The sequence below is a fragment of the Papaver somniferum genome, chromosome 7 (genome assembly GCF_003573695.1).
Source record: "Papaver somniferum cultivar HN1 chromosome 7, ASM357369v1, whole genome shotgun sequence".
Lineage (NCBI taxonomy): Eukaryota > Viridiplantae > Streptophyta > Magnoliopsida > Ranunculales > Papaveraceae > Papaver > Papaver somniferum.
Window position 1 is genome coordinate 262,571,511 of NC_039364.1, and position 72,089 is coordinate 262,643,599.

At 36.1% G+C, this 72,089-nt stretch overlaps 2 protein-coding genes, 2 long non-coding RNA genes and 3 other non-coding genes across 18 annotated transcripts in view; 1 reads left to right on the top strand and 6 right to left on the bottom strand.

The window, feature by feature from the left end:
- LOC113300278 (RRP12-like protein) overlaps positions 1-738 on the bottom strand; it is a 7,591-nt gene extending 6,853 nt beyond the window's left edge. For 3 of the 4 annotated variants that reach the window (XM_026549500.1, XM_026549499.1, XM_026549497.1), the window contains exon 1: positions 273-738. In XM_026549500.1, coding sequence (XP_026405285.1) covers positions 273-410 — 138 coding nt within the window. In that variant the 5' untranslated portion in view covers positions 411-738. Of the gene's footprint in view, positions 1-173 lie in introns of all 4 variants that reach the window. The other variant, XM_026549498.1, reaches the window with a different exon arrangement.
- Positions 739-21,662: 20,924 nt separating this feature from the next.
- On the bottom strand, positions 21,663-26,840 carry LOC113300279. 8 transcript variants are annotated; one of them, XR_003335660.1, is made up of 8 exons: positions 26,427-26,840; positions 26,209-26,337; positions 26,067-26,118; positions 24,472-24,554; positions 23,451-23,573; positions 23,185-23,270; positions 22,540-22,636; positions 21,663-22,258 (listed from the first exon to the last, which is right to left on the bottom strand). It is a non-coding gene; the product is annotated as an uncharacterized LOC113300279 (long non-coding RNA). The 8 variants fall into 8 exon arrangements; XR_003335659.1 differs by having other exon boundaries at positions 26,423-26,840; XR_003335658.1 differs by having other exon boundaries at positions 26,067-26,114; positions 26,209-26,297; positions 26,412-26,840.
- On the bottom strand, positions 24,694-24,779 carry LOC113300895. The gene has a single exon (XR_003335999.1). It is a non-coding gene; the product is annotated as a small nucleolar RNA snoR8a (small nucleolar RNA).
- LOC113300885 lies at positions 25,402-25,509 on the bottom strand. The gene has a single exon (XR_003335991.1). It is a non-coding gene; the product is annotated as a small nucleolar RNA snoR97 (small nucleolar RNA).
- LOC113300904 lies at positions 25,861-25,947 on the bottom strand. The gene has a single exon (XR_003336006.1). It is a non-coding gene; the product is annotated as a small nucleolar RNA U36a (small nucleolar RNA).
- Positions 26,841-33,580: 6,740 nt separating the features above from the next.
- On the bottom strand, positions 33,581-34,336 carry LOC113296476. The gene has a single exon (XM_026544784.1). The coding sequence runs from the start codon at positions 34,334-34,336 to the stop codon at positions 33,581-33,583; it is 756 nt and encodes a 251-aa protein (XP_026400569.1).
- Positions 34,337-37,430: 3,094 nt separating this feature from the next.
- LOC113300281 lies at positions 37,431-40,692 on the top strand. Of its 2 annotated transcripts, XR_003335662.1 has the most exons (6): positions 37,431-37,553; positions 37,835-37,953; positions 39,165-39,267; positions 39,382-39,686; positions 39,840-39,982; positions 40,087-40,692. It is a non-coding gene; the product is annotated as an uncharacterized LOC113300281 (long non-coding RNA). The 2 variants fall into 2 exon arrangements; XR_003335661.1 differs by having other exon boundaries at positions 39,840-40,692.
- Positions 40,693-72,089: the final 31,397 nt, after the last annotated feature.

Below are 72,089 nucleotides of genomic sequence, written 5' to 3' on the forward strand. Positions count from 1 at the left end.
GACCTGCCTCAATCATCTAATTGCATTAATTCTGATTGCATTAGTATCAGATCCTATCTCAACCAAAAACTGAATCAATTAAGATGCTCATTTTAAAAAAAACACACACAGAGAAAGGAAAAGATCAAGATCATAGCAGTAATATGATAATTAACAAAAGTTACAAAGCTTACTTAGACTAGCGATTGGATCCAAAGTATCTCCAAATGGTCAAATGTAAATCTGCAGAGGTTAATAAAGAACAAGAAAGATAAGATGGAGGGGAATCAGACCTTTTCTCTGTACATATTGTTGAGCCTTCCACCTTCCGTGGGTTGATCAAGTTTCTGGTCCAAATCACACATACTTCCTCTATTCTCAGCACTCCTTTCATCATCAATTGGTGGTGGTACAAAATTTGTTGTCTCCATCACTCCAAACTCACTCAAAATTCAAAATTGGATCACTGATTTGATGAATGAATGAACAAACTTTCTTGTTATTGTGACAGCAATTGGAATTCTATCACTACAAAAATACTACTCCTAGTAGAAAAAACTAGGGTTCCTTTGTTTTTTCAATTTTTCCCCAAAAAATTCGGATCAACCAAAACCCAAACCCTGGAAAATATTCCAATCGACTCTTCAAAGTCATTTTCTTTGTAACCGCACCAAAATTATACTGAAATCAAGCGCACATACAAATAACATCAATGGGAGTGAGGGGAAGAGAAGGTGCAGCCGTCGCCTAGAGCCTCAATTAGTTGAGGCCCAAAAATTTTAATTTTTTGTTTTTGTTATTATTTGATCATGTAAGTAGTGTTGTGCCATAGTGTCTACCATTATTTCCGTTGATAGTCATACTTTCTAGCCGTTAAGTCCGTCTGTTACGTAACTAGTGCGTACATTTTTATATAAGAAATTAGAATTCAGTGCATTGAGTAATTCTCTTAAAATAAATTTAAATATCCTCAATCCCAGACCGAGTAAATTCATTTAAAACATGTTGAATATCATTGGCAGAAAATCATACGTTAACAAAGTACCACTATTATCAGAAGCATATTATATTAATTTAAGGGAAACTTAGGCGCAGGCCCAAAAAAAATAATATTTTCATTGTCAGACCCACAATTAATTTTAGGTACCGTGACACCCATAATTATTTCCGTGACACCCATAATTATATGAAATTATTAAAAATATCTGCATGACGGATTATGCATTCGCATGACGGGTTATGCATCAGGGGTATAATTGGCAACGCAACTTGGATATAACATATCTAAAAATCCGCGCATTGGAATTTTACAAATTTTATATCGTTGGAAATCTTTTTAAGAGAGCTACGCAACGAGTACAAACAACACTATCAAATTTTTTTTTTTCACGCAGGTGATCATCATTTTAGGCAAAATTTCGAAAACTGACTACATAACCGTTATGCAGCCACAAAAAAAGATGCATAACACATTCTGCAGACGCATAACGAATTATGCAACCATTTTCTCATCTGCATGACAAATTATGCATCTGCATGACAAAGTTATGCATCCATAACAAGTTATTTAACCATTGTTTTGGTTGATTTTAGTGTGTACATGAAAAATTGATCCCTAATGCAGTGTGCATCCATATTTACGGATGCATATCAGGTTATGCATCTATTTTCTCGATGCATAAAAGATTGTGCAACAATTTTCTCGATGCATAATGCATTATGCAGTCATATTTTCACGACTGCATAACATCTTATGTAGATATTATTGTAGGTGCATGACAAGTTATGCAACCTTATTTTTTGTTGGTTTCAATACTAAGAAAAAAGTAGCTGCATAACGTGTTATGCAACTATTTTTTGGATTGCATAACAAATTACGCAACAATTTTTGTAGATGCATAACAGGTTATACATCTGTTCACCGCACCAAAACTTATTATGGTGCATAACTTTTGTAGATGCATAACATGTTATGCACCTTTTCAAACCCATCTGTTCACTGCACCAAAACCTATTATGTTCATTCTGTAATGCATTCCCTAAGCATACATTTAATTCACATTCCCTGTATGTTCATTATGATGATCAGATATGTTCATCACAGCAAGGACAAATCATCCCAAAACAAAAGCACGTCTTCCAGATTTATCTCTACAATGGATAGATAACCGGTTGGCATCCAATTCCATTGTTTGAGATTGCAATCTTTCACTTTTCACATCAACGGACCCGTCCGATCGTCGTCGAACAAACTAAAGAAAAAAAATCACATGAAGTTAAAAATCCGAAAGTACGATTCATGTTATCATCCGTAGATCAAACAAAAATTAGAGTACGCGCATCCAAATTAAGCACTAATTCAAGTGATTTCTGTACTTGTTTAATTGCCTCAACAACCACACCGACAACAGCACCAGCATCCATCACCACCATACTTAAACACACTGAAAACTTGTGCTTTTTAATGTCATGAAATTACACATGACCGACACACACGAACTAAAAACAACCATAATCCTCCTTCATTTTCTTTTCATGTACACAAAAATGGAAAACTCCAACACAACTAAAAAAAATGGTGACTACCAGTTGCCGAAATCAAACTACAGCTTTACATATAATTTCTTGCTTCCTTCATATTCATCGACAATCCTAAGATGGAAAAGAACACGAAATCGGATTCCGCCAAAGGTGACCCAAAAATCTCAAATCAATCAGAAAAAAAGGGTCTGTAATCATCACCATCTCAGCAGTCTTCTGTTCTTCTCAATCTTAAATTCGAAATCAATTCCCACAACCCCATGAATCTCTCGTTTTTTCTGAGTTTTAGGTGCCGCCATTCTTCTCTTGGCTGATTTGATTTCTAGGGTTTTTCCGATGAATAATTTTACTCATCAGGAATTCATGGTAGATTGGAGAGGAAGAAGAAAAGAATTGAAGATGAAGAAGAAAAGAAACGAAACAGAATTTTATAAACTATGGGTTTGAGAATAATTTTTCCCTAAAAAATGGGTGCGCGCCTTCAGATTTCTGGGCGTGGGTTTCACAGTGGAGAAAAACTGAAAAATTGGTATTCATGTAGTTTTCACTTAATTTAAACTAAAAAGAAATAATGCGTGAGTACGTTACCCTCACACCCATGGGGTCATCAATTATATATTGTCTTAAAATCGCGTATTATATACATTTCCTAAATATAGTTTCAAAGAATACCATTGGCATGTAGTGCATTGTATGATGCTGGAAAGATTGCAGTAAATCTCTCATTTTGATCACATGCCACAAACACCATTGTGTCTTGATCACTCTGGTGATGAAATTGACTAGGTTTCGTGAGTCAGATTTTTATCTATTGTATGTTGTTATTCTAACCACCATAAGAATGCTCCATATATCGCCACTAAAATATTGGTTATTCCCATAGGTTGTGACATTGCTACGATCGTGGTAATTGAGCAATTCCTGCAGAAAATTATCACTATTAGTTTGATATTACGATTAATAGAAAAAAAGCATACACAACAAAAGTTACCAAAATTAGAAAAGACCAAAACGTCAAGTATCAGTTATTTGAAATCAAGATCTATTTCTCGCAACTGAACAAAGATTACTGAACTTTGTCATCATCCATATAGATCAAAAGTGCTTTGTGATTTGTATCAAAGCAATTACGAGGAACTAGAAAAATACAGGTTTTGTGTTTATCTGATTTATTTTCAATAACTTTATGCTATTAGCGAGTTTTTAGTAAATAATTATTAAACCAACAAGAATTGGATGAATCGGTTATTTTAATTGAGATGTGCAAACCATCGTACTCGAGGGTTGCACCAGGAAAATGCATGTCCATTTGCCTTTGCAAGCATGCTTCGCAAGCATGTTTCCTTAAGTGCATCACTGGATTCTGAGTACCGTCAAGGCATAATGCATGCCTTGGACTTGTGCATGGACCATTGCAAACTTATTTACGCTTCCTTACTTCGTTTTGGCATTGAGCAGAAGACATACACTGGTCTTGCTCGAGCCAAGGGTTTATCAGTCAGGCTCATGAGCATCCAAGGAATGTTACCACCCCATCAAACATGGCAACAATCATCGCTTGCATCGCAATACTGAGCCAGATGATACGAGTTACCAAAATATTACAATCATATCCCCAGTTAGATGATATGAGCACCAAAAATGTTGGACCATTAATGCTGCAACTAATTGCGGTTGCATACATACCGTACGAAGAAGCAACTAAAGATGCACAAACTATAATTCATAAGTCTTAGGGACAAGCAACTAAAGCCAACTCGTATTGTAAGGCCAAACGCCAAGCATAGCCAAGTCCACTTTGGCTAAATGGTCTTTTGCAAATGATAAGCAAGAATTTGCATTGGCCTTCCTTTATTTTGCACCCTGGTGGTGCACCCTTAGTTTCTCAACGCTGCAACAAGGACCTAAGCATCTAGAAGCTCTCTCGAGTAAGTAACGTGCCATAATGACGCTTTCGCATCATATAGGCTTTACCGGCTAAGCTTTGAATCTTACTAGTGCATCTACGGTATATGCACCTTCAACCAACTATCCCTCCCTGTATATGTCTTATTGACATTTTTACAACTAAAAATTGGGGACTAGTTGACATGCTTGCTTCACTATTCATGGTCGTTTTTCCATGCATCCTGAGTAATGCGCCATGGTGGTGCAAAATCCAGTTTTGGCCCGAAATCCAACTTGAATGATGCGCTATCATGGTGCAACAATGCTCTCGGCCAGTCACCATTTGAAGTAATCCTCCATGATGGTGCAACCACTAACGTGATGCACCATGATAATGCGATATTAGCTCTTGGCCAATATAACCTGCATAATGCACCATGATGGTGAGATATTGGCCCTTGGCCAATATTCCTCTTAGTACGCAACATTGTCTTGAGATGACGCTTCATCTCATTCAAATGATGTATCTTTGAGCATGCACCATGCTAAAAGTGAGAGTATTACAGAAAGTACAACAACTGTTGAAAGAAGTTTTTGGACGTTTGTATCTTTAGATTTACGAACCTAAGATTTTAGGTTAACAAACTTAATTAGAAAAGTATCAGGAGGATCTTTTATAATCAAGGTTCACAGATTCAAAAACTAGGTTTGCAAACTTAAGTAAGTTTGGGTTCATGAATCTTTCTCTCCTCACTAGGTTCCCGAACTCAAAATATAGGTTCGCGAACTCAAACCAAGTCGAGTTCAAGATTTTTTTTTCTTCAAGCTTTACGAACTTAAAACATAGGTTCAGAATCTAATATGTATAAATTTTTTACTTCATATAAATTTGTGAACCTATACTATCGAAACCCGTCAGAGAATATTTACTTGATGTTAGTTTCGAAAAAGCAACAAACATGAACTTGATATCGAAACTTCACTAAATTTTAGCCAAACATCTAGTCTATGACAAGAACCATCTCTGCAATTCGATTATTTACTAAAGTCTTTGATTTTACTATGATAGATAGATAGAATGGAAAACAATCTGAAAGAAAAATCAATCTTTTTTACTAACCTTTGATAAAATTCTTCATGTAATCTTCAATCATTAATTTTCTCGAGTAACTTGGATGAATCTAAGAGTTTACTACCTAATCTAATCTAGACCGCATCTAACTTTACTAGGTTATAAATCGAGAAATAGTTTTGACATCTAAATTTGACAACATACTTTTTATATCAATGGGTGGAGGTTCAACCGGGCATTCTCTCTAACAATATCTCCCTTTTATCAATTTTAGTGACCAAACTTTTGAAATACATATGAACTTTTACAAGTTTGACTTTCAATATTAATTCCATGATGCTTTTTTGATTTCTTGAAACTTTAAATTTTATTTTTCTACGGTTCTTCATGTGTTCGTTGGGTATAAATAATTGAAGATTCGATAGTGATAGATAAATTTTTTAATATTCTTACCCTTCAGAATTTGCATGGATGACTTTCAGTTCGCGTATAGTTGTTATCCCAATGAGTAATATCGTTTTTCACTTTTAAGCACAATATAATTTTTCAAACATATAGTGGTACTACTTCTTACTTTGATATGTACTCCTCCTTAGCCTTTACATGTCAATTTTTTTAGATAGGACGATGAGCACAAATATTAATTAACTTCCCCTTAAGATAATGTTTCGAAAAGCCATATATCACTTATTTTTTCTTACCCTCTTTGTCACAAAGTTGACAAAAGTGATGAGAACTGGGTTCCACATGATTAAGCCATTAAGAGAATAATTGATACTAAGAATTCTATCATATCATCAATGAAGATTCCACTAAGTTTCACAAATTAGTTTCTTTCTCCTTAAAGAGATTAAAGGTACTTTTTTCTACTAAATTCCACAAACACACTCCCCCCCCCCCCCCCCCCCCCCCCCCCCAAGATATATTAATTAAGCGCTAGTTCAATTAAGAACTCACCTCCATTCGATGTCATTTTCATAATAGAACAACAAATGCGATCTTTTATTAGAAAAATGATTTTCTCGGATTTTAACAAATCTCACAAGAAGATATAAGACAAGGATCAATTGTCAAAAGTATTCATCTTTAGTTATTCAAGGAAGAACATGAAAGTTATAAGCATAATTTTTGAAGATTATCATGAGATCGGCCACCATGAAAAAAATGATTGAATATAAATATCACGAAAAAAAAATATATATAATATTTATTCATGAAGATCAAATATTGCAATTATCTTCAATGGGCAATTTAATTAAATAACTTCCATAGACGATAATATAAAGAAGTAGCTACTGTTGAAAATTTATTATTATATGAATATTAATTGCAAAAAAGTAATTAAAAAAGAAAAGAAGACGGTAGTCGATAATTCCTTCAATTATCTTCATTAATGTATTTACTATAGACGTTACTACTAATTTGATTGTCTAAACATTTCTTACGTATTAAAAACATAATTTATGATAAAATCTTATTACGTATAATTTTCTAGTCGATACGATTCTTTTTAGTTTCGTTTGAATATTTTTTTCGCATATATATTATTATGGATTTTTTGGTAAATATTTAAAAAAAAATTATTTTCTCTAATTTCAAGTAATCCATATAAAAACAAATATCAATTTGAAATGTTGTTTATTTTCTCTAAATCCGAGGAAACGAAGATCATAATTCCTTTTTGTATTATATATAGATAAATATTCATAGGAGTGCAGAATTAGAATGGTGGTTCGTAATAAATCTTACATATCCTTACATTTAGTGATACGCATTATATAACAATATAAGAATATGAGGAAAAACATGGTTTAAAAGTGGTGTGTGCAAACAATAATTGTTAGTTTCATATAGGTATGACCAATAAATTTCTCTTAGAAAATTATAATATATTGGTGCACCAAAAAGGCCCAAATTTAGAGGCACGCCTAGAGCCTCCAAAAAGTGTGAGACGGCCCTGAGAAGGTGTTAAGTTCAGACGAGTAAGGAGAAGTGAGAGTGCGGAGTGAGGGGAGGAGATGCTCGTAAAACATCGATTCCAACCAATCCCTCGATAATTCCAGTTGAATGAGGGGAAAGAGATGATGTTTTCGAAAGTGTGGGTCGGTGGAAGTGATAAAAGAAGGCCCAAAATCTGACTTGACTTCTAAATCAGACAGGGTGAGCTCGGGTAAAATTGGTGGATTTGGTGCCATCTACATCCGGATCCGGTCATCTAAATGGCGGGTGTTAGATGAGAACTCAGTAGAAATTAATGTTTAATCCCAAATATGTTTGGCTTTAGACACTCTAATCCAGCCTCCTCAAGCCTAGCACAAGGAGATCCAAATTTAACTAATTCAAGATGAGTTGGTCCTTTTATGAACGATTCAGTCTAAAGAGAACTTTTCTGATGACAAATATACCCATAAATTAAATGTAATACTTTAATTTCTTCATGATGCAGTTTAACTTCTTTTTGTTTCATATACTGAAACATCTCTCATCTACTGTTGTTGAAACCCGAGATAAAATCACAGGTTGAATCTCTTATTCGATTCATGATGAGAGCTTAGATCTATAATTGTCGCATTTGAATTGTTGTTTTGAGAATATAATTAGGTAAAAGTTCAATAAAAGTGGAAATAATAAGATCCATAGTCCTTCAACTCTATAGAATTCATTATATTGGCTCATTCTCTTGTTCGATTATTCATGCATGGATTTTCACTTCTCTTTTGATTTTGATTTACTATAATTTTGATTATTGTTTACTATAATTCTGATTTTGTTTTTTTTTTTGTTGAAGAAATGTGATGCGCCTGTAATGTTAAACCCAACAAATGAAGTTGAAACTGCTAAAAAATCAATCATCGAAGGGATTTGATGTAATTGAGCAGATCATTCGGAGGTAATCTTTTTGCAGTTTTTACAATCTTGTTTTATAATTATTCTTAGATCTGAAATGTATGTGATTTCGCGGCAGTATATGTGGTATTGTGATTTGCATTGGGAATTTAATCAATAGATGACTTTGGAATTTTATACCCTGAACCAGAACAACTTTCTTTGCAGTCTCATTTAGTTATATTTCTTTGGTTCATATGGAAGCATAGGTACAAGTGTTATCTTTGTTCATAATCTCCAAAAATTGAAAACAAACTTTCTTGTTATTGTGACAGCAATTGGAATTCTATCACTACAAAAATATTACTCCTAGTAGAAAAAACTAAGGATAAACCTTTATTTTTTCAATTCTTCCCCAAAAAATTCAGATCAACCAAAACCCAAACCATGGAAAATATTCCAATCGACTCCAACCGACTCTTTAAAGTAATCTTCTTTGTAACCGCACCAAAATTATACTGAAATGAAACACACATACATTCAACTAACTTCAATGGGAGTGAGTGGAAGAGAAGGTGTTAAGTTCAGATGAGTGAGGAGAAGGGAGAGTAGGGAGTGAGGGAAGGATATGCTCGTAAAACATTGATTACAACCAATCCCTCAATAATTCCAGTTGAATGAGGGGAATGAGATGATGTTTTTGAAAGTGTGGGTCGGTGGAAGAGATAAAAGAAGGCCCAAAATCTGACTTGACTTCTAAATCAGACGTGGGTGAGCTCGGGTAAAATTGGTGGATTTGGTGCCATCTACATCCGGATCCGGTCCATCTAAATGACGGGTGTTAGAGGAGAACTCAGTAGAAATTAACGTTTAATTAGATAGTTCTAACTAAAAAACTCTTCTTCTTCTCTCTCATTTTCTCTCTCTAAAAGGAAAAAGTACAACTCTAGCCTTCATCAACCTCTTGCTCAGATTATTTTTTCTTTTTAAGTTTTAATCGAATAAAACATGATTTCTTTTGTTTTTATGTCTTTTGGCATATTTCTTTTCCATTTGGGGCGATTTTTATTCGTCATTTTGGGCGATTATTTCTTCGCTTTGCGGGCGATTTCTTCAAATCTTCATGGCTGGATCATGGCTTGTTATTCTTGATTCAAAAACATCAATCATTCAACACGATATCGTTTTGAATATTTCTTTAATCTAAGAGATTTAGGGCATCCTAGTTCGTTTGATTATACAATATTATGGGAAAAGTACTCCTCTCTTTTAGGAGCATCTCTTATCAAAGAAGAAAAAAATCAGATTAAATGGTCGGAATTGATTCCGGATAATACCATCATTCTTCCCTACTACATAAACAAAAATTGGGTATATTTATGGTTTATGGCTCTTTATCTTTGCGATATACTTGTAATTGGTATCACTAATTGTATTAGGGGGATAATTATCTTGTATTTTGGTGTTTTTGTTATTCTTGTAAGCGATCATGTAATCAATATTTTGATTTGAATGAATTGAAATATGTTGATTGACAAAAAAAGAGAGTAGAAATTAACGTTTAATCCCAAATATGTTTGGCTTTAAACACTCTAATCCAGTCTCCTCAAGCCTAGTACAAGGAGATCCAAATTTAACTAATTCAAGACGAGTTGGTCATTTTATGAACGATTCAGGCTAAAGAGAACTTTTCTGATGACAAATATACCCATAAATTAAATGTACTTTATTTTCTTCATGATGCAGTTCAACTTCTTTTTGTTTCATATGTCGAAACAACTCTCATCTACTGCTGTTAAACTAGAGATAAAATCACAGATCGAATCTCTTATTCGATTCATGATGAGAGCTTAGATATTTAATTGTCGCATTTGAATTGTTGTTTTGAGAATAGAATTAGGTAAAATTTCAATAAAAGTGGAAATAACAAGATCCTTCAACTCTGTAGAATTCATTATGTTGGCTCATTCTCTTGTTCGATTATTCATGCATGGATTTTCATTCCTCCTTTAATTTTGATTTTTGTTTACTATAATTCTGATTTTGGTTTTTTGTTGTTGAAGAAATGTGATGTGTCTGTAATGTTAAATCCAACGAATGAAGTTGAAACTGCCAAAAAATCAATCATTGAAGGGATTTGATGTAATTGAGCAGATCATTCGGAGGTAATCTTTTTGCATTTTTTACGATTTTTTTTTATAATTATTCCTAGATTTGAAATGTATGTGATTTCGCGGCAGTATATGTGGTATTGTGATTTAGATTAGAATTTAATCAATAGATGACTTTGGAATTTTATACCCTAAACCATAACAACTTTGTTTGCGGTCTCATTTAGTTATGTTTTTTTGGTTCATATGGAAGCATAGGTACAAGTGTTATCTTTGTTCATAATCCCCAAAAATGAATACAAATATCAGCAAGATAGTATAGTCAGTGGCAGGGAGAAGTAAACTCATCGCTGGTGCGAAAAAACATTCTACACTAATACCATAGGGTATCTCATTTATAAATTGGTCTAATAACATTTAGCAGTTGAGCACTTGAAAATCTATACTCAGTTTTAGAAATGTCAGTATCTAAATGACTGCTTCGGACCGAGTGTTACTACCAAGACAGATGTTTGAAACTGCATTACATAGGCAAATATGAAGTATAGAATAGAAGTCGATAAACTTTGTCATGCCAGAGAGATTGAATAGTAAAGTCCAACATAACTACCAAGGCAGATGTTTGCAATTATATTGCATGGGACCAGATAAACTGCACTTCCAGTTACTTGCATCGTTATCAGATTGTATCATCGTCGTGGTTAGACTTTGGATCGTTTACACGAGAAATCTTCGTAGCAAGACTTTGGGTCATCGTCTTCGGAGATCATCGTTGTCAGACTATTGATCTTCGTACTCGAACCTTGGATACTTCTAGCAAGCAGACTTTGGCTTATCATGTTTGGACTTTGGATCATCGTAGTCCGACCTACTTGTATCATCATCATCGTCGATGGAAGAGCGAATTCAACAAATTCCTTAAGGTTCAAACTTATGTCACAGTCTTCTTGTATTATTTAAGGTTCAAACAAATCCAACAAATTCTTTTATCTTCTTCCGGTTCTAAAACCCCAAACCATCAACAGTAACTTCAATTTTTTCTTCTTTATTTCTTCAAACACCATCAGAACCCCACTCTTCTAATTCGCAGCACCACCGTCTTTCATCACTAAATCAATGGAAACCCATCAATTCTCTACGAAATACAAAATAGATTGATATCCAATTTCTGATTCCTGCTCATCTTCAATTCCATGTCCGACAAATACCTATCCTTAGTGTCCTTCTTGAATTCGGTTAAACAAATTTGACAGAAACCACCGGAATCCATTAATTGAATCGACATCAGGAAAAAAAAAAAAAAAAAAGTACAACCTAGAATCTTACAAGAAAAAACCCTCATGTTAAGCTACTGTCATTATGAATCATACTCTCCATTGTAATAGATTTGCTTCTGTTGCTGCTCATGCTATGAACTCTTTTATAATTTGGTGATCTCTTAACTGTCTGAATATCTCGCCAAAGGAAAGGGGATTTTCGCATTTCAAAGGAAAAAAATCCGAAAAAACTTAATTTCAAAAACTATGAGCACTAGAGAAATTTTCATCCTGAAAATGGGTGCGCGCTTGAAGTTTCACACGCGTGGGTTTGAGGGTGAGAAAAAAATTGAGAAATGAGTGTGGTGGTAGTTTTCACTTAATAAAATTACATGCTTCAAAAAAAAATTGTTTTTGGACTTGGGCTTGTGGCATCCGGACACTCGTACTTGCCCCTTCCTTTTGCCATCAACATTCTAGAAGTTTGTCCTTCCTTACTCTTTTAGCTACACTATGAGCTAAATTATTCAAGTTTCTCTTACCATGAGAGATTTTACGGGTGCTAAAAGAAGGCATAAAATTTTTGAAACTACCAATCAAATGATTATTCTCCCATCTGACTAGCATATTATTAGACATGATAGACTCCACCACCATTTCTGCATCTGCAATGAGTTGAACTTCAGAAATATTAAGATTCTTAACCCAACTAAGAGCCTCCAGTATATCCATGCATTATGCAGCTTCCAGATCAACTACTCTGTCTGCATACAATCCTTTAACTCCATCATAGGATCCTATACAAGATAGAAACACCATACCAGTGCCAGAGGTATGAGTTAGATAGTCAAAATATGCATCGACAAATACTTTTGTTACATATTCTAAGGGGCAGAAACAGTATAAATTAAAGGATGCTTTAACATGTTGTTCTTGGTTGCAAGGGAGAAGTTATGCAAGTGAAAATTAATTCTAGAAATAGTGGATAAAGGATTAAGAGATTTTTGTTGAAAGACATTTTCACATATTTTTTCCCAAATGACCCAATAGCTAACCATCAAAGTAATCCTCCAGTTGTGATCTTCTTCCCTTCTATTTGAATGTTGAGTATTGAACCGAAAGATGATCCAGTCTTTTATATTATCACAATTGAGCACAACTTGATCCACGTTAATGCCAAGGCTTCTCCATATTGTTTTAGCATGTTGACACTCTAACAAAAGATCAAAGATTGTTTCCTCTTGTTGAACATATTGTGCAGATAGGTTTCAAGTTATTGTTGTATCTTGCAACCTTATCCTTTGTTTGAACAATTTCTTTTAAACACTTCCAGATAAATAACTTCACCCTGTGAGGAGCTTTTATCTTCCATAATGATTTCCAAATAATCTTAGGAACATAATTGATGGCTTCATTCTGCTGAAAGTTGCTTTCAACCAATTTATTATAAGCACTCTTTACTGTGAATAATCCATCTCTAGTATGTCTCCATCTGATAATATCTTGTTCCAGTAAATGAACTTGCATACTTGTAATCTTTTCTACCACATCATCTGAGAATAAAATATGAAGTAAACTTATGTTCCAATTAGAAGCATTTGGGAGTAGAAGTTCAGAAACAAACTCAAAACTAAGATGCATTGAGCAAGAAGGTACTGGCTTAATATCCAGATTAATGATCCAATTATCAAACCAGATTCTAGTTTTCCTTCCATTTTTGATCTCCATACAAACATTTTGCTGAAGATTCTTGAGCCTAACTTCCACACCCTTCCAGATCCAACTAGAATTGTTCTTATCCTTTTGTATATGAAGAAAATCTTCATTATTGAAGTACTTGGCTTTCAGAAGTTTAACACAAAGTAAATCAGGTTGAGTACTTTTTCCCCATGCAACTTTGGTGAGTAGAGCATGATTGAGTTTCTCAAGATCTCTAAAAGCTAAGCCCCCTATTTTTTTTGGAGTACATCAGTTGTTCAATGGGATAGGATTACTTCCTCTATTAGATTTATAACCCCAAAAAAAAATTCTTTGAAGAGAGTCTAGTTTCTCTATTAATTTCCTTGTAATTTTGAAGGTGCTCATCTGATACATAGGCACAACATTGAGAACAACTTTTACCATGGTACCCAGCTTGACACATAGTACCACCCTGCCAATTAGCAAGTCTTCTTTCAAAGGCTAAGTTGATGTCTTCAAATGAACTGACTTTAGATTTACCAATAAGCAAAGGATATCCCAAATACATCTCTTTACTATCCATGTTCTTTACTCCAAGAATGTGACTAAGAGAGTCACACTTAGAAGGATCCATATTATTGCTGAATAAAATGGAAGATTTGTCAAAATTGATGACTTGACCAGATTGTGAGCTGAAATATTCAATGACTTGAAGAAGATTAGTCACACTGGTTAAACTAGCATGAGTAAAGATAAGACAATCATCTGCAAAGAGAATATGATTAATAGGAGGAGCATTTTCGGCTGCTTTAATGCCTGGAATTTTCTTAAAATTATGAGTTGCAGTTAGAGTCCTTGAGAACCATTCTATAGCTAAAATAAAAGGGTAAGGATACAAAGGGTCTCCTTGTCTAATGCCTCTTGTAGGCTTGAATTCTTCACATGGAAAGCCATTAAGTAGTACTGATAGAGATGTAGTACTGATGCATTGTTCAATAAGCTGAATCCATTCTTCACAGAAACCAAAACTTCTCATATCTTTAATATGAAACACCATTCCAATCTATCAAAGGCTTTAGACATATCCACTTTCAAATCCATCCATCCACCTTCACCTTCTTTTTTCTTCATTGAATGATTTAATTCATGAGCAATTATTGTGTTATCATTGATGAGCCTTCCAGATACATAAGATGTTTGATAAGGAGACACAATTCTGTACATTAATGATTCATTCTAGCAACTAGAATTTTAGAAAGAATCTTATATGAAGTATTGCACAAACTTATTGGCCTGAACTCAGATGGAGAAGTAGGCTTTTTTGTCTTAGAAATTAAAGAGACATATGTTTTATTGAGGGAAAGACACATATGCTTTAAGTTTAAAAACCTTTTGACAATATCATTGTAGATGGTGGATTTTCGACAAGGGTAAAATCGTAAAACCATAATTATGCATACTCCGGATTCGGCAATCGGATGAGTATTGAGACTCATGTCTCTCAAAGCGTGAAAGCTCATGCCTTAAAATCTCTAATTGAGAAGGTTGTCTCTCAGAGTATCTGTAGATGTGTAGCCTCCCAGCTGAGGCCACGACACATCTCATGAATACTAAGCAAATTCAGTAATTATTTCTATATAGAATCGAAAGATTGGACGGCTCCTAGACAAAATGCCTGCTAGTATAGAGCGACAACGTCTTCAGGATGCAACCAGGTTTTTCCTGATTATATAGGAGAAATATGATACTCCAGCAAGTTCATATTGCTCAACTCTCAGATATTTAATGCTCCTAGATAGGAAGCCCTGCTAGTATAGAGCCATCAGTTAATTATCTCTAATCGCCTGAATATCCAGCAATATTCTACGATTCTTCGTTATATTTCGTCACTTCAATTCGTGGTTCTTCCCAGCAGAATTCCACGGGTTAGTGATAAATATTCAATGAAACAGGCATCTGAGCATCGGATAATCCCTGACTAAAATAGTGCAAGTGTACTTAGTAATAATACACATACCAGCATTTGAATGCGCAAACAAGCATTTCAAAAATACGAATGAACGATGAACCTATGCAAAATAGGAAGGAAAAATAATAACAATAAAATATTAGCAAAGGCGCCAGGGGACTGGGCTCACCAGCCGGCCAGTCATGCCGTGACCAGTCCCACTCCCAATTTTATATTTTTATCATATTTTATTATTTTTCCTGATCTCATGAAAATTCTCTCGTTCGAGCAAATCTCCTTCGATTCAAGGATATTCTCTAATCTCATGATATTTCTTTGTCAAGAAAATAATAAAATTAGGGAAAGGTGTCACGAGACCGAGCACCAACCGGCCAGCCATGCCCTAGCTGTGGCCGGTCCTACACCTCACGTCCCCATTATTTTATTATTTCTCTCAAACCATGAAAATTCCCTGATTTCATGATTTTTTTCTAAAACCATGAAAAATATTATAAAATTAAGAAAACTTGTGAGACCGGGCCCTAGCCGGACGGTCCCACACGCCTATTATTTTATTATTATTACTTGTTTTGCTTTCCCCGTTCCATGAAAACTCCCTGATTTCAACAAAATACCTTGGTTTCAACAAAACTCTTTGATTTTATGAAAATTCCCTAAAATCATGAAAATTACATAAAATTGGGAAGAGTGCCCTGGGACCGTGCCCGTTGGCCGACCGACCATGCCTTGGCCATTTCCGGTCCCACACTCCATCATTTCCTATTTTATTATTATTTTATTTCCATCATCTCATGGAAGTTCCCTAATTTCATAAAACTCTCCAGTTTCAGGGAATTTCCCTCAATTCAGAGAAAATACATAAAATTACATAAAACTGGGAAAAGTGAGTGGGACCGTAACTGTCAGCCGGCTGGCCATGCCCTAGATGTGGCCAGTCCCACACCTTGCAATTCCCTATTTTATTAATTATTTTTCATTATCTCATGTATTTTTCCTAGTTTCAGCAAAACCCTGAATTCTGCATATTTTCTCGAAATGTTGCTCAAACACGCACCGGAAAATATCAAAACTCTCAGGAATGAGACATGAACACCATGGTGACACGGGCTCATCCCCTTGACCGACCAAGGGTGGCCCTGAGGCTTAAAAGTGGACGGCCCCACATGTTTTAACTATTTTAACCTAATTTGCTCAATTGCTCATATTAGGTTCAAACTCTTTTCAAACAATTAAGAGTTTGTTAAAACGACCATCAATTGGTCCCACGGCCACCAGGAGCCGGTCTCATGACCACTTGGTCGGTCCCTCATCTTTTCATGGCTAGGTTTTATTATCTGTCGCTCACACGAGAATTATTTTAATAAATGATAAAACCAGTATTTAATCATTCTTTCGCCAACTAGTCCTCAAGAGACTTTGGTATTTTGCTCATTCGAGCATCTGGGCATTACATGGTGGAGTCATCATCCCATGTAGCCGTTCCCTGCTTCATTCTGCGGTTGATTTTCAATAAATCATCATTTCATTAAAATTAGGGTTTTGAATCCAGAACTCTGCAAAAACATGATTCTGAGCGGATTCAAATACTAATAATTTTATGTTGATCCCGTGATCAACACTTTTATTTATTATACTCGACCCAGCAGTGGTATCTTAAATTAATATTTTATTTGGTCCTGCTACCAATAATTCATCAAATGAGCAATATTCGCTCAAACCGGCAATATTTGCTCGAATTGGCAATATTTGCTCGAACCTATTTGCTCAGAGTCAATAATATTGGTTCAACTATCAATATTCAACAATTCAGCAACACAGTTTGCTCGTCTTAGGTAATCAACATAATAATACCTCGTCTCAGCAGACATATTTAATTCATGAGTTTCAAAACATTTTCAAATCATGTTCAACTCAGCAATACATGGACTCATCGTCCCATAAAGTCAGCAACTGACTCCACAATCACGAGATATTAATAGTGTCACATGGGGGGATATTAACTAGGGTTTTGGTATGGAGGTCTAAGGCACGTGTGTTCACCCATGACGAGAATGTGAGCAAGTCGTGCAATCAGTTGGAAGAGTTAGAAAAGTAGTGGGTGGAAAATTAACCAAGTCTCCACACGATGAGAAACTGGTTTTAACACGATTTCCCACTTCCCCACTCTCTGATTCCAGCAACTGTCACACTTCATGGGATCATGGTGTTTTCAACTCCGGCATTATAAAATGTCTCTGAATCCTGATTGAAAGGACAAGATTTGAATACTCGAACATTCGTCTAAACAAGGAATTTCTCGGCAAGTTCATACAGACAATCTTTCGTTTACACGAACTCATCGTCTGAGCAACCACTCTTAATTGAGAAAAATTCAATCATCCAGAGCGTTTTTACGCTGAATTCACAACACACCTACAATCTCAGATCACCATTGATCTCACACATTTCTCAGCTTCCCTCCTACAGATCAACCCATCCTCTCTTGTGAGTGAATTGACTCTGGAACGACCATTGTTCTTGGTTTAGGTCGGAGTCTTACAGATTGATCTCTCGAACTTAAAGCACTCCCTTCTTGCAGTGCATCTGTGTGAGGTTCAACATTTCGCTCGGTTCAAGGAGTCTCCACACGGTCGACTCTTCAATTTCGTAAAAACCAGCAAATCGTTTTTCCCCATCTACAGATTGGCGACTATAGTGGGAGATTAATCTCTCGGTTGCAATCTCAAGATTTCACAAGATGGTTGATCTTAGGTCACGTACTATTGCAGACCCTAACACAAATGATGCTAGCACTAGCAACCATACTAATGACGATATTCTAGAAGCCATTCATGCTTCCAACAACGGCGGTGGTCATCAGACCAATTCTGGGGCACATCCATTATTTGGCCGGCATCCTGAGGAAGTCAGAGAAAATCCACCTACCATAGGCGATCTCATGAAAGTGCAGGAAACTCTTGCCAAAAATCAGGCTGACATGGCTGTTACACATAAGGAGCTGTGCAATTATCTCAAAACTCTTACTGACAAGATGTCAGAGAAGACTCAAGGAAAAGGAACATCCTCAGATGCTGATCCTGAAGTAGTTCCAATTCATACAGTGGATAACAACGAAGTCTGCAAAGCTGCAGACGATCCATCAGCAAAGGAATCATCAAATTTCATTACTCGGGAAAATTTGGAACGTCTCTTGGAGAACCCGTGGAAAAGACAAGACATCACATGTCCATCGTCACCAGCCTCCATACCCTCCTGCTACGCAAAGGATTCCTCTTCCAAAAGGTTATACCTCTCCAACCTTCACTCTGTATGATGGAACAGGCAATGCTCGAGAACATGTCTCTCGGTTCCTGGAAGCCTTAAGCGAACATGAACATAACCATGTTGTTTTCCTCAAAGAATTTTCAAAGTCCTTGAAAGGCAGGGCATACACCTGGTACAACAACATCACACCAGGAACTATCAATAATTGGGGAGAAATGATTGACGCCTTCTACAAAAAGTACTTCTTTGTGTCAGAGAAAATTACTCTCTCTGGTCTTGGAAGAATGTTTCAGAGAAGCAATGAACATCCCAATGACTACGTGAAAAGATTCAGAGTCCAGGCCTTGGACTATCATGATCCAAATATCGCGGAGCAACAACTGGTAGACTTGTGTATCAACAGCATGATCCCAGTCTACAGAGATTTATTCGAAAATATTTGTTTCCGGACCTTCTCAGAGCTTCACGAACCGACGAAGAGATCGGCAACTACTGCACCCGCTTTATTGAAAAGAGCAAAAACTACAAAAGTTGAGGAGCCGCGAGAGACTCGAGATAGCAGGCGTCTGATCAACTAGCAGTACAACCTCCATCCTTCCACAAATGTTGTTGCAGAAGGGAGCAAATGGAAAGCCGAGTCACAACGCAAGCATGCTTCTCCAGCTCCTCCGGAAGCACAGAGAAAAGATAACCAATCTTGAAATGCACAAACCTCAACCCTGCATCAACAAACGGGGAAATGATCATACAGATTCTAAGCTCCCTATTCTCATTGAACAAGTGATCGAGTTATTGGAAGTTTGGACTCAGGTTGGTGCAAGCAAATCGACATTCATCAGGAGGCATCTAACTGAAGAAGAAATGAAGAATCCCAGGTATTGTTGCCTTCATAGGTTCACCTATCATCTAACAGGTGACTGCAACATTTTGAAGAGACGGTTGATCCACAATAGCTTCAACTGGGGACTGAAGGAGTACGCAAAAATCCTCTCCCAATCATAACCTTTACACTTTCTGAACAACCTATCAAAGAGGCAGTTCAATCCTTGGTCGAACGTGGATTGCTCTATCTGTCGAAGGCACAAAGGAGAGACATGTTCACAACACTGAACTACATCGTTTCAAGAAGTCCATTCCGGAAATACTTCTTGAGCCTCCATCCACAAACCAAGAGATGTACGACTAAGGACTACTTACCACGGTCAATCTCAGAAGAAACGAATTTGGAAGAACGTTGATCGATGCTGGCACCGCCATCAATAACATTCCACTGAAAACCATCGGATCCACATGCATCACTCGACAATGAGCTACTCATGCTCCCATCTCAATCAGAGACCTTGAAGGAACGCTCGGAAATACTTATGGCAACATCATTCTCAAAGTGAACATAAGTTCAACCTGGACAGAATCCAAGTTTCACATAGTCAGGAAAATCTAGGATATGACATGTCCTTCAGACAAGCGTGGATCCATGCTGAAAAGATGGGTACTTACAAAGCGCCTTTGGTTACACATCTCTCCAAAGAAGAAAGTTCTGATCCAGAAGATTTGGCGGACGTTCCATCATCAAAGCACTTGGAGGAATTTCGAACTTTGGCGAGGTTGAAACAAGAACCTACAAAAGGTGCATATACATTCATCCAAAGGTCCTGCACTCAGGAAAGTCTCATTCCTCTCATTTATATGTCATTTATTTCCTTACATGCTATTCTAGCATGGGGACTCAATTCTGCTAGCATCTTTGCTATTGCAAGACGCTATAAGTGGGTAATCTCACTTCAGAAATATTTTACCAAGTGGTAGAATCTGACATTTCTCCGAATCGAGCATCTCACTGAGACATACATTACTGAGATGATGTTCAAGCACGGAAAAGAACAATTTGGGCATTTCTCCATAGCCTTGTACAAGTGTCCTTGCGTACCACAAAATCAGAAAGCTCTGATGTCCGCACAAGTGTTGAATCCCACTACCGCAACGAAAGGAATGCTGAATCAACAGAGGATACTCGAGGCAGAGACGATCAAACCTACGACATCAGACGCTTAAAGGATGTGAAGCCTCAACACTCGAGCATCTAAGAAAATCCTTACAACAACTGTCAATCACCTACTTCTCTAAGGCCAACTGAAAGGCAAAAACCTCTCATCTCTGAATGCTACATTCTTCAGAAGCCTTCAAACTGTACTCCCAATCAAAGAGTACAGCTTAGATAATAGCTCATCTATCTTCAGCACAATATCTCTACGGTGACACACTGAATCAACACCGACACGATCAAAGTTCAATCGATAGGTCTTCATTATCCCGTGATAATACTTCTGGAGCAGATGCAACGTTGACACGAACTCCTTCAACACGCTGGGGATTGATCTTATTGAATAAAGTACGCTACTGCTATTTGCCGCAACAACATCAATTCCCTGACAAAGCCACTTCGCGGCTCACTGGATGGAGGAGCAACAGTATGTTGATAATCATGGTTCTAGCCTTCTCGGTCTCTGGAGCAACTCCAATCATGGTCTCAGCATCAACAAGAATGTCTTGAGAAAATTCAATCAAGATCTCAGCATTAACAACGGTCTCAAGAGCAACATTCTCATGACAAAGCTCCATCAACTGTCCATTATGTACAACCTAAGTCTGGAAGTGTTACTCGATGGATCATACTTCTCCAAGCACTAATGACTCATATCAAGACGTGTGGACATGAAAACATATTAGCATCAATGTCTTCCCAAATCTTGCACGACGGACAGGCACAAGCCAAACACTAGTGGAAAATGGAAGTTAAACCACCGTCAGGACAAGAAGGAATATCACTAAAAACGACTGTGTCCATCAATTGGAATATTGAAGTGGTTTTTCCCAAAACGGCTGTGCCTGGCAAAGGTTGAATTCATTAAAAGAACTACTTCCATCAATAGTCTAGCGGCAAGCACTGACAGAGATAGTCGTTTTATTGATGACATTTTATAAAAAAAATGATATTGATTCAGCTGAATCCAAAGCTGATTCAACTGAATCAAAAACTAAAAGCTAAATCACAATTAAATTAATAATGACTTCAAATCTGAACTTAACAAAATTAAATTGATAATAACCTTAAAACTCAATTTGTACTTAAAGTGTATTCAGTTTATAATTTCAACTATCTAAAATACTGCAAGTTCTAAGTCCCAAAAAATTCTAACAGTAAGTTGGAAAACCTTAACCTACATTCATATAATTACGAGCTTAAGATAAAAAATTGGCTAAACTCAGCAGCCAGGTTCGGCTATCAGTTATCATGGAGAATCTTCTTCCGACAGTCAAGATGCACAAACCCAGTTTAAAGCTTTGCAGCTATTCACCATGACTATTTTTAGCTTGTCTTGCGCAAGTTTTGACTGCTGTAATTGTGGTTAATATTCAATAACGGCTATAGCTCTCATATCCCTTCAGGTTCATTCTACATATCATGGTTTGCATTATAATGCATTACATCAGTTCTTGTCGAGCTCAAATGCATAGGTTTTCATATAAATATTATGTAAAGGGTTGAACAAAGGGAAACAAAAACTTATCTTTGAATTAGTGATTGTTCAAAGATGATGACGACTCTGTAACATCCTTTTTCCTCACTGCAACTACTTTCCATTCAAAGTTCAGATATTGTTCAACTCCAACACTGAAACAACAATGAAGTTTAACGGATAAGATATGATATCTTTTAGGTAGATCAAATAACACAACAATTCCATTGGTACGCCGGCTAGGAACTACTTCAAATTCACAATGCAAATCTGGTAAACCATTTGTTAACAATTACACATTTTCCCCTCTTTATGTTTTTTCCTTTAGATTTGGGGATATATCTATCTTCTATTGTTTTTTTCCTCTTTAGTTTTGGTTACAATAACAAATAATACAAGACGTGTAGAAAACGAATTTGTATGAAATTGACGTTACCACATTGAGGACATGAAATATCTGCAGCTTCATTTTCCTCTGTCGGTGATGGTGAATGTGGTCTTTTCCGCCTTGACTTTTTAGCTGAGTTAATGACCTGAACAAGTAACAGACATATGAATTACAGAAAAAAAACAAAAAAGCAGAAAAATGAATATTCGTAAGTCGCAAGCAACCATTACAAAAATTCGATACTACAACAATAATCGGACTTGGCATGCTTCACTATTTTTGTTAACTCAACTGAACAAGTAACCAACAAATGAATTATAGAAAAAAACAGAAAAATGAATATTCGTAAGTCGTAAGAAACCATTACAAAAATTCAGTACTACAACAAGAATCAGACTTGGTATGCTTCACTATTTTTGTTAACTCAACTAAACCCAAGTTATCCTATCCTTAAACAATAACATAGTAAACACGAAATCTAAATCAAATGTCAACTGGAACTTGGCAAAAATCTAACTTCATATTTTATTAATGGTTTCCTCTATTCACACGCAATGTACAATTTCATTTATGGACGATCTAGTGGTCATAAGAGAATTCATGTATTTCCACAAGTTCTCTACAAAAAGCGACGACAACACAACATGCAAAGAAAGAATGTTTAGAAGTGGTGGAGTTAAGGGATGTACTTACAAGATTTGATTAATGGAAGCACATTTATTCAACAGGGTGATTTAATCACTTCCACGTCTTAGTTAAGAGTTAGCTTGTAGTATTTCCTACAAAGCAATCAAACCAAAACTGAGTTGAGACATCATATAAGTGGTGGTAGATCAACAGATAATACATCCTTTACTATGTAAGATGACTAAATATGTTATGTATTTATCTAAAACAAGTCTACAAAACCAACATGTTGTCAACAAATCTTAAATAGGAAATTAATTATAAGAATTTACCTCCTCGATGTTATGCAAAAAGTGGTTTCTACCAACAAATTGTACAGTTCCACGACACTGGGACATAGAAATCTATGGTGTTTCTCAAAAGACCTTCTTAGGCACTCAGAGAAGCACCCATTGCTAGAACAAAGGCAACAAGAAAAGATGGTATTAGATTTTAAAGAAATCAAACTGCAGATGATGTCAAAGATGATCTAAAACGTACCAAAAAGTTGTGAAGACATGGGGCAGCAGTTACTACATCATGCCATATTACTGTAAGGATTATCTAATATAATGTTAATGAGGATTAATTGATAGAAGCTAAGAGCATCTTGGTGTAGACTGTTCTACTAGGATGACATTTTAAAGACTGTTTTCAAATACACACTAGTTGCAGAACCTAAACATCCTCGATTTTAAATTGAGTATATTCCGCATAGCTCTAGTCTCTAAAGCTACCCAAACATAACCTTTTAAGAACGCTCACAGTGTCTCAAACCAAGATAATTTAGAGACCCATGGTTAGTCTTTGTATATATTAACCAAAGTAAACTGGGAATTCAACAATAAATATTGTCGTCTACTTAATCAAAGACATAATTCCAGCATAAAACTGAAACTAAAATTCAGGAACTTTGCTTACAACAAGTTACATAGTTTTAGAAACAATTACATACTGGTTTAAAGGTTTCTGGACTGCAGACATTATGATTATTACTTGTAGGCACCCCTTGAGACAACCAATATGCCCCACAATATTCTCTATCGCAACCTAGACAGCCAATATGCCCCGACGAAAAAACAGTGGCAAGCACTAAACTATAAGATCTATAAAATGCATGTCAATGACTTGCTTTTCCCATATTTCCTTACACACCCACCTAAGAAAGTCCAACATTAAAATTGAAGAGGTAAAAGAATTAAAGTTTGACTTGAAAGGAATGTTGAGCCAAGCAATATCTGTTTCCAGGTACAAAGAACTTGATGCGTTATCACCAGATTTATTGGAATCCAGATCACGAAGGAAATGACTTACCAAAAATCTCCTTCAGATATCCCTAATTCACATTCCTAGTGAGCTGATCGACGTGCAACATTAAAGATTTTGGAGATACTTTCCTGAAAACGTGATACGTTTAGTACAACAAACTCTATAAAACTGAAACAATCCACACATCGAGTGAACCTAATGCTTGCGCGTAAATAACAATTATAAGAAAACTAAAGAGGTACAAAAAATTAAGTTAAGATTTGATAGGGAAGCTCATATTCTATGGGTAGATGGACTCTATCATGCAATTTAACATTCTGTACGAGGAATTTTTATAATCATCGCAACGCCAATCTCATAAAATCTTAACTACTTTCGAAAAACGAAGGAAAAAAAAAAAGAAAAACAGAACTCAGCTATAAAGTGCATGTGTGGTGGAGATGAATGTGGGAGCGATAGATAAAAATAATAACCATGATGAAGATGTTTTAAAGCCACCTGGAAAAATTGGTTCTGTAGCTAGGGGGATTCTGATGCTCGCCATCAAATATAACTAACATCCTACCCATCTTTAATGTTTTTACGGAGAGGGCAAACAAAATTATAAGGAACTTAGGGAGATCACATAAGACACAAGAATGATCAGTCAAAACCCCCTAAAACCATCTTACCAAGGGAAAGTCCTAGCAAATTCCCAGTACTGCAGCATATTCATAAGAATACTCAAATCAAACTGTCGCTTGCAAGCACAACAAGATGCTACTGAACACGGTAAGAGAAGCATACATGCTACAGAACACAAACACAACAAGATGCAGATGGAGCATACCTAAGAGTTATAGCTTATGGGAAGATTAAAAAATAAAGCAAAAATACAGATGGATGCAGATGCAGATGCAGATGAACCTATGCTAGCAAAAATACATCATTGGTGAAACAACAAATAAAGCTTTTAGTCAAGAATTTCAACATAGAAAATGTAGTGCTGTTATTAGACTCCAGTCTTATTAATTACGAAAGAAGAAGCTTCAGCTAGACAACACACTCTATGAGTTGTTTCAGTCTTCATGTCCAACAGTTATCCAAACACACTAGCTAACAAGATAGATGAAACTCAGGAGTAAACTAAACTACTACCAAGAACTAACAACAATTGAACAAAATAAAATAAATTACAGGCCGCATCTGTATGAAAAATGCCATAATATGAATACAGTTTCCCCAATGGGTTCTCCCCGTACACGGGGTCTCAGTTCCCCTACATCTCAATTAATTGGATAACATCATCATAGATTCATAGGCTTCTCAATTAATATACTGATTCAACTCATTAATCTTTATGAAATTTCATACACACATCTATAAAAAAGATAAACAAAACTAGTCATTTCAATTCTCTCTATCAAGAATTTTCTGAAACAGAACTATCGATAATGGCTCATATCAAGAAATTCAACTATGTTTACCCTTTTAGCTTCGTAGATTACTCTCAGAAGCGCGGGTATTTTGTAATCAAAAGCAAATAACCACAATGAATATGTTCTAAAAGCACCATACTTATCTTCTAGAAGCACCATACGCTATGCTACATGGAATCAAACAATATTACTGTATTATTCATTATCGAGTGAACCTAATACCATTATTGAGCTTCAACAACTTAAGGACATTCAGTTGAAACCAAATCCCTAACTGAAACATAAAACAAAAATATTCAGAAATGACAAAGAGTGAAACTATGATTGGTACAAATAGAAACCCAAATTAAAAATTAAAACAGACCTGAATCTCTTGCGTAGCTTCAACACGTTTATTGAAAGGGAATCAAGAAATTCAGATTTTGCTCCTTGTGACAATGGCATTAGCTTACCCTGAAGCAGCAACAACAAAACCCCAACTAAAATCAAAACCCTGCATTCAAAAACAAAATTTTAAAAAAGAAAAACAATGAAACTCAAAACTCAAAACTACAGAACAAGTACTACCTTAAGAGTACCTACAAGATATGCTCGATCTTCACCACTCAAAGCTTCAGCAAAACAAAACTAGATCTGGGTTTTCAAATACTAAATCAGACTCAAAAAACCAACTACAGTCACAAGTTTTTGAGATTACCATTTACCAGCAGTAAAACAAGATTCAATATTCGATTTAGGGGTTTTCCAGATTATCATTACCACTTAAGAAGGAGAAAAAAATAGTTCAAAATTGAGATTGAAAAAAGAAAATGTTTACGGATCGACGAAATTGGTTACAGGTCGAAGAAATCGTTGAGAGCTTGAGGTCGAATCATGTGTTTGAGTGAAAAGATTAGAAAGAGAACGATCTGGGGTTTGTTTTCAGAAAAAAGGAAGAATTAAGAGACACAACTGGGTGAGGTAGAATATGGAAAGAAAACCACGTAAGACCACGTCTTGACCTTGAAAACTGGGACTATAGAAAAATCTTGGTTTCACGGTGGTTTCTAAAATCCATTGGTAAGCCTTGGTTTTTTACAAAAATATCCCTCACTAAAACGACTGTGTCGGAGACAAGTTTTCTTTTTCCTTAGAAAACAACTGTGTCTCACAGCTCATATAGTTACATCAGCCCTCAGAAGTGGTTTTTATAAAGCCGAGAAAGTGGTTAAAAATCCATTCTCCACTAGTGAAAGTCTTCTACAAGATGTTCTCATCATCTCTACAAATGAGATACAACATGCTTCAAGCCATGGGTTTACAAAATTGTACCAATGTTGAGGAATGGGACAATTCTTCCTCAACAAAAGATGTTCGTTTAGGTCTCTTCTACAACATACCAAAAGGGTGCATCAATCGGACATACAAGCTGAAAGATATGGCCTTTACCGTCAGGTCTACGAAATCTGAAAAATTTATACGGGATTACATATTAAAAATGTGCATCCTTCGTTGGCTGACCTCTAAAACCCCAAATTGAGTGATTATTTTCTCATGTGATAACTCAGCCTCTTAGCTTCAAAAGTTGGGGTCAAGCGTCGAATTCCGACATCGTATGAGGTTCCTACAGCTTCCAGAGTGTACATGCAAGCAACAATTCTTAGACGAGATTCATAACTTCCACAGTCGATCGGTGTCCACCAGGTCATTCCACCAAGTACTTCATAAAGGTATCTCCAACTTCGACCACTTAGGTATTTACATCAATTTTTCTACCTGGGTCCTCTATCCAAGTCTGACAAGAAGAAGAGAAAACGAAAAGGAGAGATTCAACAAGATACTGGGGACTGACGGTCCATTGATCATGACGATCAGTTTCACAGTCCAAGACCCGTGGCACCAGACTCTCATGTGCTAATCATTCATCATAAAAGGAATGCTACCACTGGGACATGGAACCATGGTCATTACATCATCTCCTCTCGAGAGCAACCTCGGCTAGGGTCCCGTGACCAGGGTTTCAGAAGTGATATTTCTACGACTGACAGAAACAAGATGGCACTGCAAGCACCATGCTCATGTATCAATCAAGGGGTTCAGATTTCAAATTAATAAATGGCATTAAAATCCTTCATCAAGTGTTCAAGACATGAGCGAATGGATTAAAGACACAATAAGGGCGTTTTACAACAAGCTCGTCTGAAACGATTTTACACTATCTTGCACAAAGGGGTGAGCTGGGAGCAATTGGTGAAGAATCTAAGGATGGATCATATACCATTATCTTCGCATGGATGTCCTCTACAACATATTCATAGTAATTGTATGAACGAGCAAAGAGATGTGGTCGAAACATTGGACTACATGCCAGCTGAAAAGTTTCTGAAAATCTCCTGGAAGTTTACTGTTTCGCCTATTTCGGCCCCTAAACATGCTCAAAACTCAAAAAACTTCTTTGAAAAAGCTTGGAAATCTTCTGAGGATGAAAAAACATGGGTAGACCGCGGAAATCCGACATCGGACGAAGATTCTACAACGTTTTTACTGAAAGACCGACTTCTGAATTTTCTGATGACGAATTATGATGAAGTTCATCGTTCATCCACATTTGAATCAGGATCTACACCATCAACGCAAATCCTGACTTCATCTTCAGCCGATATTCTCATTTGCTGAAGTCGTCAGTGCTTCTACTGATAAGGGACGACTTCCAGATGATCGAGAGACATACAAAGTACCAGCTTTCCAGCGTCTCTGAAAGGTTGATTCACCTCGGCATGAACATCCGCAGAAGTCTTCATCTTTGACTTCATATTTATGGAGCGTTCGCCGGAATATCCAGAAGGGTGGTTGTAACCAGAAGTCGCCACTATCTGAGGCGAAAGACATGGAGTCATGGATGTACCGATAACAAACACGCAATAAAAATGGTAACAATCCAACTCTTACCTATTTACAATTTCACTAGTTATAGTGATTATAACGTCGGAATTTCGAAAAACTTACTCGTTCCTTCAAACCTGCAAAGACGAGCAAGATTCATTATTCAAAATCATGACTTGATTTTCATAAAACCATGAACAACCCACGTGAATTTTAACATCCACTGGTTTTTCAAAAATTGGGCAGACGTCCATTCTACAATTGTGAAAACTCACATACATACATTATTTCACCATGTATAATTGTCTATTTTCACCAGTTGTTCAAAATCAAAATATTGATTTTACAAAAGTATATACATAATTTAACGTGAAACTCACGTAAGTTTGAATAATATATATATATACATACTGTCATCCGGCCGGCCGGACATGCCCTAGCCGTGGCCGGTCCCACACCTTGCAATTCCCTATTTTATTAATTATTTTTCATTATCTCATGTGTTTTTCCTAGTTTCAGCAAAACCCAGAATTCTGCATATTTTCTCGAAATGTTGCTCAAACGCGCAGCGGAAAATATCAAAACTCTTAGGACTGAGACACGAATACCATGGTGACACGGGCGCATCCCCTTGACCTACCAAGGGTGGCCCTGAGGCTTGCAAGTGGCCGGTCCCACATGTTTTAACTATTTTAACCTAATTTGCTCAATTGCTCATATTAGGTTCAAACTAGGGATGTTAATGGGTACCCATTACCCGGAACCGGAACCGGATCCGGTAGACTTGGGTCCAGTTCCGGGTCCTAAAGTTGGACCCATTAGCAACTTAGGACCCGACGGGTAATTACCCGTTTATTCATACTTTTATTTAGAGCTAGCAAACAAGCCAAAACCCGCGGGTTTGCCCGGCCCGACCCGTGAAAAACCCGCACCCGGCTCGGCTGGTGTCTAAACAAGTCGGGTTAAGGTTGGAGAAATGCCGGCTTGTGAGTAAACGGGTTAACCCGTCCCGGCCCGTAAATCCGCGGGTTCAGCCCGTTAACCCGTCTACAATACCTAATTACTAATTTTTATTTAATCTTGACCGTCAGATTATCTAGGGTTAGTCCTATCCCTAGGTTTAAGGTATAAAAGGTTAAACCTAAAACTAACTAAAGAGACATCGTTCTCTTTCCTTCTCTTTTTTTTCTTCTGCTCCTTCTCTTATTCTCTGCGTTCTTCGGCTGGTAATTAGAGATTATAATGGTGAGATTGGGGCAGAGAGTTGAGGGGAAAGGTTTTGTGGGTGTTTGTAATGGTGTTATTGAATTTAATTAATTAAGTACAAAGAAGATGAAGAAGTCGTGAATTGAAAGGGGATCTGGGTGTTTGTAATGGTAATCGACTTTCCGGAATTTTGAAGAGATGGATGGAAATGGTGGACAGTATAACCCAAGAACAGTAGAAGAAGTTTTTAGGGATTTTAAAGGTAGAAGAGCCGGGATGATTAAAGCTATCACTTCTGGTTAGTGTTTGACTCTTCAATTTCTTGTTTGATTTTTATTTTATTTTTTTATTTTGTTTTGAATTTTAGGGTTTATGGGTTTTGGTTTTTAATGTTTGTTTCTGTTTTGCGTGGTGTAGATGTGGAAGCATTTTTCACGCAGTGCGATCCTGGTGAGGATTTTTCTTCTCCTTCTCTTTGTCTCTCTTTCTATTTACACCATCTTTGATTTTTTTTTTCTGATTTTTTAAAATTTTTAGATTAGTGTTGATTTGGGGTTTTTACTGATTAGGGTTTTGATTTTCTGGATTTTTTGTTTACTGATTTGATGAGCTGACTGAATTTTCCTGTTTAGAAGATGGAATTTGGTTTGGTGTTTGAAGAGGATTTTTTAGTTAATTTTGTGGTGTTGAAATTGATGTTTATAAAATGGAATTTGGTTTAGTTTCTATCAAAGAATGTTTGTATTTGTAGATGAATTTTTTGTTGATTTTGTGGGGTTTTGAAAATGAGTGATGGTGTCATGTATTAGTCTGAGATAATGGGTTTTGATTATAAGGAATGCTCGTATACATGTGGTTATAGTAGTTAAACTCTGGGGTTATTGAAGTAACAAACCCCCAGACCAAAAATTCTTTCTTTCTTTCTTGGGGTCTGTTCTATAACTAATAATTTCTTTCTGCTTCAGAGATATTCATCATGATGTTGTTTGGAATTGGAATATTGGGTTAGTGCCTTAGTGGTCATGATCATTGCCAGTATGTGGATAAAGGGGTTTGTCAAGAAGAACTGAAAACAGAAAAATAATTCTCAAAAACACTGTAATGGAGCTATAGTATGGATAGTGAGACTAGCATACGATTCTTCTTTCATGTCGTCGACAAAGACTTGATTTTTCTGATTTGGGTTTTGCTTAAAACTGAAGAATCTGTTGGGAAAATACAATTTTTCTTTTTTGAAGATATTAGAGAAAGAAAGAAGTGGTAATGTCTGCTAAGCTTCTTCAAGCCCTAACAGAAGATAGCTCAGATCTGCAGAAACAAATTGGATGTATGACTGGGATTTTTCAGATTTTTGTAAGTTCAGTTTCCTTTTCTTTCAACATAAAATTGAATCTGTAATCTAAAATTTCTAATTGTGGTGATGTTTTTTTTTTTGGTGATTAAGCTATGGGTGGTGATGTTTTTGAGAACTTTATTCGTTAAATTAAGCTTTAATTTTGTTTTAATTAAAATTAAGCTTTAATTTTGTTTTAAACTAAACAAGCCGGGTAACCCGTGAACCCGCAAGCTTTACCCGTTACGGGCGCGAGTTGAGAAATGACCACCCGTGAAGAATATCGACCCGCAGGTTTTGACCTGTGTTAACCCGAACCCGTGTAACCCGTAACAAGCCAGCCCCGGCCCGCCCGTTTGCCAGCTCTACTTTTATTCATGTTTTTGCTAGTTTTAGCTTTGTTTACTCGTTTTAAATTTTTCTCTTACATTTAATCTTTATTTAGTACATTAATAAGAAATAATAATAAATTTTATAAAAGTTATTCAAATGCAAGCCAAAAAGAGACAAATATTAAGTTTTTGAGGTTTTTTTAATAGTTTTCTTAAGACCAAATGGGTACCCGGGACCGGCGGGTACCTGGGTATTTAAACGGGTCCGGTTCTGGGTCCACAAGTGTAGGAACCGGACTCGGAACCGTTAGGACCCGGATCCGACCTTTATAAGTAGGTTCCGGGTCTTGTGATACCCGGGAGGACCCAGACCCGTTGACACCCCTAGTTCAAACTCTTTTCAAACAATTAAGAGTTTGCTAAAATGACCATCAATTGGGCCACCAGGAGTCGGTCTCATGACCTCTTGGTTGGTCCCTCATCTTTTCATGGCTAAGTTTTATTATCTGTCCCTCACACGAGCATTATTTTAATAAATGATTAAACCATCATTTAATCATTCTTTCACCAACTGGTCCTCAAGAGACTTTGGTATTTTGCTCATTCGAGCATCTGGGCATTACATGGTGGAGTCATCATCCCATGTAGCCGGTCCCTGCTTCATTCTGCAGTTGATTTTCAATAAATCATCATTTCATTAAAGTTAGGGTTTTGAATCCAGAACTCTGCAAAAACATGATTCTGAGCGGATTCAAATACTAATAATTTTATGTTGATCCCGTGATCAACACTTTTATTTATTATACTTGACCCAGCAGTGGTATCTTAAATTAATATTTTATTTGGTCCTGCTACCAACAATTCATCAAATGAGCAATATTCGCTCAAACCGGCAATATTTGCTCGAACCTATTTGCTTAGATTCAAAAATATTGGTTCAACTATCAATATTCAACAATTCAGCAACACATTTTGCTCGTCTTAGGTAATCAACATAATAATACCTCGTCTCAGCAGACATATTTGATTCATGAGTTTCAGAACATTTGCAAATCATGTTCAACTCAGCAATACATGGACTCATCGTCCCATAAAGTCATCAACTGACTCCACAATCACGAGATATTAATCGTGTCACATGGGGGGATATTAACTAGGGTTTTGGTCTGGCGGTCTACGGAACGTGTGTTCACCCACGACGAGAATGTGAGCAAGTCGTGCAATCAGTTGGAAGAGTCAGCAAAGTAGTGGGTGGAAAATTAACCAAGTCTCCGCACGATGAGCAACTGGTTTTAACACGATTTCCCACTTCCCCACTTTCTGATTCCAGCAACTATCATACTTCATGGGATCATGGTTTTTTCAACTCTGGCATTATAAAATGTCTCTGAATCATGATTGAAAGGACAAGATTCGAATACTCGAACATTCGTCTAAACAAGGAACTTCTCGGCAAGTTCATACAGACAATATTTCGTCTACACAAACTCATCGTCTGAGCAATCACTCTCAATTGAGCAAAATTCAATCATTCATAGCGTTCTTACGATGAATTCACAACATACCTACAATCTCAGATCACCATTGGTCTCACACATTTCTCAGCTTCCCTCTTACAGATCAACCTATCCTCTCTTGTGACTGAATTGACTCTGGAATGGCCATTGTTCTTGGTTTAGGACGGAGTCTTACAGATTGATCTCTCGAACTTAAAGCACTCCCTTCTTGCAGTGCATCTGTATGAGGTTCAATATTTCGCTAGGTTCAAGGAGTCTCCACACGGTCGACTCTTCAATTCCGTAAAATCCAGCAAATCGTTTTTCCCCATCTACAATCATAAACATCATCTCCAACTATGTTCCATTGATATTTATGGAAACCAGCTTGAAAACCCTCAGGACCAGGATCTGACCAATTTTTCATGCTTTTAAGAACAGAGAAAATTTCATCATTAGATGGTATAACTACAGGTAATATGTTTTCTTCTTCAGTGATAATATTATTTATATGATTGTACTGATTAAGTGAGGGTTTGTAGAAGTGCTGGTTTCTTGGAAATTATATGTGAGAAGTTTGGCCTGCTGATCTCTGGTTTGTAACCAATTTCCATTCATATCCTTAAAAGAATCAATGTTGTTTCTTCCTCCTTTTCTTTTATTAACTGTATGGAAATATTTTGTATTATTATCCATCTCTTTAAGAAAATTATCTCTGACCTTTTGTTTATTAAACTCATTCCGAATGTGATGCCATCTTTGGAGTTCTTCATTTACCTGAAAAGACTTGGAGGTATTTTCTTGTGAATGGGGAAGAGACTGAATATCTGATAACTGCTTTTGAAGATTGTCAACTTTTAGATTAATTTCACCAAAGTGCTTTCTGTTCCACTTAGAAAGAGCTATTATTGTGAATTGCATTTTCTTAGTGAGTTTGAAAGTTGTTGATCCTTGAACTTGTTTACTCCAAGCCTTAGCTATCTCAACTGCACACTTCTTATCATTTAACCAAGTTTGAAAGAACTTAAAAGGCTTCCACAATTTATGCTGGTTGTAGTCAGTTATGAGCATAATTGGGCAGTAATCACTACCCATTTGGCTTAAATGTAAAATCTTTGAAGATGGAAAAGTAGCATTCCAGGCTGCATTACCAAGTGCCAAGTCTATCCAGGATCTTTTTTTACCAGTTCCCAAATTATTACTTTTCCAAGTGTGTTCATGACCAATGAAACCCAAGTCTTCTAAACCAATATCATGAAGCATAAAAGTAATTTGCCCATCATTAGAAGAAGAAGAAACACCAGAATTTGAGAGATGAATATTCAAGTCACCCAATAAACATCAAGGACTATCTACATTCTTTCATGTTTCTTCAATGAAATCTCATTGCTCTTTTGTCCTTTGACCATTTCCATACCCGTACATACAAGAAAGTAACCATTCTGGCTGGCTTGGATTATCTTGAATAACTAAGTGAAACATGTTGTTTTCACTGCACATGAGTTCACAAGACAAACCATTTTTCTACATAATAGTAAGACCCCCAGATAGCCATACTGAAGATATGTATCTCACATTTGGAAATTGATAGAAACATACAAGAGGTTTCATTTTAGATTCATTGAGTTTAGTTTCACATAAGAAAAATATATCAGGATTTTGTGTCCTAGTAAGATCCCTAATATGATCCCTAGTACTAGAACCTTTAAAACCTTGAACATTCCATGACAATACTTTCATGATAACAAATATTAGTGACTGCAAAAATAGCTAAATACTAACTTCTATTTTTCAACGTGAAATATTAATCTAAGTATGCATGGAAAATTAAATGTGAATGTAGAAACTATGTGTGAACTATTAATGCTATTGATTAAATTATGAAAAAAACCCCAGAAAAAAAATTAATGCAAAGATTAATATAAACAAGAACACAATGATGCGTAAAAACAAATATAAATGAGAGGAGTTAAAAAATAGAAGATGTTTTAAGAAAATAAGTACCCGACTCCCCTCATTAGTGCTAGCATTTTGGTTTTCTCCAGTTATGACCCTTTGAGTAGTCTTGGTGATTATGGAGGATTTCAACAAGGTACTCTGCAAAGAAGTCTCAGTTATCAAAGGAATTTCAGTGGTTTCAGTTGCAGTTCTGTGACGCTTTCCCATTTTACAATCTTCATCAGCATCAGTATCATCCATTTTAGATAGAAAATCTAAATTGATAATATCGCCATCTTTAGGAGGAACAAAGGCAACTGTCTTCACAAATTTTCTTGGATTATTTTTTGCAGTAGAATTATTTGAAGACATAGCTGTGATACATTTGCAAATATTATTAACCTTGCCAAAGAAATAAGGTTTTTCATGGATTTTCTTCAAATAAATAGCTGCATCCTTACATGCTCATCTGGAGTGATTAATAATATAACACTCTGTGTAGATGTTCTTAGATTGACGTTCAAAGAATTTTTTTTTGCCATTTAGTTACCCATTGTATTGGTGATACACTTAACACCCCTCCTTAAAGGCATTGACATATCCACATTGACACAAACCTTACTGGATCACTACCTATTGGAAATGCATCATTAGGTTCAATAACAGTAACTTCTCCCATGATTTCTCTTATCTTGGTGACCGGAGAGACATTCATATGTTCTGGCAAGAAATATTTGAGTTGAATCCAGCATTGCTGAAATCCCCAGTGCTTCTCAGTATAGATCATGCCAGGAATGTAGTCATGAACAATTAAGGGATATTTATTGATGTTCCAAGGTCTTTCTTCTGTAACTTTATTCAAAAGTTCCCATTCACTAAGAAAATCATCAAATTAGGTTCCACCTCTACAATCCTCAAGTTATCTTTGTTAGAAAAGGCCATGTAAAAGTGATAAATTTCTCCACTGTGTCGTAATTCATTATTACTTCAATGATAATTTTTCCAATTGCACTTGCCCCCCAATCCGCATCAAATTTTTCTTAATTGTGTTTGCTCTGATTAACTACCACCACTTCATTTGTATCCCCAAGATCTAAAGTAGCTTTCTTGAATTTTTTCACCACTTCACCAACTTGACTAGAGTTTCCTTCTTCCATTACGAAACAATTTGGACTATAGAGAGGAAAAAATAAGATGATCTCAGATAAACAAAATTTTTTAGTGTTGAAACTACTATTTAGTTTGACGGGGTATATGATGTGGATATTGGAAAGGTACATAGAGTAAGATTGAAAAGATATGGTTATGGTAGATAACTGGGAATATATTTTCTTGCTAAAATGTTGTAACAAGAATATGCGGAATTTTTCCTATTTTGGAACTTAATTTGGTTGACATATAACAGAAGGAGTAAAGTCAGGAAAGAAAATAGCTGCATGCGGCTGACTTTACGAGATTTGAAATTTTTTGAATCGTGCAAAGAGCGGAATATGTATCTACTGAGTTTGAAAGAGTTGAATCGAGACTGAAACTTCTTAATCTTGGTACCTTGTGCAAAAGCTTTGAATCCTCCACAAACCAAACCATTAAGCAAAAGCTTAAAGACATATTCTGCAAAAGCAATGATGACAACACAAACTTTGGCAAAAGCTATTAGAGAAAACTTTCAAAATGCAAACACACAAGAGGAGAAAGGAAAGATTAGCAAATCATGAATCTTATATTAAAATCAATGAAAAACCAAGTTATTAAACATACTCAATCGACAAAAATGAAATAAAATTATAGTATGAACATCCGTAAGCAGGATTATATTGAGGAAGATGATGAATCTAGTAAAAAAACTATTGATTCATATGAAAAATGCACTAATAAGTTGACTCAAAAGTATCCCCGATCCTCAGAGCTTATTTTGATCTTCAAAAAATATATTCCCGAACCAGGATTAATTTTTGGATTGATCTTGGGATTTTGGATTGAAAAAAAAAGTCAATTAGCCGAAAAAGAAAGAAAGAGAAAAAACTGTGGAAAATGGGTCATTTGTCCAAATATTTTTAAATCACGGTTCAAATGGACGAGTAAAAAATAGTTTGGCTTAAATTTAAAATGGCAAGGATGAAACTGGATACATCCTGTGTAAATTAAAAATAAGAAAAAATATTTGAAAATGATCACGATGAAACTGGTTACATCCTGGCTATTTTTACATTTTTGTCCATTTAAACAGTATCAAAATCTAACTTTCCATTTCACCCAAAAATTGTTGATTTTGATCTTTTTAACCAATTTTGTGAAAAAAATGTACCCCGAAGGCCCGAACCAAATACGTTGGTAAGGTGAATTTAGTAAATATTCGCTAAATCCTAGGCGTACAATTAATTGTATAATCTAAATATCGCCTCTTCTCAAAACAGCGAGAAGGAAACCATGGCACATTCGAAAAGCAAATCAAGAACACAGGTTCAAAAGAGAAAGATAATAAAGAAACAAGAGAAAACAGAGAGGAGAAAAAAATTGCTGAGCTGGATCTCGATTCTGAATGGTGAGAGAACCTCTGCCTCCAGATCAATCTCACTCTATGCCTTTTCTCGTCGATTTTCTTATTTCGTTTTATCTGGGTTATGGTATTTTATATTACAGTTTCTGTGAAATAATGGTAGATTTAATTTTACGTTTATATCTATATCTAAATCTATATATATATATATATATATATATATATATATATATATAGAGAGAGAGAGAGAGAGAGAGGGGAGATACAATAATCAAAATTAAACACCCAAATTTTACAGTTTGATGTTAATTTTCCATACAATCCAGGTCGAGAAAGATCGATGAAGCTCTCAAAGGTTGGACAAATTTTCCAGATATGCAAGAAACTGTGACACCCTATCTATGCGAATCAAGAAGCAGTATATACTGATTATTGCCTCCTCAAGGTAATAATCTGAAAACCTAATTTTCCCTTAATTTGAAATTAGTTTTTTTTATTTTACAATTCCATAAAATTGGAGATAATCGAATAAATTGATCATCAAATTTCTTCAGTTACTACCGGGATTGATTTATTCATCATTTTCATTCAAAATGGAAAGAAAAATATCTCAGATTTGAAAAATCCATTTGAAGGAGTTAATGAGAGAAAAATCCATTCCGATTTAATCTAAAGATAACATAGAAGTGCCCCATCGATTAAACTTTTATCCCAGTAGCCTCTAACAAATTTCACATTTAGAAAATGTGTTTTCTAAAAACAGAGGATGGATAACCCTATCACACGAGTATTTATCACATCCGATTTCTGTTAGGTATTGAGGCGTAGCCTTGTAGATTGTTTTAAACTGTTTGGAATTTAATTTTCACATCCTTTGACACAAATATTCCATCAGAACGTGCTTGGTTAAGCAACTAAGTCCATTTCTTGGTCGGCCCACACTGCTGCAGCAGTCATCTAGTTATATTTTAGAATACTAGATGACTGCTGCACCAGTTGGGGGCGACTGAAAATTGGACTTTTTTGTAAATATTTTTGAATTTATTCAAATTCATTGGTCATCTTAATCTTAAGCTATTATAATCAAATTCTAGTAAATTACAGTTACTGTGTAGTGTAATTGAATGATTTTGGCTCCAATTTGAAGAAGTTTGAGTTAGATTTGAAGAAATTGAAAATCAAGAAGTAGAAATAGTTAAAAGCTTTTTGCGACCATTCGAGGAATTTTGGCAACTATTTCAAGCTCTTCTTTTTCCTAATATCTTTCTAACTACATCGACTTTGAGTGAAATGTTGGAGCTAAACAACAAGTTAAAGCATTTAATTTTATTATATTAGCTCCAATTTGAAGAAATGTGGTTTAGATTTGGAATATTAGAAGAAAAGCGAGATTGAAATAGCTGCAAAAAACTAACTACATTTTCGCTTCCATGGAGAACGTACAGGGACTCCCTCCCTTTGGTTGTTCGTCTAATTATCTCTGGTAGGAGGTATTTGTACATGGAACTTCACATTACAAATAGTTGATGTGGGTTTTTAACTATCTCTGAAGAGCCATGCTGTCTTATTGGGTTTCTAAGCTGCAACTCATATCTATCTAATATCCATTTAATATTTGAACTGTGATTTATATGTATATAATTTTTTCATATTTAGGATCTTTATGCTAAATTGAAGGGTGAACAAGTGTCGGTCACTGTTAAGATTTTCATTTCCCAGATTGTGATTAGCTATGCATACAAAAAAAAAAGAAGCTAAGGTATTCCATTCCCATCCCTTGCTACATGATTTTAGTTATTGTTCGCAACTGATAAACGGCACTCATTACGTGTTTTATTCTTCTCTATTTGTTCAAATGATCGCCGGAGAGCAGATGATTCATAGTTTTGTCAAGATGATGGAAGCTCATAGTGAAATTCTTTCGGATGACCAGAAAGAGTGGATTGATACCCAGCTTGATTCAGAGAGTTGTTGTCTAAACTCTAAAGATAGTTCGTGCAAGCTCAAAAAAAACATAAAAAATAGAATGGGGTTGCTGGAACACCGGTATAACTGCCCTAAGAATTCTATAGACAAAGAACTACAAGTAAAGTTGCAGCCGTTGAAGGATATTTCACACCGTCCTGAGGATTTCTCTCCTGATAACTTTGATAAAAAAAAAAGGAGGAGGATTCAGAGGTACAGTTGAATGGATAGTCATTTTTAGAGTTAATTCTAACCTCTACAATAGTTTATGCCTTGTTTTCTGAAATGGACTGTCATTTGCAAGTCCACACTCATTTTTGGAATTTATACTAACCTCTATACTGGTTTCTCTTTTATTTTTTGAAGTTTGTTATAGAGTTTAAGGCTGAGAAGGGTCGCATCCATCGGGAAATTGTCGATTCTTATGCTCCTTGGGTTGATGCATTGGATTTTGTAGTTTTCTTAACCAAGTATGGTCTTGCAAGCATATCTGTATGTGTCCCAGGCAGGTAAACTAATTTTGGCACATATAGTAGTTACATTATCTTTGCTGAGCTTGTGTCTGGTAAATAGTATTTTGCGTGGTTATGCCCATCTCTCTATGTCTCGTCAGGGAGATCTTGAAATGAAGTGGAGGATGGAGGAGAGAAACAAGATGAAGAAACTAAGCTAAATAAAACTAAGCTCAGATAGTCATGTGATATATGCTGCAATAAAACTAAGCTCAGATGTTTTACATCTCAGCTTTCTTAAAGCTAGCTTTTCAGATTTATGCTTTTGTTTTTGAACGACTGTTTTATTTATATCTGCACATAGCAACAATCAAGCAACAATTAGCGGCTACACTTTGAGCACTAACACAACTGTGGAAGATGAAAGATGAAAAGGAGTTTGATACTTGTGGACATGTGTTGCAGTATTAGTCCATCCAAAAAAAATACTTGCCAGAAATGTACATCAAGAAGATGGATGAGCTTTGTGCTACAGATAATCCTGGAATGCCAAGTGGCCACAGTAATCTGGCTTAGAAATATCAAACGTAGCTGACACAACTCTTAAGTATTAGAATCTTCACATAATCTTCACAACTTGAGAAAGTCTTCTTTAAGGAGATGTTTCCAACCATAAATGGTGAATTCTCTGTGAAATCCTTTTATGCACCTTCCCTGTAAAGTCGCTCCATTCCAAAACTCAAACAAATCCAGAACTGTTCCATGAGTACCACTACTCACATTACAAGACTGAACAAAGTATTTCCACACCTCTTTAGCATAGTCACAATTCAGGAAAATGTGATCAGAGGTCTCCTGAGTCGGAAGAGAATTGTGAAAATTTGCCCAAAGCATAAAACTTACCTTTGGTGGGATGTCTTTTCTCCACAAGAATCTCTCAAAGTTACAGCTTGACTTATCCTGCAACTGAACTTCGTACGCCTCCTGCACAGTATAATCTTCTAAGATTCAAACCTCATCTTCTTCTTCTTCCACAAGCTCAGGAGCTGGATCCAGTTCTTTACAAAGCAGACTCCATTCCAGCTGTTGTTGATAAGACAAATTCCTTCTCGACTGTAAGCATAATCTTCCTCCTTGAATCATATCAGCAATAGAAGCTGATCTCTGACTGCAAAGGTCTGTAAACTGTCATCTTTAGAAGAATCGGATGAAAAGTGAAAATGAAGATTTGCATCTCCACTTGTTTAATGTACATTCATTACTAGTAACTTAATTTGGTGTTCTTCACTATAATATGTTATGGGTGGATTTGGAGCTGGGAATCACAATTAAGGAAAGTTTATAACAAGAATTAAAAAGTAAAAAGAACCAGATGTGTTGGAAGCCAATGGCTTACAATGGACTAGCTACTTTTGAGGCAGTAAGCAAAAGAGAGGAAAAAAAATGGACTCGTAATCCTTCCACTGCCAGGAGAGGGAGGGGGAGGTGATCGCTGCTCTGTGAAGCCAGCCTAACGCGGTACCCTCTGCTTCACCCGGACCATGCAAATCAACTCCCAGCTTGGAACGGGCAAGTCACGACTAGTTTGCGCATCTTAGAAGTATATATACAGTTAAGCTTATATGGTTTTGATGGATATGGTCCTAAATCTGCTCATTTGTTTACAGAAATCATCAAAAAGAATGTAAAAACGCCGTTTCCGGGGATCGAACCCGGATCACTGGGGAATACTACAACGATTAGCTGTTAACAAATTTTGTTCACAGTATTGCATAGACTGTTCATCTGATAGAAGTTCTTGGTTTTCCTGCACTAACTGCTTCTTAATCATTCTAGCAACTTCTTTGGAAGGCTGCGGAGAGATGTCTGACATCTTAATGAAAAATTCGTTGGGAAGCATCAAACTCAACTAGGAAATGATTTGCAAGTAAGGGTATTACTGCCCCATCTTGTCCACCAGAATCTGGTCTTTTTGCTACAACTGTTGATGTAACAGTCGAACTTAATTTCTTCTGGAAGGCTTCTGAAGCTGCTGAAATTAAATGTATGGCAAAATAAAGCAAAGTTACAACCAAATGAGAAAATACCCACTAGTTCCTAAACAAGGCAGAAATTACTAAATAAAGATTAAGTAGACTGCAAATTGGAATCTAACCAAGTAAGGAAAAATCAACAACAACAAAATCTTTTTCTCCAACTTTATCATCAGAAATCAAAAAAGCAATTACGTTTTCTAATTCATATACTTTTCTTGGATCATTCACAAAAGGGACAAAATGGGTTACTTTTTTCAATCTTCATCAATGCCATGAGATCAAGTTTATATACATATATGCACATAAATATAAACTATAATGAAAACAGTTACATACCTTGGATATCAGAGGAAGATGCAGGAGGAGGAGAAGAAAGATGGTTCATTTGCTGCTTCCATGGAGATTTTAGAACATGCATGGGGTTTTGATGACCGGTAGTAGTTATTACTAGTACAGTTTTGAGGAGGAAGTTGTAGATGTGGAATAATGGAGGTGGTGTAGGTAAAGGAAGAAGAGGTGGGTAAGTTTGATATGGATTGTTATGATAATAGAAACCATTTTGAATGCTGCTGCTGCTGATAATGGGGTCTTCTTAACTTTTATACACATATACTACCGTACTACCGTCCCTAATTAGATGACCTAATTAAAATTTACTAGTAAATTTTGAAATGATTTATCTCTCAAACTATACAACGGATTTTCGTAAACTTTGTATCATCGGAAAGCATTTCAAAACATCTATCTAATGAATATAAATATGGCTATCAAATTTTATATATTTCTTATAATAATATTAATCTATCACTCCACTTATTTATGGTATAGATCATCTAATTAGGGACGGAGAGAGTATATGTTAAGAAGTGATTAATAACTCACTTTTTGTATTGGGATTGGTAAGTTTTGTTAGAGTTAGAGTTTTGTTGGGAAGATAATACGTATTTATGTCATAAAATGCTAATTCCATACTTACCCTTATCTCCGGCACAAACCCCAACTGTTAAGTAGTATCCCATGCTAATTACAACTTACCAGCAGTCCTTTCCTTTTTAACGTTTCTGTTCGAAGCACAACTAAACTAAAACCATGCCCTGTTTTTCTGCTATTGATAGATCTCAAGAATCTAAAACACCGAAAAACAAAATTAGTTTTTTTTTTAATACCCTAATTGTAGTTGCAGGAAATCCCACAACACACCCCTTGTATTATCATTACTATAATTTCTAGATTTAAACTTATTTGATATGAAAATAAAGATAAAAATAATGAAAATAGAAAATAAGACAGAAGATTTACGTGGTTCGATCAATATGATCTACATCCACGGGGTTAGGGATCTTCACTATGATTGTTTGTAATTACATATGGATTACAATTGAGACTCCATTAATGAGTATTTGGAGCTCTCTAGATCTAGTTTTTGGGGAAGAAGATGAATACAAAAGAGAAGGTTGACCTCCCTTTCTCTCTCTACAAAACGTGTCTCTCTACAAAGTGTGTCTCCCCCCTCTCTCTCTCCTACCTTTCTCTTTACATAGTGGATGACAACTCATATGTAGTGGAGTACAACTCATATTCCCCCATTTTCGGATCCCGTGCTACGTTCTTTCAGGCTCTCATTACAATTTGGAAGGCTCTTCTACATTCTCGCAAGCTTTACTATTGTGCGATATTTAGAAACAAAAGAGTTTTGAGGAGGTATCCAGTTGGTATTTTTTTTAGTCTGAATATCACTTTTAAGTGAGTTTGTCTTCTTGCATTGAGATATTTGATGTTGCAGAACCTGTATCCTCCTTATTGTACTAACTGGATTCGGCTTAATGTTATCAAAGACATATTTACACCTTTCCCTCCAGATTTCCCAAAGTGCCACTGAAATCTGGATAATCCAATTATCATCTGTGAAGGCATCCAAAGTAGTTTCTGCAAACCAGCTTGAAATCCAAGATTGGGCGTCGTTAAAGCTTGCCATGGATCTATTACTGCCGGGGATGGACATGAGTACTGCTCTTGTAAAATGACAGTGCATAAGGATGTGATCTGTTGTTTCATAACTCTGGCTGCACATGGCACATGTTGAGATTTCCCCTCCAAAGTTTCTTGCCAACCTTTCACTAGAAGGACCTGAATCAGATACACATTTCCACAAAAAATGCTTGACCTTAGACATTGTTTTCAGACTCCAGAGCCTCTTCCACAACTTCTCATCTATATTGCTTGGTTGTTGATTTCCTGTTTTCAATTGTACCAGTTATGATAAGCCGATCTTACTGTGAAAGTTCCATTTCTAGTAAGCCTCCATACCAGCCTATCTTTAGAATTAATGAGAACTCTAATACCCAGGATCTTCCTTGCAGTTTCATCTTCAAAAATGGAATTAACTACATCAGTTTTCCAGGATCCAGAGTTAGAGTTTATGAGCTGCGAAACCACAGTATAATGTTGTGCATCATCAATAGCTTTACCCTTAGGAACTGGTGGCTGATTCATATCTGGGACCCATATATCCTCTCAAATTTTTATCTTCTGCCCATTCCCGAGCTGCCAGAAACTATGTTGCTTAATGAAATTCACATTTCTGTAGAGACTCTTCCATGTCCAAGTAGCAGACTTCTTATCTTTAGCTTGAAGTAAACTGGAATTAGGGAAATATCGAGCCTTAAAAGCCTTGCCCCAAAGCTGATCTTCGCTGTTACATAACCTCCATGCTGTTTTCGCGAGCATTGCATCATTGAAACAACTTAAGTCACGAAAACCTAAGCCACCTCTTTCTTTGCTTTTGCATAGTCCGGTACAAGCAGTTATACTGCCTCCTTTGTTTGATTTCTTGTTCCAGTTGAATTGTCTTTGTATCTTTTTCATTTCCTCAATGGTAGTTTCTGGAATTTTGAAGATGCTCATCTGATGGACTGGTACCGCATTAAGGACTGTCTTGACTAAGGTGGATCTCCCTATTTGATTTATAAACCTACCCCTCCATCTACCTGTTCGTTTTCTCATGCTATCAACCAGGCTTGCGAACGAAGTAGTTTTTCTTCTATTTAGAAATAGAGGAATTCCAAGATACTTCTCCTCTAGACTCATCTTGTTTACTTTGAGTCTTCTTGCCAAAATTCTAGAGTGGTGTGGATGAACATTCTTTGAGAAGAAAACAAATGATTTTTGAAAATTAACTTGCTGACCTGAACTTAGCATAAAAGCATGAATCACGTCAAGGAGGTTATTTACGTTATGAATGTTTGCTTTGGTGAATAGCAAACAGTCGTCTGCAAATAAAAGGTGTGATACCTGAGGAGCATGCCGGGCTATTTTAATACCTTGAATCATCTTGTGTTGTTCTGCATGGGAAGGGCTCTCGTAAAAACCTCCATGGACAAAAGAAAAGGGTAAGGGGACAGAGGATCCCCTTTCCTTAACCCTCTTGATGGCTTGAAAGAAGAACATGGAGCTCCATTTAGTTGAATTTGAATTTCTGTTGTGCTTATACATTGATACACTAAAGGCACACCAGTCATCATCGAACCCCATCTGTTGCATAATCTTCATCAAGAAAGACCACTACACCCTGTCAAAGGCCTTCGACAAATCCAATTTCAAAGCCATGTAACCTTTTTTACCTTTCTTCTTCTTCATACAGTGAATAAGTTTTTGGGCCAAGGTCACGTTATCTGAGATCTGCCTACCCGAGACGTATGCTGACTGCATTGGGGATACGCGCTTTTCCAGAAAAATCTTCATTCTAGTAGCTAAGATTTTTGAGATAAGCTTGTATGTAGTTTTGCATAGAGCTATTGGCCTGTAATCTTCCGGTTATTGAGGTAGCTTTACTTTTAGGATTAAACACAGATTGGTCTTGTTGATACTCCTTGATATGTTCTTGGTAATGAAGAATCTCTGTATCATGTTAGTGACATCATCCTTGACAACTTCCCACTGAGTTTGAAAAAAACCTGGAGGATAACCATCAGGTCCTGGTGCCTTCCACGGCTTCATCGATTTCAGGACTTTATGTATTTCCTCCATGTATAGGATTTTTTTAGGAAGGCATTATCTTGAGGAGTGATGACTGTTGGTACTAACTGTATCAGCTCTTCATTTACTTGAGGATTGGTAGTGGTACTGAAAGTCATAAAATGATTGTTTAGAAGAGTTTCCATCTCATTTCTATCAGAACACCAATTGCCTTGAGGGTCTTTTAAAGATTCAATTATGTTTCTCGATCTTCTGTGGTTTGCCATCATGTGAAAATGCTTTGTGTTGCTATCCACTTCCAATAGATATTGCTCACCAGATTTCTGCCTCCAAAATTGTCCCTCCATGTACTTCCATTCTTCAATTTCTTGTTCTACTTTTATCACCTCTTTAGTATTACTTCCATCTGTGCTTGTCCCTTGCAATTTAGTCAGCTTCTGATGCAGATTGTTTATATTATCTTGTATGTTCCCAAAAACCATTTTATTCCATCTTGAAAGATCTGTTCTGGCTTGACACAATTTACTGTTGAGAATGTATGCCTGAGAACCATTTGTATTATTGTTCCAGGCCTTAGAAATCACATCTTTACAGGTCTTGTCCCTTAACCAAACTTCGAAGAATTTCCAGCATTTACTTCTACTTTCATTATCAGCATTGAGATTTAGGAGTATTGGGCAGTGATCGGAACCAAGCTGAGGTAGATGAAGAATATGTGAATCTGGAAATTGCAGCATCCAATCAAAGATAACAAGAGCCATATCAATTCTAGACTTTATTTTACCGGTGCCGTGTTTGTTGCTTGTCCAAGTAAAAGCATTTCCATGGAAGCTCAAATCACAAAGACTTGCATCTTCGATCAACTGAACAATATTTGAAGATGTGGAGGAACTAGCATTGTTTTTATTTCTGTCTTCTAAGTTTAAAGTGATATTTAGGTCTCCTAATACAACCCAGGGAATATCTGGATTTTCACTACCAAGTTCACTTATGTATTTCCATTGAGCTTGCCTTAGATTGTGATATGGGGTTCCATACATACAAGTAAGAAGCCATTCTGGCTTTGCGGGATCGCTAACTATAAGACAGTGTATCATATTGTTATCATAAGAGGGTATTTCCAGCTTAAAACCATCTTTCCAGAGGAGAGCTAAATCCCCAGCTCTTCCCACAGAAGGAACAAAGAAACTATTTTGGAAATATAGAGGTTTCACAAAGTTTAGGATTTTATCTGAATCTATCTTAGTTTCTGATAAGAATATGATATCAGGATTATGAAGCACAGAGAGATCTTTAATATGATTTCTAGTTGTCCTATTAGCAAAGTCATTGCAATTCCAAGCAATTATTTTCATATTACCCCTATTTTTGAAATTACAGTTGCAAATCTGGGAATAACAGTTCAGAAAGTTCAAATTTAAAGCATACCCCAATCTCGGAAAAGGAAAATCAAAACCGCAATAGAGTAAAATTGAATGAGAAAGTACCTGATCTTGCTTGATAATTCCTTCACCAGTTGAAGCATAATTGGAATTTTGCTCAGCAAAAATGTTGTTTTCAACTACATCAGAGAGAGTTCCATCTTTATCACTTGTTCGGTAAGATTGGGAGACCTCTGGTTATCAATTACAACTTCGTTATCAATAACATCTTCTTCATTGGAAATCAGCAGTTCCATTAACCGGGTTCGAGATGAAAATGGGATTTGATATTGAATTGAATTTGATTAGGGAATTTTCAGGATTCTCGTTTCCAGGGTGTTAATTCTTTTATTTATATGAGACCCATCGATTCTGACCCGCTTCCTGTTGGACCTTTTCTGGTTTGAACCCGAACCCACTTCGAAAGTGCCGATTGAACTTGAGTTGTTGTCACTTGAAAAAGTACCCATGCTTTCCAGAATATTATAGCTCTCAACAATATGATTCAAGTTACAATGAGTTTCTTTGATAAAGAGATTATTCCTTAGAGCTTTGACGTAATCCTGAAGTTGGTGTTCCGGTGGAATGAGACCAAATTGTTCCATGAGAAGCTGTTCTTCAATATACTTACAAAATTATTGTTTGTGGTCCAAAACATATCATTTTTTACAAATATGTTTTGGATGGTTATCATAGTAAAATTTGATCCAAATCTCCTCTCCAGCTCTAGTGGTTTGCCAAAAACCTCTAACAAGTGGAGCTAAAATGTCCACTGCCATTCTTACTTTCACCAATTTGCCTTTAGCAGGATTTGCGTTCTCTGGTTCCATTTTTATAAATTCTCCAAGAGGCTCTGTAATCTCCTTGACAATATCCGGATAAAGAAAAGTAACATCAAGGTTATATAGACGGATCCAAACATTTTGATGCTTGATTGCAGGACCTTTAGGCATTAATGAGTTAAACCTTTCCAAGTATAATAAAAAACCATCCACGCACCATGGGATGTTCTCGTAGACAAAATCAAAGTCATCCTTCTTCATGAACTTGATAATGAAAGAGTTCTGCACCACCAGTTTCATCTGGAACTGTCTTCTTGGCCAAAGTTTTTTGAGCTCATCTTCAACAGTTTGAATCAAATAAGGTTTGGTAGTATGAAGTTTGCTGAAATATGAGAAATTCCACTGATCCGAACTCTCTCTCAAAGCGTTGGTTGAGAGAGTTTTCCTTCTCGGGATGTTGGGTAGGTTTGAGTGAGAAATTAAGCTTGATTAGCTCATTCTGCTAGTGAGATTTTCAATAGCTTTTGTCGGGCAATGGGTTGTCGAGGAGTTATGATTTCCTTCCATGATGACAGAAGTGTATGTGAAAATAAGTCTGTAATCAATGGAATGCCAACTAGGTTTATGAGAAAAGGATGGGTGAAAGATGATGGTAACGAGGCATAATATACCAATGAATTTGGGAATGATGCTGCCTGTAATCATGGCAGAAGTTACTATGAGAAATAACGGTTTCCACAATAATGAAGATAATTGCACACTTTTATAACAAAATGTGCGAAAATATTGGGGATAATAGTTTTGATAGGCTGCACCAAAAAGGCAAGTAGATGAGCGAGTTAACTCGGTATTGGATGGAACTCTCTTGTCACAAAAACTCCAATCGCAAAACTGCTGATGGAGGAATATCTGCAAGATCAGAAAAGAAAAAATTAGTTTGCCATGAATGAACAGGCTGCCAAGAATGTAAATGTTAAAGTTAAAAAGAAATAAACAAACAAAAAATTGAAATTTTTTTTAGAGAAATACGGAGAATCGTTAGAAGAAAGTAAACGGGAAGGAAATATATATTAGATTAAGACTAGAGATTTTGTGAATAGAAGAAGAGAAGAATTTAGGGGTGTATTGAATATAAGCCATAAGAGGAGAAGAATAAGAGAAATATTTAAGAATCTTCTTCTGATGACTAAATTTCAGCAATCAGCAACAAAAGATTGTGGAAATAAGATCATTCTTATTGAGAGATTAAAGAAGATTTGTCGGATAATTGAGAAGATTGTATAAAATTCTACTGAGTTGAAGAAAATATGAAAAACGATCCGTAGAGTTTCTCTCTCATTATTTTTTTTATGTGAAAATTATGGATCCGTTCATTATAGTTTGGTTTTTAAAATGATTGCCTCTGGGAAAGCCTTTTACCCCTTTTTGCCTCCACAAGTTTTCCTCGAATACCTGTCACACAGCCTACATATACCCGTCGGTTATTCATGGTTTTTGCATGAGACTGGCGTAAATAAGACTTTTACCCTTCCGGAATCTCAAATTTAGATGGATGGTACGTGAAAAAACTTGGGGGCGAAAAGTGGGGCGACAAGCAAAGACTACGTCCTAACCTTTTTTATATATATATATATATATAAATCTCATAAAATTTCATTCATGATAAAATAGAGATTACATGGACTTCAAAAACATCAAGATCAAAGATCGGAATACAATTAAAAGGTATTAACAATGAGTAATTCGTGAAGATAAGTTACGAACGACCAACGAGAGTGCCAAGCAATCCGAAGATTGAAAACATGTTTTGGGATTATAATTCAATCATTTTGATAGGATTTTTTCTTCTCGAAAAAGAGATCTTCTCATAAAAATATGAGAGTAATATCCCCAAAGTCTTGAATCTTGATCACCACACTTGAGCTTCCACCCCAAATCTCCATTGAGATCACAAAGAAACGCCATGAGAGCGCACAGAGAATCTTCATAAAGAAGAAGATATAAATAAAAATGGCAAAACACCCACAAGAACACCGTAAAAATCTCCTAAAATAATAGAGATTAAAACGAAACTCATGTTAGCTATCTAAGAAAACAAGTTAAATGAAAAAAACCTGCTCAGATCTAGCCATAAATGGACTGAGCAATAAGCTTTTAATGGTGGTGAGGGTTTTTCTAGGTTTTGAGAAGGACTTAGATAGGAGAGAGAAACCTTCTTTATTTGACTTGCATTTGATCTTTGTTTTCCCTTTTTTTTGTATCAAGAAGCATGAGAACCATCTATTGATGAGGTTGTGGTTCGAACCCTTGTAATAGCTAAAAAAAATTCTAAATGAGTGGATTTAGGAGTAATCCAGGAACCACTGTACTAAGCTATAAAAAAAAGTATCAAGAAGTATCAGTGTATCCTAACCTTGATATTTGGGAACTTCTATGTCTTAGGAGCGTGTTAGTTAAAGCCATTTGAAAAATCATTCTCTGTTAATTTTGGTGATACGCCAACAACACACAAAATTGCCTTTACGAGGCCAAGTTCAATAAGGAGCACTATATATGTCATTTGAGACCAAGTTCGAGCGTTTTACATTTTATTTTTCATAGTTTTCCTAATGAGGGTGACTTGGTACATTTATCTAGCTTAGAAGGATAAGGTTTAGGATTATATTTTAATAGTGAGAGTAACTTAGTACTTTTACCTAATTTAGACATTGTTATCTCTTTAATCCAGGTGTGTGAAAAAAACAGTAGGCTGAGACTAATTTGTATAGGCCCCAACTAGCCATTTACACATGCTATGTGAAATGTAAAACATGAAGCTTTCTTCTTTATCCTTAGGAGTATATTTTCTCCTAAGATTTAGATTTTATTATTTATATCATTCGATCTCACTTTGTTGTAACTTTTCCCTGCATTCTAGATGGAATAAGAAATGAGATTATACTCTTCGACTTTGTCATTGTTAGAGTATTGCTCGGTCGAACTCGCATGCGTTGCTATCTTAAATGTAAAGACCCTCGAACTCGTCAACGCTATTAGATCAATCAAGAGATGTCTTAGCCGATAATAACTCGATTAGTTTAAGACAAATGTTAATTAATAAGAATTAATCTAACTACGATCTAGATACGAAACTAGTATTGTTAGACAAAACTCGAGAAGTTATGCAGAATGGAATACTCGAACGTATCATTCGGATATCAGATGAATAATATATCATCGACTTTATTTGAAGGGCAACTTAGTCTTTTCGCAGTTAAACGAGTGGCTTCCCTTATCCAGCTGAACGTGTCATTCGTTGGTCTTATCTAACCAAGTTGGGAAGAGAACTTTGTTTCTCACTTATCCTTTCTCTTTCTTCTTATTTTCTTCTCTTTCTTTCGTCTTCTCCGTTCTTCTTTGTTCTTCTTCTGTCGGAATCAATTCTTAAGATTGAATTTAGATTTGTTGGCTGTTCATAGTAAACTTATTATCTTGATGAATCGAAGATGCGGTAATAGTTTTGGAGAGTTGATTCGGTTCTGGAAGAGAAGTAAAAGATGAACTGAATTAGGGTTCTTGAGTCGATTTGGGAAATTATGTGGAATTGAGATGTGACTCGTGGTGCTATTAGATGAAGATTAAAAGGGTTGTTGTTTAATTGAAGCAGTAGAGTTGTTCTGGTCGTTGAAATCGAAGAGTTAGGGTTTCTGAGATTTGTTGAAGTTATGATTTAAGTGATGATTAAGAAGATTTAAAAGATGGGTGTTGAAGAAATCGATGTGAACAAGGTTGTTATGGTCTTAATTTGGGTTTAATTTGGTTATACAGAAGATCAATTGAGAGACTTGCATAATTAGAATTCTATTCTAGGGTTTCTGAGAACCAAAGATAATGATGTTCTTGAGACGAGTTGATGAACTGAGTTAAGTGAAGAAGGAATTGAATTCAATTGCCAGAATAAATTCATATTTGAGGTGATGGTTATTTTCAGTAAAGCTTAGTTCAATTCCAATATTGTGTTTATAAGTTTCTCAGTGAACTATGAATGGAGGTTGTTATGGTTTGAAGCTTTAATATTGTTGAGTATGGAATGGACAGATTTAGATAAGTTTAGAAAGAAGTTGTAGGTGAAATTTAGATTTATAATTGAGTTACAGGGAGTAATTGGTGGTGGTAAATCTGAGAAGATGAGTTAAATATAAAAGGTGTTGATGTTGTGAATGTGTTGGTGAACTGTTATAGGTGCAAGAGGGATTACGACAGGGTATGTGTGCAATTGGAATTGGGAAAAGGTTGTGAAACTGAAGTGGTTGTAATTAGTGTGATTTCAGAGTTATGAGAATGGAGATGAAGTTGAGTTTATGTTGTTGTTGAATTGCATGTTAGTGGTAGTGGTAGTTGGAATGGCAGTTTGATGGAATTACAGGTTGGCTGAGGATGAGTCTGGATTGGAGACGTTAAGAGGGTTGAATTGCCTAAGTTGGTAGTGTTGAACTAAACTCAGTTGAAGTGGTTTGTGGTTTGGGTTATAACTGATAATGGGTGGATTGTTTGTAATTGCTGAATTTAAGTACATCAGTGAAGATTGAGCTGCTGTTGAAGTTACGTGGAGGATTGGTATCGAAAGACTCTGATTTGAGAATCATAGAAACAGAACTGAGAATGAGTCAGTTTATATGAGTTTTTATTGTGGTTATCTTGATCTTCTTGTGTATCTGTTATGCAGTTATGAATGTGCAGGTGGAGTGTAAAAGTAATTGGGGTTATAGTGGTGGTGTGTTGAGCTGAAGTAAAGTGTTACTTGAGATGAATGTATGTGTGTCTGAATTGAGAAGTTAAGTTGAACTGAGAGTGAGTTGGTAAGCTAAAGAACACTTAGACTGCCTTGAAAGCTTGGAACTGCTAATATTGCAGGTAAACCTAGTTTATAATTGTAATTGAAGTTTGAAGTTTATTTAAGAATAATTGAACTGTACTTTGGCTTGTGAAGTTCTGTCAATAGGTGTGTTAGTCATCCCAGTCAGTCTAGCTGACTTACCTGACTCACGTTGTCTGACTGAGTTGAGTTAACTCAGTAAACCTTGATTCAACTTATTGAGTTGACTCGTTGACCGGTTGACCTGACTTTGACCGAGTTGACCGTTTAACCCTGGACTTGACCTTGGACGGACGTGGACTGTTAGATTGAACCCTTTGACCTTTAGTGACTGTTAGTTAACCTGATTGGATTGGGCCTTAGGTTAATGAGTTTGTTTAGTGAACTTGGCATCGAGTTAGCCTTTTTATTGAACGATTTTTTTGGTTTTTTTGGGACCATGATTTTTTTGGGACCATGGTTTTATTTTGGGTAAAGACATTAGAAGTAAATCTAGGTCACCCTTATCTATATATTTATATTAATACTTAAATTACCCTCCTGATTAATTATGGGTGATGATTAGTTAGTGTAATGATTAGTGAGATGATTAAGTTAAAGATAATTAGTGAGATTAAAAAATCAGATGTTTTTTTTTTTAAAAAGTAGAATTAATGAGAGAGTAAAGTTAGAGAAGATGAAGAAGGAAAACATGAAAAACGATGGATTTTACCAACCACAACCGGAGGAAGGGTATTTGGGTACCCAGGTAGGCTTCAAACTTAGATAATGTTGGTTGAATTGCTCCAAACTTTCAAAAAAAATGAAATTCTTTATGTAGATTTGGGCCAGTTCGGTTACCATATGTCAAGAACATGTAACCGAACACACCTGAAAGTGTAGTTCGGTTACGTTTTCCAAATACGCAGGTTACCGAACTCGCTCGTTAATGGAGGTTTTGGTCGTACAGTGTAATGTTCGGTTACCTAGGATAAAATGGTAGGTAACCGAACTTTGAACTTAACAATTTATTTGGGTACATCTTGTGTGTTCGGTTAGTTCGCAAACTTCAACGCAACCAAGTTCCCAACCGAACTGCAGGTTAAAAGTAACCTAGTGTTAGAAGTTCGGTTGGTTCGCAAACTTCAACATATTTTGCGAATCAACCGAACTGGGCTTATATATGCATATATGCAATTAGGCAAACGTTCGGTTACTACGAAATTTATTTCTTGGCGAATTAGGTAGAGTTCGGTTACGAAGTTTCAAAGATAGAGTTCGGTTACAAAGAAAACTTAACATTTTTGCGAACCAACCGAACTTGTGGAGTTTTCATTATTTTCGTAAACTAAAGTTCGGTGATATCCTTATTTTGCGAAGGAACCGAACTTACGGAATTGTGTTGTTCTAATACAAGGAGTTCGGTTAAAAGTATTTTTTTGCGAATCAACCGAACTCTGAGTTCGGTTAAGAAAAAATTAATTCTTGATAACCGAACTTTTCTCTGAAAAAAAACCCTCCATTAAACCTCTCTACAACTTCCATTTTCAACTCATTTTAATGATTACTTCTGATTTATTCAACCAAAAATGAATGACAAGTAATGGGTTTGTGAGAATATCTTTGTTAATGTTTTAAATTAAGCTATATATATATATATATATATATATATATATATATATAGTCGTGGTGGTGGTTGGTGGTGGTGGTAATCGGAGGTGGTGGTGGTAATCGGAGGTGGTGGTGGTGGTAATCGGAGGTGGTGGGCGGTGGTGGTAATCGTTGGTTGGTGGGCGGTGGTGGTAATCGTTGGTTGGTGGTGGTGATAATCGGAGGTGGTGGTGGTGGTAATCGGCGGTGGTGGGAGGAGGTGGTGGTTATATATATATATAGGTAGTTATTGGGTTGGTTTTAAATTAAATTAGGTTAAGGGTAGGTTAGTCATTTCAATGCCTTAGGACACCTCTTATAACTATAGTGTAGGTGGCCTAATAGGACCATGGTCCCCAAAAAATCGTTCTTTTATTTGATGGTTTGGACCACTTATGGTCCGAATTAATCTTTGGCTTCTTCTACAAAGTTGTAATGGATTATAGAACCAATCTAATTGAATTAATAGACCTTAGATATGATAAAGATAGATGCTAAAAGGTGTAGAACCATAAATGGTCTTAGAACCATTAGATGTAACTATATGATTCTTGTGTGACCCATTGTGGCTAGATTCTTAGAAATCTCGTGTGATTAACAGTTAGTTATTAACAACGATCGATTCAAAGGATGAACCAGTGGATCGTGGATCTCGAGGTAGGCGCGGCTTGTCATCAAAAGAGGTGGGAATTTATATTTAACTCTTTGGTGATTATTGTTTTCTTTTACCAAAGTTTATGTTTAACAAATTCATGCATTGTCTGGTTGTGCTTTCCATGCATTGTTTAATTTTGAATTACAAAAGTTCTGTTATTTCTTTTAATCTTTCCATTGTTTGGAAAGGAATCGTAATGCTTTGTTCGTCTCAATGAATTGTTTGGAAAATAAGAATTTCCATTTGATTGTTTGGAAATAAAATTTCCATATGTGGTGTATAGGATACGGCTCCTTCATTTACTGGTGCGGGACGAGTAACCATATTATTATCTAGGTGCGGGACGAGTCACCATATTATTACATTGTTTAGAAGGAGTTAGTTCCATATACATGATTGTTTACCTCTGTGAAATTGCTTGAGTTATAGTGTTTTGGGAAAACATAAATTGTTTTCAAATAATTTCCAATGATTTCATGAAAGTTAAATGTTATTTTCCTACGGGGCACCCCTTTTAGGGATGATGTGCTCACCCATTCCCACTTTCAGTTTCAGAGAAAGATCAGAGTTGCGCAGCGAAAGCTTCAAGGAGTTGAATCCGTTTGTTAGATTACTTCTGCTATGTTATTGTAAATAAAATGACTATTATATATGTATCATTTGAGAGAAGTTCTGGTATATATATTTCTGAGCGGGGCTAGTTTTGGGTTAAGTTTCGTAGCAGATTTCTTAATTGAATGTTTAAGTAAATGATTTAGATTCTTAGTGCCTCTTTATTTAGTTAATCTCTTGGATTAGTCAGCTGTTAGCTTTGGGGGAGCTACATCAAACATGTTTGTCAATGTTAGTGATCAAAACTATAAGTCTTGATTTCTAGTCTACTATAGCTAAGGTCTCGGACTAGGATAGAAAGTGTAGTTGAGCTCAAGAACTCCATAGCAATCATCATACAAGACGAAGGACTACTCAAGGAACCGGTGGATCTTCATCGACTAAAAGGTATGTGGAGGCTTGAACTTATCTATCACTCAAAAGTATATTTATCTCCTATCTTGAGACAAAAGTCGGTTTGCTAAAAGGTATGTGGAGGCTTGACTTAGATTATACACATTTGTTATTTCGAGCCGAGTTTATCTCGCCTATCTATTTATCAAAATATGTGTTGGTCAGCTTTCGCTTTCACCAAGTCCATCTTTACCTAGTGACGAAAGTCATGACAAGTTTCAATCACTTTGTAAATTGCTTACTTTGACGAAAAATAGTTTGTGAATAACAACTATAGAATATCAACGTCCTCTAAGAATGTTCCAATGTTTGAAATGAGAGTTTAGATTATATAACCATTGGAGGATATAAGCATTGTTGTGGAAACACATATATGTATAAGTACTTATTCCTTGAACCGAAGTTTGCGAACTTTGTTGATCAAGAGAACCGGCATGGTGGCGTGAGCCAAGTCCGCGAACTCAGTCCGCGAACTGGAGGAAGTTCTTGTCCCGAGAATTCCTGCTGGAGTTTGTGAACTCCGTCCGGGAAATTAAGTCCGCGAACTTGAGTAGATTATATCCAAAAACGATGTTTGTGAACTTATTCTTATATAAACTAAGGAATGCATGAACCGGTTTGCGCAAATGCAAATCGTGGCTATATAGTTCATGAACCGATTCGAGTGAATCAAACCGTTTTTGCTTCGATTGTGTCTTGTGTAGTTACATAAGATTTCCTTGCAATTGAACAACTCTCTAACTAGTTCATTTGAGTATCTTGAACTAGTTATGGTGAAGAAGAATATGGTTGATATGAAAGTGATCATATGGCTAACCATTTGTTGACTATTGTTGAACCAACAAATGTACAAGTTTGGGTACGGTTACACAAGCATAGAAACGTGCATTTCATTTGTGTGTAACTAGGTAGTTTTCGATCAAACGGTTGAAAGATATTAGCTTGAATCTAAATCAGGTTTTCATCTAACTGTGAATATTGAATGCTTTGTTACCAAGCTAACATTGATTGCAAACCCTGATTTGAAAGACTATATAAGGGAGAACTCTAGCAAATGGGATACCTAATCCCCATACCTTATGTGTGATACTAGTTGTGCTAAGCTAGAGTCGATTCTCCTTTAACCTTTGGTTTCTTCTTCTAAACCAGGTTAACGACTTAAAGACTTCATTGGGATTGTGAAGCCAGACCGATACTACTTTCTTGTAGTTGTGTGGTCTGATCTTGCTGTTTCTATTGTACGAGTATAATTGTAATAATTGGCTTGAGATTGATATCTCCGATAGGAAATATATAAAAGAAATCACAAACACTTCGTCTCATCGTTTGTGATTCCACAATATCTTTTTTCGCTGCGTCGATTAGGATTATTGTGAGGTGATTGATAATGCTAGGCTGTTCTTCGGGAATATATGTCTGGTTTATCAATTGGTTTCTGTTCACCTTGATTTATCAAAATACGGAACAAAACACATAGGTATATTCGTGGGAGACGGATTTATCTATTACCGTAGACTTTTCTGTGTGATACAGATTTGTTTATTAAAGTCTTCGACTTTGGGTCGTAACAACTCTTAGTTGTGGGTGAGATCATCTAAGGGAATCAAGTACGTAGTATCCTGCTGGGATCAGAGACGTAGGAGCCTAACTGTACCTTTGATCAGTGTGAGATTGATCGGTGTTCAACTACAGTCCAGATCGAAGTTAATTTAGAGTAGGCTTGTGTCTGTAGCGGCTTAATACAGTGTGTGTTCAATCTGGACTAGGTCCCGGGGTTTTTCTGTATTTGCGGTTTCCTCTTTAACAAAATTATGGTGTCTGTGTTATTTCTTTTCCGCATTATATTTTGTTATATAATTGAAATATCGCAGGTTGTGCGTTGTTCAATCAATTAGAATATTCGACCTTTTTGGTTATTGATTTCAATTGATTGACACTTGGATATTGGTCTTTGGTATCATCCAAGTTATCTCTCTAGTATTTGATAAATACTAGCAGATTTCTGTTTGCTTGAGTATATATCAAATCGAGATATTGAGATATAAACTCGTTGATATACTTTTTATCTAGATTGAGTCTGACTGTCTAGTTGATTCTCTATAAAGTATATTGGAGTTTTTCCATACAGATTGCTAAGCGAAATATTGGGTGTGGTTGTTGTACCCCCACCTTTGTCCATACAAGTACTTGTGCTTAATTGTCAAATCTTTGTGGGGAGTGCGGCTGTGGAATATTATAGGGGTTATCTTATATCTTTACAAACTCCTTGATGAATGCATTTAGCTTCGGCTTTATGATTGCATCTAAATAAGATGATATATTTTTGCTTTCTTGTGGTCAAGAAATGTCTCTTTCGGAAATTTCATTAGGATCCCGTTCTTGTACCTTTGCCAATTTTATTGACAAAAATGGGGAGAATTAATATGTAGTTCACAATACAAATACATATGGTTTTCGGATCATTATGTAAGGGGGAGTGGTTTCCATGTGAGATGGAGTATTGACTAAGGGGGAGTGATACATATCACCATAGTATTGTTGTTGAAGTTGTGATACAATTGAACTTTGACGCTGTGTAATGATACTATGACACTGGATAACAATGATTGAGAACTCTTGTTTTCTCGTTGTTATAGCTATGGATTTTCAACAACGATGATGCTGAACTTACAACCTTTGGGATCATTGGAGTACTTGGAAGTGACTAAGATTTCAAGTAATGTTGAAGATTAGGCGTATGGAATATGAGCTACAAAAGTTAATTTATTTATTTTTTGTATTCCATATGTATTGATAGTTTTGTCACTAAAATTTACAAAGGGGGAGATTGTTAGAGCATTTTTCGGTTGAACTCGCATGCGTTGCTATCTCAAGCATGTTTGTCAATGTTAGTGATCAAAACTATAAGTCTTGATTTCTAGTCTACTATAGATAAGGTCTCGGACTAGGATAGAAAGTGTAGTTGAGCTCAAGAACTCCATGGCAATCATCATATAAGACGAAGGACTACTCAAGGAACCGGTGGATCTTCATCTACTAAAATGTATGTGGAGAGTTGAACTTATATATCACTCAAAAGTCTATTTATCTCCTATCTTGAGACAAAAGTCGTTTTGCTATATAGACTTAGATTATACACATTTGCTATTTCGAGCCGAGTTTATCTCGCCTATCTATTTCTCAAAATATGTGTTGGTAAGCTTTCGATTTAACCAAGTTCATCTTTACCTAGTGACGAAAGTCATGACAAGTTTCAATCACTTTGGAAATTGCTTACTTTGACGAAACATAGTTTGTGAATAACAACTATAGAATATCAACGTCCTCTAAGAATGTTCCAATGATTGAAATGAGAGTTTAGATTATATAACCATTGGAGGATATAAGCATTGTTGTGGAAACACATATATGTATAAGTCCTTATTCCTTGAATCGAAGTTCGGGAACTTTGTTGATCAAGAGAACCGGCATGGTGGCGTGAGCCAAGTCCGCGAACTCAGTCCGCGAACTGGCGGAAGTTCTTGTCCCGAGAATTTTTGCTGGAGTTTGTGAACTCCGTCCGGGAAATTAATTCCGCGAACTTGAGTAGGTTATATCTAAAAACGATGTTTGTGAACTTATTCTTATATAAACTAAGGAATGCAAATGCAAACCGTGGCTATATAGTTCATGAACCGATTCGAGTGAATCAAATCGTTTTTGCTTCGATTGTGTCTTGTGTAGGTACATAAGATTTCCTTGCAATTGATCAACTCTCTAACTAGTCCATTTGAGTATCTTGAACTAGTTATGGTGAAGAAGAATATGGTTGATATGAAAGTGATCATATGGCTAACCATTTGGTTGACTATTGTTGAACCAACAAATGTAGAAGTTTGGGTACGGTCACACAAGCCTAGATTCGTGAATTTCATTTGTGTGTAACAAGATAGTTTTCGATCTAACGGTTGAAAGATATTAGCTTGAATCTAAATCAGGTTTTCATCTAACGGTAAATATTGAATGCTTTGTTACCAAGCTAACATTGATTACAAACCCTGATTTGAAAGACTATATAAGGGAGAACTCTAGCAACTGGGAATCCTAATCCCCACACCTTATGTGTGATACTAGTTGTGCTAAGCTAGAGTCGATTCTCCTTTAACCTTTGGTTTCTTCTTCTAAACCAGGTTAACGACTTAAAGACTTCATTGGGATTGTGAAGCCAGACCGATACTACTTTCTTGTAGTTGTGTGGTCTGATCTTGCTGTTTCTATTGTACGAGTACAATTGTAATAATTGGCTTGAGATTGATATCTACGATAGGCAATATATAAAAGAAATCACAAACACTTCGTCTCATCGTTTGTGATTCCACAATATCTTTTTTCGCTGCGTCGATTAGGATTATTGTGAGGTGATTGATAATGCTAGGCTGTTCTTCGGGAATATATGTCTGGTTTATCAATTGGTTCCTGTTCACCTTGATTTATCAAAATACGGAATAAAACACATAGGTATATTCGTGGGAGACGGATTTATCTATTACCGTAGACTTTTCTGTGTGATACAGATTTGTTTATTAAAGTCTTCGACTTTGGGTCGTAGCAACTCTTAGTTGTGGGTGAGATCAGCTAAGGGAATCAAGTACGTAGTATCCTGCTGAGATTATAAACGTAGGGGCATAATTGTACCTTGGATCAGTGTGAGATTGATTTGGGTTCAACTACAATCCAGACCGAAGTTAATTTGGAGTAGGCTAGTGTCTGTAGAGGCATGCGCTTGGATCAAAAAGATATATTCATGTCGTTAAGTTAAAAAAAATGGTTATTGTTCTGTGTAGTCAACCACTGGTTCCCTTGTATATGCCAGCAGTGTTGATATTAGTCAGACCGGTATCTCAGTCCATTAGGATAGGTTCATTTTAGCAGTGGCCTTCAGACAGATATGTGAAACATCGATCATTTGGTCAACATCAACACCATCTATGTTTTTCTATATCCATCTCTTAATCTTTCCATGTTATTAGTTTGACTCCGAATATGATGTCCATAGTGCAACTATCTGAGTAGAGCTCTGTCACTTTATATGAATTTTAGTATGCTTGAGTGCAAACTCGTGTACAACAATTGGAATTTCGCATCAGGGTACTTCCTCCTGTAGTAAATAAGTATGCCAACCAAGGAGATTCTTTAGTGCCTTCCAAGGTTCTGCGTAGATAGCTAGGGTCTGGAGTATTAAAGTTTTGTGGGTATATCTCTAGTAAGCCCTCCGGAGACAACACTCCGCCACTAGGGACACCTAGGGGTTTAAAGGCTTATTGCATACGCTAAGTGCAATCGACGATGCCTGCGACAGTGAGTTAGGATTTTATTTTCTATTTGATTTGCTCGAGGACTAGCAAATAATAAGTTTGGGGGTATTTGATAGGCACATTTTTGTGTCTTATATAATCTCAATTGTATATATTATTAGTGCTCGATTTTATATTTATTATGGCTTTTTATGTCCCTGTAGGTATTTTTGGAGAAATAAGCTTTTGCTGCGAAATTGGCTAAAAAAATGATTTTTGCGTTCGTGGGAGAGAAATACTATATGGACTCTCAATTTGGATAAGGGGTACTCAATTACTAAGGGGCAGCCACTTGCTATTTACACCCTGAGACACCCAAGTGCTAAAGGCACCCAGCAGTTGGTTAGAGGGACTCCACCTTCTTCACGTTTTAAAGAGAAAAATGGCGGGAAATCAAGCTGGTTTGCTGCGGTGAATACTGGACGAGTTCTGTTGGATTCTCTTCATGGATACGAGTTGGATTGGGCCTGTTGAGATAAAACAGGGTTGAGAGGTGTTTACAAATCGTAAGAAAAAGGAAGTTAACCTATTTTCCTCAACTAAACAGCGTACATAGAATATCATGGGTATGATCTATATTAGGCAGTTACATGAATCTAGGGATATATTGACGGCTAAGATTCAGCCTTCCGAGTTCGGATATGTTTCGGATACTTTCAGCAATTACAAAGACGCGTAGAGAAGTGAAGAAAAGGAAAGTTACGTCACTTTGAGCTAAAACAGGGAAGGAATAATAATCGGTTGTTGTTTTTCGGGAATTGCGTGGAGTAGATGATGAAGAATATCTCCATGAAGATTCAGATATGTTAATTAGAAGAGTTTGAAAGGAAACAAAGGCGTGCAAAAGGAAACATGGATAATAAAATCTCCGGTGACTTGCAGAGAAGAAAAGGGAGTTATTACAAAGATATTTTTGGGATTTACGTGTCCTGTTGTGTATATAAGGTGCTTGGGTATCACAGTAGAGGGGGTCGAGAGTTGGGAGGAGAAGAGAGGAAGCTGCAGAGGAATAATCACGAATTCTCTCTGCTGCTGCTGCTGTTCGTGATGAAGATGAAGAACATGAAGAACGGACTTGCCAAGACAGTCGTTTAATAACTGTTGTAGTTTGCCTTCATTTTCAGAAGTTATTCGCAACACTTCTTTTTTATCGTTCTGTAATAGTGGAGTCTGTAACGCTTATAAACGTTGCAGTTTCCCGATTTTTCCGATATTCTCCATTTTTCACCATTGTAAACCATTTTTGAGCCATAATTAAATATTTTGAGAGTATGTTTGCGATGATGAGCTAAAACCCAACACTGGGACGACGGAGGAGGCCGAGCTTCATACATGGGTAATTTTATTAATTCTTTTTAAGACTTTTGCATTAAAAATTAATTGAAATATGATTTGATAAAATTGGTTGTTATTTGATTAGATGGGTCATGCTTAGCTTAGGTGATTTGACGTTCCATGCTAAACATTTACAATCAATTTTTTGAGAATCTACTTTGGCAAAATAAGAGTCCATATAACTTATATTTTGAGCGATTATTGTCAAGAATAATTCATTGAGCCCTATTTTATGAAGATTGGCCGAATCATTAGTCCCAGTACCTCTCACCATTGTTAATATTTTATTGTATATATTTATATTTTTTATTAAGTCTAAAAAATTATCCTTCACAAGTCCGAGAGTTTGAACCTCATTACTACAACAACAATCAAAAATATTAATCATGTCTTCATAGAAAAATTGAAAACAACTAACTGATACAATTAACAACATAAAAACACGGAAATTTGGGGAAAGCAGAAAATACAGTCACATAGGCTGAAAAACCGGGGGTCTAACAACGACACCCAATATTTCGTTTAGGAAATCTGTATGGACTAACTCCAATATATTTCCAAGAGAATCAACTAGACAGTCAGAATCAATCAAGGAAAATACATCCAAGAGTTATATCTCAATTTCTCAAATCAATCTGCAATCGAACAGATAGAAATCTGTGAGCCGGATTAATATGAGAAATAACTTGGATGGTACCAAAGACCAATATCCAAGTGTCAATTAATCTATATCAACAACCAAAGCTTGGATTATCTAATTGATTGAACTACGCACAACCTATGATATTTCAATTATAATGCAGAAAAGAAATAACATAGACACCAGAAATTTTGTTAACGAGGAAAACGCAAATGCAAAAAAAACCCGGGACCTAGTCCAGATTTGAACACCACACTGTATTAATCCTCTACAGACTCTAGCCTACTACATATTAACTTCGGACTGGAATGTAGTTGATCCCTAACCAATCTCACACTGATTAAGGTATAGTCGTGTTCCTTACGCCTCTTGAACCACACCGGGTTATGCGCACTTGATTCCCTTAGCTGAACTCGCCCACAACTAAGAGTTTCTACGACCCAAAGTCGAAGACTTGATAAACAAATATGTCTCACACAGAAAATTCTATCGAATAGATAAATTTGTTTCCCACAAAAATTCCTACAAGTTTTATTCTGTCTTTTGATAAATCAAGGTGAACAGGAACCAATTGATACACCGGACTTATATTCCCGAAAAACAACCTAGTAATATCAATCACCTCACAATAATCTTAATCGTATGGAAGCGAAATTGTGGAATCACAAATAGGGCTGCACAAGACCCGCCCACGATACCCAAACCCACCCGTACCCGCTAAATCCGTGGGTTTTTAATCCATACCCGCCCGTTGTGGGTGCGGGGTTGGTTATGGAAAAAAAACACCCGCTGTCTGTGGGTGCGAGGTTGGTTTAAGCTAATACCCGCCCAAAAAACCCGCAGATTATATACCATTAGATAAAACTAATCCTAGTCGTCCATTATGAAACCCTAATACTAGTAGATAGGATAACTGATAACCCTCATTCACTTTCTACACTCTTCTCTCTGTTCGGCCTCTCCTCTTCTTCCTCCTCAGTTCTTCTTCTTCACCTACGAACGACAATTACCAGAAATCTTCACCAGAAATCGACAACAACAACTTCGAATCTTCACCAGAAATCGACAACAATCGAAAAATCAACAGATTCAACACTTAATCTTCATCTGTGAACTTCCTAGATATGAATATTTTGGGGGTTTTGGTTTTTTTTCTCTCACTTAATCAAGGAGAATAGAAGTTACTCTAAATACTTGAATATAAAGCGGGTTTAAACCCGTTTAAACCCATACCCGCCCAACCCGTAGCGGGCGGGTAACAAAACCCGCCCGCTGTTTGTGGGTGCGGGGTTGGTTATGAAAAAAAAACCCGCAGTCTGTGGGTGCGAGGTTGGTTTTAGCTTATACCCGCCCATACCCGCCCATGTGCAGCCCTAATCACAAAGGATGAGACGAAGATGTATGTAACTACTTTTTATCATACCTATCGGAGATTAAATCTCGAGCAAATCTTAGAGAAGATAGTACTCAACACGATAGAAAAAAGTAAAACCAGAACACGCAACTGCAAAGAAAATAGTTGTGCTTGACTTCATATTCCCAATGAAGTCTTCAAGTCGTTAACCTATAATGTTTTTAGGAAAAACCTAGGTTAAAGGAGAATCGACTCTAGGGGCAACTAGTATCACACAGGAGGTGTGGGGATTTTTCCATTATATAGTCTTGAAATCAGGGTTTGCAATCAATGTTACCTTGGTTCAAAGCATTCAATATTCACCGTTAGATGAAAATTTGATTAGAGTCAAGATAATATCTTTCAACCGTTAGATCGAGCTTAGCTTGTTATACACAAATGAAATGTGACTTCATTTAGGTATGAGTAACCGTACCCAACCGTGTGCACATAGTTAGCTCAACAATAGTTAACCGAAGTAAGCCATATGAACATTTTCATATCAACCTTGTTCATCTTAATCACAACTAGTTCAAATCACTCAAATGAAACTAGTTATGAAGTTGTTCAATTATTTATATGGACTTGGTCTGGGTTCTACAGTATGCTAACGGGTACACATACTGTTGTACACCACCAAACTCAGTTGAATTCCGGGACTTGAACTATTTAGGAAGTACGCATACGGGTATGCATACTAAGTTCCCGTACTTCAACTTCCAAACTAGCACGCATACGGGTATGCATACTATGGTTCACAGACTTTGAATAACTTGCAACAGTTAGCATAAAGTACGCATACTGTGTTATATTCAATCAATGGTTAATCATTCTAAACTACATCTTAATCAATGAAACATTCTTGGAAGACGGGAATAGCTGTCTCACACAAACTATTATCTTCAAAGCAATTTTTCAAGTGATCAATAGATCAATAAGAAACATTCCGAATCTACATCAAATAACTGTCTCAAACTAATCAAGTAAGATGTTACCAGACGATTTTCACATGATCATCTTTTGACTTTCATCAAGAATAAAGATGAACTTGGTTAAAGCGGAAGCTTACCAACACATATTTCGAGAAATATGTAAGCGAGTTAAACTCAAATCGAAATATAAAATTTGTATAATATGAAGTCTATATAGCTATACGACTTTTGTCTCAATAAGAGATATAATAGAAATAGACTTCTGAGTGATAGATGAGTTCAAGTATCAACATACCTTTTGTTGATAAAGTTCCACAAGCTCCCCTTAGTAGTTCTTCGTCTTCAATTGATGAACTCCGTGAAGTCTAATGCTCAACTACACATTCTATCCTAATCCGAGACATATCTATAAGTAGACCAGAAATCAAGACTTATAGTTTTGGCAACTAAACTTGACAACAAGCTTGAGATAGCAACGCTTGCGAGTTCGACCGAGCAGTGCTCTAACAATCTCCCACTTTGTCAATTTTAGTGACAAAACTATCAATACATATGGATTACAAAATAAATAAACTTTGTAGCTTCTCATCCAAATGCTTGATTTCCTTGGTTCTTCAACATTACTCGAAATCTTCGTCACTTCCAGGTACTCTAGTGATTCTGAACGTGTTCAACTCAGCATCATAGTTGTTGAAGATCCGTATCCATAACAATAAGAAAAAAAATTAATTTTAATTATTGTTATATTTACAGTGTCATAGTATTATTACACAACATCAAATTCCAATTGTATCACAACTTTGACAATAATAATACAGTGATATGTATCACTCCCCCTTAGTCAATACTTCATCTCACAATGAAAACCACTCCCCATTACATAATGATCTGTAAACCATATGTATTTGTAGTGTGAACTACACATTAATTATCCCCCTTTGTGTCAATATATATTAGCAAAGGTACGAAAAATAGTGGGATCATAATGAAATTCTCATAGAGATACTTCATGACTAAAAGAAAACATATCAACTTTGTTTCGATGGTTTCACATAGTTGAAACTTAGTGTATTCATCAAGAAGTTTATAAAGATACAAGAAAACTCCTACAATATTCCATAGCTGCACTCCCCACAAAGATTTGACAATTAAGCACAAGTTCAATTAAGAACTCTCCCCCATAAAATGTCATTCCCGAAAGAACAACAAAAGCGACCTTACTTTTGCAAGAAAAGAAGGATTTCTTTGTTTTTAGCATTAAAAAATTACATGAAATATGAATTTGTATATAGAAAACTAAATTAAATTAACCACAAGAGAACCTATGATTAATTTAATCGGAAATGCTCAACATAAGAGAACTTACGGAGCCATACAATACTTTCACATGGAAGTGGATCAGAGAAAGGTCAATACTGCGGAATATTCAAAGATTCATTCTATTTTTCATCAATATTTGCATAATGATATCATAGACTTAATCTTTGCAATCAAAAGTTCCTCCTATTTTTCATTAATATTTGCATAATGACATAATAGGTTTAACTTTTGACATATATGGGACAATCATAGTTCACGGACGTAAAAACGCATATCCCATAACAATTTTTTTGCAATATATAAAACCAATAAAGATTAATACTGCAAAATCATCTTCCAAATAAACTTTGGAATTTAAATAAATAAATCTAAAAACATTGCAAGATGAAAAAGGTTGGGAATAACAATGTGTAATCACGATATAGGCTATTCAAACCCTAGTTATCCTTCTTAAAACACAAGAATAAATTCTCATAAGAAGTTTCCTAGACATAATAAAAACCAACAAGAGAAAAGGAATTTAATCATCGTCTTCATCATTGGAAATCATCCAAGAGGCTTGAATAATATCCATATCTTCCTTGATTTCGGGAAACTTAGTGGAAATTACTTGTAATTGTTCTTGCACACATTTTACCTTGGAATTGATCTTACACACACCTTTGTGAATTTGGTGAAGAAGACTCAAGGTGGTAGGATCACAAGAACCGTCAAGGGGATCACATCTTTGTCTTTTGCACGCATTCTCCTTCGTACATTTGAAAGTACAAGGATAAGCAAATTTAGGAGTTCCAATGGAGTTGCCAATAGGAGAAATAGAATATTCTCGACAAATTTGCTCAATTAAGCAAGGAAAGCCTAACTTCTTGTTGGATGACGTCATTGAGAGCATTTGAAGAATGATGAATTGATGGTTTTTCAAATAGTAATTGTAGTAGTGGTAAAAACAGGGTCTTTTCAGACTTGTGAAGAAAACAATTTTTCTAGATTTAAATTAAACAGGCAAATAAATAAAATAGTTCAAACCTTTAGAGAAAATACCAAGACTAGGATTCCACCATTAACCAATTAAATAGTAAATTCTAAATAATATTCATGCAATTCTATCTTTAAAAATAATTCTAATATTTGCCTCAAATATATTTTTTGAAGTAATAATTGTAATCACAAAGTATAAAACATCAAAAGTTTTTAAAACCCAGCATGCTTCATCAAAATAATTCACAACTATTCAATAAAAACTAATATTTTAAATTCAATTCCATGCAAATAATCAAATAATAATATTGCAAATAAATAATAAAATTAGAATTATACCAATCAATATGGACCAATGGCTTCCTCCGTCGTCTCGGCTAATGGGTTTAGCTCCTCATCCCAAAGACACACTCACAAGATGAATTCATGGCTAAAATAGGTGTTTTTATTGATGAATATAAGATGAAACAGAAATTTGCAACGCTGTAATGGTGTTACAGCGCCACTGTTACAAAGGGGTATGGTAATTTAAGACTGCTGTAAACGATAACTATCTACTGCTGTGAAACAACAACAGTGGTATGAAAATAAGTCTGCTGAAGAACGACTGACTCTGCGAGTCTGTTCTTCGTGTTCTTCAGAAGCTTTAATGGCAGCAGCAGCAGCAGCGTTGTCTCCTCTATAATTGCTTCTCCTAGGCTCTCATCGACTCTAAACTCTCTCCTAAAGGTTTCTAACCTTTCTTTGATGTAAACCAACACTTATATAGCCTTCAGATTCCCTAGAAACTCGATCAAATTCGAGAATAAATCTCTTATTCTTCACGTGCAGTTTGAACAATAATTCCATCTGTCGATCTTTGTATGCGTCTGTGAGCTATTCTATTGCTCCCAAAATCTTCTCTGACTTGAACTCAACTGTTTTGAAGTATATCCCACGCAAGAATCTCTCCCAAATCTTTCAAACCAATTCAAAACCCTAAACAGGGACCGTGTGCACTGTCTTGACTTTGTGTGGATTTTCTGACTTATCCAGCCCAATTAGATGGGTCTAATCGCTTCTAACAGGTCCCTTATGTCTTGTAGAGTCCGTGGGTACCAAATTTGCCCATTGAATCGCCTGCTAGGTCGCTCAAATCCTTGATCCAAAACTGTTGACGCTGCTGCCTTTTTTCCCGCCAAAATTTTCTTTTGAATTTGAGAAGTTGACCTCCCCTTATCTGTGGCTGGTCTCCCTTTAGCAGATGCCTGGAAATGGGTCACCCCTTAGTAATTAGGTTACCCCTTATCCAAAATCAAGGGTCCGTATAGCAAGTGTCCTCTGGGGCATTTTCCGCATTTTTTTTCGGGGTTCCTCCGGGGTATTTCTGGGATACTTCCGGTACACTTCTGAGGCGCTTCCGGTACGTTATCAACGGAGGTCCAAATGCCACATTTTTAGCCAAATTCGCCGCAAGAGATTATTTTCCAAAAACACCTACAAATACATAAAATAACCAAATAAGTACAATATCGAGTACTAACAATATATACAAATGAGCTATATTAGACACATAAATGCGTCTATCAAATACCCCCAAACTTATTATTTGCTAGTCCCGAGCAAATCAAAACTACAAAATAAAATCCTAACTCACTGTCGCAGGCATCGTCGATTGCATTTAGCGTATGCAATAAGCCTTTAAACCCCTAGGTGGCCCTAGTGGCCGAGTTATAGTCTCGGGAGGGCTTACCAGAGATATACCCACAAAACCTGTACTCCAGACCTTAGCTATCTACGCAGAACCTTGGAAGGCACTAAAGAATCTCCTTGGTTGGCATACTTATTGACTACAGGAAGAAGTACCCTGATGCGAAATTCCAATTGCTGTACACGAGTTTGCACTCAAGCATACTAAAATTCATATAAAGTGACAGAGCTCTACTCAGATAGTTGCACTATGGACATCATATTCGGAGTCAAACTAATCACATGGAAAGATTAAGAGATGGATATAGAAAACATAGATGGTTTTGATGTTTACTAAGTGAACGGCGTTTCCCATATCTGTCTGAAGGCCTCCGCCAAAATGAACCTATCCTAATGGATTGAGATACTAGTCTGACTAATATCAATACACTGGCATATACAAGGGTACCAGTGGTCGATAACCTAACTCTAGGTCAACACAACTGGCATATACAAGGGTACCAGTGGTCGACTTTATTGAATTTATTCCTTTTGGTCAAATGGTCTGGTCTCAATTTCTTTCTTTCTTTCTTTTTTTTTTTTTTTTTTTTTTCATCTTTTTTTTTTTCATCTTTTTTTTTTCATCTTTTTTTTTTCAACTTTTTTTTTTTTTTTTTTTTTTTTATTTTTTCATGGTATCTCAATCACTCTAATTCACCCTAGCATTGGTAACAACTTGAATCGTGGGCCCCACCTATCACTTAGAGAAACATAGTTTAAAAACAAAATAAAATAAAAATAGAAGTGAAAAGGACTCAACGAGATATGGTGAAACTATCATGTTATTTCTAACATCTGAGCTCTGTGCTTTTATGAATAGACTCTTTAGATGTTTCCATCTAATCAGATTGGTTCCTCAAACTCCTACAATCAAAATGCTTCCATCCACTTAGATTAGTTAGTGCAATCCTCAATAGGCATAAATTTCTAGGCTCTGGAGTTTATTTATTGCAACTAAAAGCTAACAAAAAGTGTTTCTTCCCCACCCCCAAACTTAAATCTTACATTGTCCTCAATGTTCTAAGGATGAAAATAAAAGCATGAACAAGGAGAAACTATTACCACTGGAGGGAAAAGAAATAAGGAAGGATATTACCGTATCACATGAACGCGGGAGCCTCCCAGTAAATGCTAAATTTATAGTCATTAGCTAGACATCAAATACCTCAAAAAGAATTTTCACCTTCCAAAGTCGTATACCAATAGTCGAAATAATTGTGGGTCCATAAGACCAAATAGAACTGCCACAAATAGGAGACAAATGCTCAAGATCAGAAAAATGAGCAGATAGAGCAACCTGATCTAAAGTTTCTCGCAAGACAACTGGATTTATCTGAGGTGCCCACTTGGGCTTCATATGAGTGTCTCGGCAAACAGATTCATCCGAAAAACGGGTCTCTAACATTTGGATTTTCTCCTGGACATTATCAGGCGGATCAGGTTGTGGAGTCTGAATACACTCAAGCGATACCTCAGATGCACTAGGCTTGAGTCCCAAGTTAGGGACTTCTATTGGGGATAATTGACAATCTCTACCCCCAAACTTAGAATTTTGGGTGCCTCTACAATGACTAGTCACAATGTTCCTAATTTCTAGACCATCGGGTTCTTGAAAAAGGTCAATTGCTTTCTCTAAGTCATAATCAGGTGGTTCATCCTCAGCTTGCTTCATATCTTCTATGGTCCACTCTAAGGCTTCCTTATTTTTCTTGAAGCACGGTCTCTGGACTACTTTCCTGATCACTATCCAAATCGGAGGCTATAATCACAGGGAAAGACTCGGGTGGGCCTAAAAATGTATAATTAGACTCCAACTCAGGAGGCTCTTTTAAATAAGGTATTAAGATAGACTCAGAAGCTAGTAATGGTTCGAACCTATCTTTCCATATATCAATATCTAACATAGGAACAGAATCCAACAGAGCATTTACTTGTTCAATGTTACTATCATCGTCGAAATCCAGGCTAAAATGGGATAAACAACTCTCCAATGTATTTTCCGGTACGATGTTTGGTAATGACTCCTGAACTAAGGTTCCTATCATGTTCACCTCTTCAATACATGTGCTATCTAGCTCAGAATGTAGCTTGTTTACATTAAAAATATTCAGCTCAATAGTCATATTACCAAAAGATAGATTCATAAT

Coding starts and splice junctions, on each gene's coding strand:
- LOC113296476 (XM_026544784.1), bottom strand. CDS start 34,336: ATGCTTCATGATATTGGTTTAGAAGACTTGGGTTTCATTGGTCATGAA.